This window comes from Chrysoperla carnea, chromosome 1 (genome assembly GCF_905475395.1).
Source record: "Chrysoperla carnea chromosome 1, inChrCarn1.1, whole genome shotgun sequence".
NCBI lineage: Eukaryota > Metazoa > Arthropoda > Insecta > Neuroptera > Chrysopidae > Chrysoperla > Chrysoperla carnea.
Genome location: NC_058337.1, coordinates 66,958,956 through 67,031,044, shown reverse-complemented (window position 1 = coordinate 67,031,044; position 72,089 = coordinate 66,958,956).

Genomic DNA, 72,089 nt, shown 5'->3' with positions numbered 1-72,089 from the left:
AATTTTTTATTCATGAACACCCCCGCAACCCCCCTTGTGGGTGGAATTTCGTAAAATCCGTTCTTAGCTGACCTCTACTTGGCAAATAGAATATTCCTGCCAAATTTCAAGTCTCTAGGTCTTATAGTTCCAGAGATATCGTGATGAGTGACTATCTATCTATATAGATCTATAGAAAGTCTCCTATATATTTATAGATTCATCATACGAGCTGCCATTAAATTTCTATTTCGCTACGTATTTATAAATTTTTGTAAATGACACCAAGGAAACAGCGAAATTATCACTAAAGTAGCAGCAGGTTAATTCATATCAGATAATAGTTGAAATAAGTTTTTATTACAACAAATAAGGTCGTTGAGTGCATTTGAAATATTCTATTTACAAAAACTGCACGGGTGATTCCAAAAGTTTCGAGACTACTAATAGTGAACCTATACATATCAAACATTAAAGGCTGTACGTCAAAATTCTATGAAATTTCGATAAATGGTTCTCAAAATATTAACGCTGTTAACTGTTAAATTTTTTTACGTCCCTCATCCCAGCTTGATTATTCCAATGCATGAACAAATTTTCTACTAACCCCATGATTATTTTTTAATTTTTTCCTCGTAGCTGCCAGATGTAGGTAATAAAACGTTTTCCCGATTATCTACGCACTTTCTAAACCAATATCCTATTTGATTAAACCCCTTTTAAAAAACATCAAAAAATTGATTAGCTAAAGAATTTATGATGAAATTGATGACATAACCGACCTTAGTAACAAAGAACATTATACTCTACACTAACACGACAAATTTGTTCCGATAGAAGATGTTAGAATATGTTGTAGAAAATGATGTTCAAATGATCTTAGAACCGTCTCATATCACACAAATACTAAAATATAACCTAAAACTATATAAATAAATATTACCCTTGTGAATATTCACTAAAACATACTATCCATCCAAATACTAGGCAGACTAAACGGGGTGAAGAGTCATCATTTTCATCTTTAACGGGAACTCTTGAATGTCTATAACACAGGGTGTTAAATTCCCTAAGAAATACAAAGAAATACTTACTACAACAGATAAGTATGTACATATACATCTTATCCGATGACCAGTAATGCATGTCATTGTTGTAGGCGTTATTTTTGACCTCCCAAATGGTCGCTAAAGGGACCAAATAATGATAACATTTATTTAAACCTTTTGAGGGTTCTACTTACAATACTATTTTATTATATGTGCGTATGATTGTATGTGTTATCTTATTTTTAGTAGTATTTCAATTGAGTGACAATAATTTTAGGGATCATATAATTATTGACAGGTAATAAATAATAAAATATTGAAAATATTTAAAGATCTTATGCCAGGCATGGGCAAACGTGGCGTAGAGAAATCCCTCAGACAACTGTAACTAACATACGAGTAAGACAGTGATAAACTAATCAGTGACAACCAAAATTACGAGTAAGACAGAGAGACAGCATTTTTTTTCTACCTATCTCATTACTATTAGAGAAACTGAGATAGGTAGAAGAGTCTTATACCCGTCACGCTTCCACCTCTATGAGCAATAATTAAAATAACTCGCCCACGCCTGTCTTATGCCAACAGTTTATTCGTTAACTGATAGATATCATGAATTTAAGAAATGTAATTTGAATATCTAGCACTCATCAAGACTTACTTCTAGAAGTCTACACGATAAGAAATTTTTTGTGGGCATCACTATATTAGTACCGGTGTGAAGGCCATAACGGGTACTGGTATTGAGGAAATAGTAACATTAGCAATAGTTATGGGGGACGCTTCAATGCAGTATGTCCGTTCGGCCCATACTGGTTGCCGATACTTGCAATAATTCTGGCGGATAGCCCTATTCAATATTACTGATAGCATTGTAGTAAACGCCAAGCATTTCTTCAAGTTTGAGAAGAACCGTCATGGCTTGAGAAGGCAAGCAAGCACCTACAAGATAAAATCATCATTTTACAGTTTTTCATATTTCACAGAGAAACGACACAAGATTTCGAAAATTAAGGATACCTACTAAAGACAATAATCCCAATTAAATAATGTGAATATTGCGTAAGATTGAGTATATTAGCTGAAACGATCCATCAATCGCATGCAATTGATTCTGTCAATTCCCTGTTAAAGTGCAAATTTCGCATTTGCCCAAGACATTCTATGGTATTTACAAATACAAAGTTATGGGATTGATGAAAAGTACCAAAAGCTAAAGCTAATTGGTATAGTAGTTTTTGCTAGATGTAATTTAGTTATAATGAATGCTTGCCGATAAAGATGTATATTATAAAAATTCTCTTTCATGAATGAATCAGATAACAACTCTATATATAATTTTATATTTAAAATAGATATAATTATTATTCGCAGAAAATGCACTCTCAACAATAATTATAAAAATTTTCTAACCATTTTTATTACATAAATATAATTGTTAATTATATAGAAAAGTTTATTCTTGTGTATAGTAAATTAAATAGAAATACAAATACTAAATACACAGTGTTTCAAACATTTGGGTCCAGAAAACTCGTATGAGTATTTAGCTTACAACACCGACAACGCTTTCTGTTTATACACAAGCGAAATCGAGGTTTTATTAAAGCACAAAAACGCTTCATAGAATCAAAGATTCTCTAGTGTGTAGTTTGCTAGATTTCACTGCTTTCAAACATGGTAACTACGGCCTTGATTTCCCGAAATAGTTAACAGGGTGAAATTGAAATCTTGTGCTTAGGTGGATAGACTTATCTTCCATTTCATGTGTTGTTGGAAAACCAAGGAACAACGCTTTAACAAGCATTTTGGTATATGACAGGAATGTCTGAATAAAGTCTCCTTTAGACTGACGGGAAAACTAAAACTTCGCTGCCTTTAACAGTCATTGTGAACAGACTTAAAAGACAAAATGTGCTAGATTTAAAATTTAGATTTATTTAACATTATCATTAGGTTAAGGCAATTAATATACTTAGTTTAAGCATATTAAGATGATCACCAGTGGGTAGGTTACCGTTCAAGTGAACCTTTTAGCCACTAGATCTTGTTATAGCTCTTTAAAAAACTGATAATAGAAAATAGGAATCAATAAAAAATTTGGATTATCGAAAACACCGGCATGAACAAAATTTATCTTTATTTAATTTTATGCGAAATGTTTTTGTAATGTACAGTTTTAATCTTTCTCAATCAATGTCTCATATTATAACTGTGCAAAAACTAAATAAAGCATTACAAATGTGGAAGTTGTACCTTTTATACTTTGTTTTTCTGCCAGTATAATTGTTGTCAACAAAGAAATCTCGTTTTAAATTACATATTTTGACAGAAGAGACAAAAGCTCTCCAAACGCCAAATCAAAAAAGCTTACCAATAGTTATAAAGCTTGAAATTTGTACCTGTAATCAATACAAAGCGTAAGGTAAAATTATCTTTCCCGGATAAATTGAAGCAAAAAATGCCTTTCTCGATTTAATGAACACCTATACTATTTTTAAGCGTAACGAACTTGGGACTACACTTAATATACTATGATATATATCATATATACATGGTATAATAATTTAAGAATTCACTTTTCTTCATGGAAATTATTTATTGTCAAATGAATGGCTCGGTGGTGGACATTTACAGCCTTAAGGCAGACTCATCTCGTATATATTTATTCTACGCATATTGTATTTAATAATTATTATTAGATTCGGTTAAAAAAGTAATAAAATTAATCATACCACCATAAAATAATAATTAACACTAATAAATAATTACCGTAACAATAAAAAAAACAAAGTTATAATAAGTGTATGTGTGGTAGACAACAAACTTCATAGCTCTAAATGCCATGGTATAATTATTTTGTAAATATTATAAAAATAAAAAAGTTATTATACATACATGTTACATTATTATAGATTTACAATTACCCGCATTTAATTGAACAGAACATTGAGTGCGCACATATGTAAATGTTGTAATTGAAATAATTTTTTTGAAGATCAAGAAATTTAACTATTTGTGATTAATCATCATACAGGTTGATACATTAATTAGTATGATGTTCAATTTATTGAATAAATTAAATTTCGTTATCACTACCATAATGAATCTTTTAAGAATATTACAAAAGTATCTTTGCGTTTGTTTGTTTTGCAAATTTATTAGATACATTGTAATTACATATTTCTGATTATATTTTCGATTCCGATATGTTTAGTTTGGGCCCATTAATACTCGTCCTAATTGCATGACAAAAAGATCAAAAAGTGACCAGAATAATAAAGTTTATTTTATTAACCGGCTTCAAAAAAAAGGAGGTTATCAATTCGACTGTATTTTTTTTATGTCTGTTACCTGAGAACTTTCGACTGGGTGAACCAATTTTGATGATTATCTATTTGAAAGCGGGTGCTTCCCGTGTGGTCCCATTTCATTTTGGTCCAGTTGTGACAACGGCACCCATGAGAAAACCATAAAAGTCTTAAATTTGCATTAAGTATGCACGACAAGAGGGCGAATTACTCAATATCACGGCAACCGATTTCGATTATTATTTTTTTAGTGACAAATTAGTTAGTGTACTTCAGATTCACTAAAAAACACAAAATAAAAAAACTAAAAAAAACAAAAAAAAATCCGACTTCAAAAGAAAAACTTTTCCAAAACAAATTAATATGCACTAAGAAGTAAAAAATAATGATAATGTAATGTAGTTACAATTATTATTATTTTTGGAGTCGGTGTTATCCAAGCTAATGTAGCAAGCTTTTCTGTCAAAGTTGTTTCCTTGGCTGACACCGACTCCAAAGCAACAATAATTGTAACTACATTATATTATCGTTATTTTTTACCTTAGTGCATATTAATTTGTTTTGGAAAAGTTTTTCTTTTAAAGTCGGTTTTCTTATATTTAAATATTTATTTTTCTTATTTTCACAAAAATTCTTTTTGTGAAAAGATTTTTTTTTTGATTTTCCTAATTGGTTTACTTACTTGCACTTTTCCAGAAATCTTTCTGAAAATAAAGTTATTGATTCATTATAAGTAAATATGACATTATTCATTTTAAGTGAATATGAGATTTTGAATCAACGATAGTTTTGGTAACAATAGCGAGGATACCTTAATTTTGTTTCCAATTGCGTCCCTTCATATTTCAAATCGAACACATTGCAAACAAATTAATTCTTTTGAAATTATTCCCAGAAATATTAACAAGCGTTAACCCGCATTATTTGATTCCTTTACGTTGCTTGCATATTTACATACAAATTGTCATATTGACTAGAGCTACAACTTAATTTTTAGCTGCCACGATCATACTTAATCTATCGTAACTTTACACTGTTTGTTCTTCTTGTGGCAATAATATTTTTTCCTGGATTGTCATGGTGTATATCGCATAATACTGCCAGTCCACTTACTGTTTAAGAAATTCAAGAGATTCTGAAATTTAGGAAATTCAAAAGATCTTGTTTAATGAATGACAAATTTAAATTATCAAGATATATGGTGATTTGAAACAAAATTTCAAATTCACCCCAATCAATTATTTTGTTTTAAGAATTAGTTTTTCGACTACAATGTAGTCAACATCAGTATGTATTAGCTGTTTGTAATTAGTATCATTTAAAGAAGCAAATCATCCACTAATTTAGAGACGAGTAATATTCCTCTGGAGAATAATTTCGATTGGTAAATGTACACTGATGATGACTACATTGTAGTCAAAATGTGTAAAAGGAATTTGAAGTTTGAAATTACATATTATTTCCTGAGGTGTTTGGATTTCTTCCGATGAATATTTTTGTAATGGAAGTAGTTAGTTAACAAGAGCAGAATAAAGGATCACCCGTATGAATACGATAGATATCATCAACAAACAAACAATACACCTGTTGTAAAAATAATACGTTGTGTGCCTTTCAAGCTTGTAAATAAATATTATGTACATATTTTCATAATCCATAAAAATATTATTATAATTTGACACAAGAAAAAAAATTTTTAATTATTTTAACATTTTAATATAATTTCAATATAAAAGAAATAATTGCAAAATGCTGCCATAGTTCGCTAATGGGGAGCAAATTAGTTTTGCTCTCCATTACTCAAAACTCTGAATCTCACAGCTCAGAACTTTGAAAGTAATAAGCATCCGGCTTCCCGTTTTTTGTAACAACGGTGCAAGTTTTGGCTTCATCTTAATTACATACCGAAGTCTTTGATATCCAAAATTTACTTTTTCAAATAATACATGAATGAGTATTTAATGGAGTGTTTCTAAATTAAAATCAAGAATTGTCTTTTTTTCCCATAATTAATGATTATAAATATCCCTAAAAAGAAATCACAAATTCGTATTTTAATAATGTAGTAACGACAACTGAATTTTTGAACTGTTAATGAATATTGAAGAAAATTCTGAAAAATCTAAAAGGAGAAATACAATGGAAGAGCCAAGCCAAAAAAATTCGTAGAATTTACTAAAGCTGATCATTTGAGGTTTGGTTATAGTAGTTGTGAACAGGGGTCAGATATATGCTATCGAAACGGTGCAGTTTTACGTGGTACTAAAATGAATTTACTAAGCCTGAAAATTGTTATACAGATTGTATATTGCGTATAAATAACGGTTATGGTTGTCAGTCAGTTAGGTGTTAGAACAGGGCTGGTTACTCAGCCCTTATTTATGAACAATAAATAGCTAAGATTCATTTATGAATTCCGTGGTATTTAAATGAATTTATTAAAGCTTAAAATTGTAATACAGCTTGTATATTGCATAAAGATAACAGTTATGACAGTTAGTCAGTTAAACGTTAGAACAGGACTGGTCGGTCATCCCTTATTTATGAACAAAAAATAGATAAGATTCATTTATGATTTCCGTGGTATTTAAATATATTTATTAAAGCTGAAAATTGTGATGAATCCATCACGCTGTTGGTTCAACGTATAAAGTTCAAAGCTACCTACCAATATTTAAAATCCTTTTGCTTCTATTCGTATGTTCTATAATAAGGGCTTCTATATATTGATTTTTATTCTTGTGTATCTTCAAAATAAAACCAAAACGAAAAAGCTAAATATACCGAAATATCGATAAGTTAACACCTAAAATTGGATTTCTTCACCTTTCTTGAAAAAATGGAAATGAATGTTAGTTCTATTGTAGTATTTGGCTCATGCAATTCAACATTTAGTAAAACAAGTACTCATTCCTCTGTCCTTTTTTTCTGCATAGGGTTTGTGAAGTTATTTATTAAAGAATGTAATTTATCAAAAGAGATCATTGTTGATTCATTGTTCGGTCAAGTAAATTCAACTTTATTGAAATTATTTGTTATGTGTACTCGTAAGTTTATATGCCCGTTTATCTGTACGTCTGTCTGGCCATGACGCGATCCTTTCTTACCAAGAAGAACTGGTAGACATTCTGTCGTGTTATATATTATACTATAGAAGAGTATTTTATGTAAACCCTATTATAAACTGTCTGATTCCTTTTTAAAATATTCAAGGAATTTGTGATTTTCTTGTATGTACGAAAATAAATCACATTATTTTTACTTACAAGAATATTTTTTATGGGTTTAGCTTTTTCTTTTGGGTGGTACAATTTGGTTCACATTGATTAACCTACGCTAAGGATAAGCGTACTTTATGACAGGGTAGAAATTTGCTCATTGACACCAAAAGTCAAGCAGAATTTAAAAAGAAATTGATTATCGCTAAAAATAATTTGAACAACTGTAACAGTATTTAAACGATTTTGACATTAATGCTCGGTGTTTACAATTACTGCTCTCTTTTTTAAGAGGAACCTCTCTTAATAATTTAGTAATTTTACTGGAGTTTTCTAAGAAGATGAAAGGTTATCAATATATGCAGATGCTAAACTCAAAGAGAAATGTCCTTTTCTTAAAATATCATTGATGACCAATGTGGATCTGGGGACAAGTTCATTCGAGCGGAGACCAATCACACAATCTCACAATTAATCGAACCCTCAACCAGTATTTTATCCAACAAAGCCATCGAAATACACGGCACGTGTGTAGTTCTTGTATAGCTTGAAGCCACGCATTTATTTTGAGTCGGTTTTACTATTAACCCACCAAAGATTACTTTGATTTATAAGTTTATACTTTTACCAAATGACCAAAACCAATAATAACATTTTTTTTGTGTCAAACATAAAACAAGTGAAATTTACAAAATTTAAAAAAATCCCGACAAATTTTTCGGGTACGAAACCCTAAACTCGCACTTGAAACATATATAAGAACACGCTTCATTAAATTACCTTTTAAGTTATTTGAAGATCTTCGCCACTTTTTTAGTTTTTTTCGGGCACAGAACAAAAATATTAAAATCGGTTCATCCGTTTAGGCGCTACGATGCCACAGACAGACACCCACAAAGACACACACATATAGCCGTCAAACTTATAACATCCCTTTTTTATTAGTTCGGCGGTTAAAAAAACCCATGAATGGGGATCGAATCCTCAACTTTTGACTATTCCGAATCAAATTTTCACTTAATTTGACAAAGAGTTGAATGCAGCTATTAACACCTGAGCAGCTCAGTTGTTAAAAGACTTTGTCCTGATTAAAAAGGTTTTGGGTTCGCTGTACTCCCATTATACGGTAACTGACAGCTAAAAACGAAATTTTTTTTCAAATCGAAGATAATTTACTCTCATACAATAAAGTGGAAATAGAGTCCTCCTAAGCAATTCAGAAGAATTTGTTTATAAAATATCATATAAATTCCAATTAAAATTTTTGTAGCTTCTGAATGCAAGCCTTTGGACACTTTACTTTATATACGCTCAATTGACGATCCAGAAAATTTAAGTAACATAATAAACAGTTGTATAATAGATTTTCTTTGGAATTTTAAATGGTATAAAATAATTCCTATGACTTGTTTTTCTTAGGAAACAATTCATTGATTATAATTTATTAAAGGGGCAAAATTGAAAAACTATAAAAATTATTCAAGAGAATAATTTATTAGTTATTTGTTTTCGATTTTTTTTTCGAGGATGTCATTTGTCTCCCCTAGACTAGTACCCATTTATGTGTTTTTTTTTTTACTTTTAACAAATCGTTGTGTCCAATTTATCTGACATAAATCTGATTACCACCACAATGGTTTATCGCCAAATATTCCCACTTTCTTACTGTAATGAAAACTCCTTAAGCTCTTACCTAATGGTCAGTACATTTCTCATACCATTAGTACACACAAAATAGTTTGTCTACAATAGTATGATAATACTATCTAAGACTTAAATGTATTTTAGTAGTTCAGTTCTGTAATAACAAATGTACGACCTAGCGAATTACTTTTTCTGACTTTTTTATCATTTTAAAACTTTTTTTCAGCCATTTTTTGGAGGGATAATGGATAGTCACAAACCAAACCTTATGGAAACATAATGCAGTTTTCTTAAATAATTATCTGTTTTTGATTTTTGTCCCACCTGCTATGTTTTACTCTTTTTATCCATAAAAATTTTAAACGCAATTGAATTCTTCAAAACGCCACAAAAATAGTTCTAAATCAAGTCTCCATTTTCGCCGATTAATTCATGGAAATACAGTTTCGTGATCGCATTAATGTTTAGGTGTTTGGATCATTTTGAAAACTAAATTGCAAAAAAGTATTTTAACAGTTTTAAACAAGTAACTAAAGAAATAATGGAAGAGCTGGGCCAAAAAAAATTAGTTGAATTTACTAAAGCTGATCATTTGAGGATTTGTTATAGTAGTTGTGCACACACAAATATTGCGGTCAGTCAAGCAACGATAGAACAGGGGTCAGGGATATCCTATCGTAATCGTTAAATTTTACGTGGTACTAAAATGAATTTACTAAAGCTGAAAATCGCTATACAGATTGCATATTGCAAATAAATAATAGTTATGACTGCAAGCCAGTTAGGTGTTAGAACAGGGCTGGTCAGTCAGCCCTTATTTATGAACAATAAATAGGCACCTCAGATTCATTTATGATTTCCGTGGTATTTAAATGAATTGACTAAAGCTGAAAATTGCTATACAGCTTGTATATTGCAGATAAATAACAGTTATGATTGTCAGTCAGTTAAACAATAGAACAGGGCTGTTCAGTCAGCCCTTATTTCTAAGCAATAAATAGGTAATAGTAATAGGTACTGATTTTCGTGGTATTTAAATGAATTTATTAAAGCTGAAAATAATTAAATTTTTAAAGCTTAAAAACAAAAAAGCCGCAAAAGTCGTTCTTTCCGGCATCAAATGCGGCCAGAAAGTAGGTACTTTCGGCTAGAGGATATATACAAAATGTTTCATTAAAATGTAACATTACTGAGATATTACATGTAAAGTAACATTTTTACATACATCGCTTCAAATTTTGTTATATAAACGAAGTACACACAATAAATGAAATCCCTTTTCCTCATTTGTTTTCAATAATGATGAATGTAAACATACTAAGTGGACATAGTTGGGACAAATAACACATATTATACATGTATATGGGAGTATTCTACTGGTTCCACCCGTGTTATTTGAGAAGAAAAGAAAACCAACAAATGTGTCAATATGTCACAGACTTATTCCGGGGGAATTGTCCAGCATTTTTTTATTACCCTTTTTTTTTTGTCTATACTAAACAAATGTGTTTGTAAGAAGATTTACTAAATCGTATATATTTACTAGGAAAATTTCTGTTCTTTTATATAAAAGGTCACTTCTTGTAATTTTTTTCTTCTTGGCAAATTGATTATGTATTAGAAAGACATATTGAATTTAAATTGACCACAAGGGTGTGTTTGACTTTGTAAATTTTCTTTGCTATATATTTTCTCTTTTAATGTTTGGAAATTTTTTTATTAACATTTTCGTATTTATGAAAAAAGCTTATTCTGCAACAGCAAAATTAAACAACCCCTAAGAGTACGGTTCCTTAATGCGTAAGTCTGGCCAGTGCTTTTTGATGCTAAAATGCTGCAAATAATAAATGAAAAACGACAATTAGTGAGCCAAATAAAGAAAAGGCATTGTTCAAATCTTGGTTCACATAATGCGTTCAGAAAAACATAGTGCAGAACAATGGATAAACTCCAGAAGAAAAGAACCAGGGGCAGAAAAAAACATCATGGCTGGATAACATCATAAAATAGACCAACATTTAATTCAACCACATCAACCGTAGTGTTAGTAACATTAAATGGAACAAAGTGATCTCCAACGTCCTCTATGGGATAAGGAACGGTTGATTGATTCGCATTTGATATTTTTACATATATTTTTCTTAGGTACTGAATGTTAAAACCTTAGCCTATGACACGAACATATTATATAGAGGTCATTTTTCATAATGGAATTGTAACAAATCCTTTGTTTCGAATTTTTTTGCAACATAAATTACAAATTTTTATTTTAACGGTAACAAGCCAAAATAATTCGTACACCAAATAAAAAAACAGCTTATTTATTCAGGTTGTGAATGAGATATAATCCAGAAATGGATTTAAAACAAATGAAAACCAACAATTGATTGAGTTACTTGTTAAAATACCATGTATAGACAGTGTTCATTACGCGTTCATTTGGTTTTTTACGTCAAATAAAGAAAGATAAACAAACACATACATTATATATGTAACGTATAAATTTAAAATATAAACAATAGGTACCTGCACCAATTGGTACGTACTAGTAATGTTTCTAAGCTAATTTTGCATCCTCACGAGTAAACAGTGTAAACGGGTTAACAGTAAAAAGTTGTTTATTTTTTTATAAGAAACATTTTTTACATTTAAACATTTGTTCTATCTCTAACGGTTCAAAAGTTGGTTCAAGAACCAATTGACCTATGTTGCTTACGAACTCGACCGCACTTTTTACGTTGTGAACACGCTTTTAAATTATCGTGTCGATAGACGAACATACATCTAAATATGGAGTTATTAGTTGATTTTATGAACCTATACCAAGCGTTACAAAGTTGGTATTAAACTTAGTATACCTTGATATTTCATATGTACATGGTATAAAAACATGGAATCACTCCAACAAATGAGTCATTTAACAATCAGAATCTTTTGTGCTTATTTAATAAGAACATAATTTTTAATATAATTATATTTATAATTTTTTATGTGCATAATCCGCTACTATAGTTTATTCTAGTACTCCCAATTCACCAAGTTTAGATATATTATATCCCATATACTATTATAATATAGCCGTAACTCCGTAATATAGTTTTGAGTATCACTGTTATTAAAACAAACAGTAACTTTGTGATGTTATTTTTAACTGGTAATATTATTATTTCAAGAACGATATCTTGTTGATAAATCTATTTCTCACCATTTTAAAAGTATAAGTGAGTGCACCTTAAGACCAGATATTATATCATATAACTAAATATATGGTACAATTTTAGATTATGTGTGTAAGTTCTGGGGTTCGAACACCTGCCTACCTTGTTGATGTTGAATAAAGCGGGGAAAGTACAGTACCTTAGATCAAAACTTTACTGCCTTTTATTTTAATTTTTTTAATACAACAATGAAAATTGTCTCTTGTTATAGCACTCGTGTTTTTATATACTTTGTACTTTTTAACCTCCGAATCAAAAAATGGGGTGTTATAAGTTTGACCGCTATTTGTGTCTATGGCATCGTAGCGTTTTAGCGGGTGGGCTGATTTGAATTTTATTTGTTTCGTTTGAAAGGTAATTTAATGAGAAGTGTTATTAGCTATGTTTTAAGTGTGAGGTAAGGTCCCGAACCCAGATCAAATAAAAAATAGGCGATGATCCTGAAAATCGTTGCAGTTTTGAGATGGATCTAAGGGAAAAGATTTTTTAATTTAGAGTGTTCATAAATACGTTTAAAGTGCAAGTTAAAGGTTCCGTAATTTTTCGGAGGTTTTTTAAATTTTGTAAATTTAAGTTGTTAAAAATTTGAATATTAAACAGATATCAGTAAAATGTCATGATTCATGATTTAAGATTTTTAATGCATGGTACAATGTCGTCATTTTCTACGGATCACGACATTTTATACCTAAGATTATCCCCACTGATTGTACCTAACTGCTCATTTCAGTTAGCAATCATAAAAGTTGACTGTAAGGAACCGCATTATAAAATGTATGTTATTGAAACATGAAATCCCTTCAAGTTTTTATCGGTAAACTCTTCACCAAGGTTGAATAAGCTTTCTTTTATGGTAAACTATAACAAAAAAGAATTGTAGCAAAATTAACCTCCTGAATAGTTTACGATATGTACCGAGAAGCAAAAACAAAAATGTAATTATTAAAAACTCAACTTCTAAGAAACAGAACAGAAATATACATGTAATACATGTATTTTCTTCGCTCAATTTGAAACAGAAGCGTAATCATCGCTTCGTCTATTCAGACAGATTGCCTACATTCTACGAATAGTTTCTAAAAAGGCTTCTTTGATAGTAATTTTATTAAGACATAGTTTACTTGCTAGAGGGGAAGAACCGAGAGAATGATTACTGACGTGTATGTATTTGCTTTCAAGTAAAATAAAAATAACTTATTTCAAGTGTAAATACCATATAAACCAATAAAAAAAATTTTGTAAAAAATATAACTGACGAAAAATGCCAATCAATAATAATTTCTTTGTGCACAGTTAGGCTTTGAAATTGACGCCATATGCATAAGCTTAGATCAAAATCGATTTATTGGCGTCGAATTTAAAGCGTAATTTCTAGCAAGGAAATTATTGATTGGCATTTTTTATCGGTAATATTTTTTACAAAATTTATTATTATATAATATTTATCAGTCAACTTTTTGTTTTATTTAATTTGATGACTCAAAATATGTAAATATATTGTACGGGAATTGCCAATTACGTTTTTTGTCGCCATCGAATATGACGTTTATAAACCCAACGAAGACAGTGATTCTAAGTATATTAAATCCGGGACACCACACATTACCTTATATTTTAAGACAAATACAACTACAATAAACAAGCCATATGTAATTTCTTTACCTTAATTATTTTTAATTTTAGATTGATTAATTACCATGTGAGAGCTACGAATATTTATTTACTACGCTGCTAGAGTAAAGTAGTTGTTGCTAATCATCGTGGATCATCAATAAACGAACGCAACGGTTGTGTGACGAGACAACAACGGTTATTATGATTTTGTTTTGTTCTTATATATTTTTCAGTGCCATCTGTCGTTCTTTTGAATAGTGAGTTGTGTGACGTAAGCAAAGTCAGATTATAAGATAAGATAGTCATTTTTTTGTTTAATGGAATTGGTTTTTAGTAAAAAAGTTGTGTCGGTTACTTGTAGCCTTGGTTAATTAGTTTTTGCCAATAAAATGTTTCACACATTTTTGCAATCACCTGTACATAATTAAGTTGCGTCAAAACGTAATTGGTTGCTATTGAACTCATTTAAGTATGATTAGTAATTATTAATTAAAATTTTATAGAAAATATAGTGAAATGTTTAAGTATTTCGAAAAAACTTTCGCTACGTGAGAATAATTCTGAGATTAAGTTTATAGAATAAAGCGAAACTTAATAAACTTTATTATTTAATGGCTATTATACGAAAAACTTAATTAATGATTTGAATGAGTATCCAGTAAGGTGTTAACAGAAGTTCTAGAATCAAACTTATAATATTTCAAAGATTTTAGCACTGGACTGCGTTCACAAGCAAATACCAAAGGAGCCAGATTTTGGCCCTACACATCTCCCTTGTTGGCCTCACACAAAGTAAAATTGTGAAAAACTAACAATAATTTCTTATTTTCACATTGGGATTTTTATATAATTTCCCCATAAAACCCAATTGGGAAAAAGTAGCAATAATTTCATGTTTTCCTGTTGGCTTTTCCCATTTAGGTCCCGGATAATAAGCCCAAATGTGAAAAAATGAAAAAAGTTTCTTGTTTTAGAACTGGAATTTCCCAGTTAGGGCTCACACAAAAGCCAGATGGGAAAGCTGACTTTAATTTATTATTTTCGCGTTGGGATTCCTTATTTAGGTTCCGCAAAAAACCCTATTGGGAAAAACTGACTGTTATTTCTTATTTTCTAATAAGGATTTCTTTCTGCACGTATATTTAGGGAGTGATTTACTCCAAATTCGGTTATTACTTAGACCATACTGCAGGATATACTCTATAATATTATGGTTACACACATGGTCTTCAGCATTTTATCTTTGAGTATTATTTTAGTGTGAATTAAATATATTTTCTAGTTAGGACGGGCGCACATGGTTGAGCTGTTACAAACTGGTTGATGTGATCGAAATAAGACTTATTATTAAAATTGATTTGAAGATAAAACTGGTTTACAACTCTAATCCCAAATTAATCGGAGCCCCTGATTATATGAAACGGAGCCCTTGATGTAGGAGTGAGTTATTAAATTAATCTCGTCAAACTTTATTATAGAAAATTATTAATGAAACACTTTTTTTTCTTATTTATGTGTTAAAATATGAATAAATAAGGTTATTATGAAAGAAAAACTACAAATAAATGTGTTGTACCAAATACAACGTATTATTATACTCAATATATAATAATATTTTCTTGAAACGGATTTCAAATTATGTGAGAAATATCCTATATTGTATATAGGAATATTAAAATAGGATTTTGACGCCATAATGCACACAAATAGAATCATTATAATCACCTAAACAGAATCATTATAATTTTTTTATTGTTTGACGGTTCAAAACGTCACTTGTTCGATTTTCTATTTATTAAATTAAAAAAACCATACAATTTTGATTCCTTTGAAACAAAAAGAAAAACAAAAATATTTTTAATCGAATATCATGACGGAGTAGTATCTTTATCACGTTAGCCTCTAAAAACTATTGACAATTACTGATAATGATGTGAAAAGAGGTGCTGTGTAGGGACTAGTTCTAGTTGAATAACTTGTTATTCTATTCTAGTTGAATACCCGGTTATTCAACTACGCGAAAAAAGTATTCATTATTATTTAAGATAGGTGCAAAGAAATATTCGAATCCAGTCAAGTTAAAAATGAAAAAAAAAGAAGCTTTACAAGCTTTATTGCAGCATGAACTTGTACGAGAAATGTTAATTCGATTAATATGGAAACTTCGTACATATAAGCTTTATATTAGTCAGATTTGTTGTCTAATTTCATGGCAATTCACTCTTTTATTTTGCAATAGGGGTAGGAGATTCTGTTATTAAAATGGTCAAACCGTGTGATGTAAGCAAATAATGGTCTCGTTACAACCCCAAAGTTCTGAATGAGAATTTTCTTTCAACTGGAGCTGATTTACTTAAGCAAAAATGCATGGAAAATACTTACACAGACACCTGACCATTGTGTTATCCTTCGTCTTGACCATTTTTTTTAATCGCTAATTATTTCAGGTCGTCAATTATTTTGAAAGTTCTACGTTATCGTAGATATACCGCAAGCAAAACTGGTTATGTCTTAACCAACAGTGATCCAACAGTGTTGGTAAAAGTTTTTTAACAATATAGGAATTTTCAATTCCATTACATTTTTTCTTCAAAAGTAGTTTTTTTCTAATATAAACTATTTTTAATAACACCTATCATAATAGTCTTTCTAATATAATATACCTACATTATATAACATTTTATTATTTACGGGCGTTAAATATTATAAAATAGTGATAATAAAATTCTTCAAATTATCACAAGTTACATATGTGATACAGGTAACATGCAGTGTAGTCAAGTTTTTAGATCGTTTACTTCTAGGTCTAGGTAGACCATGTACACATTCTACATACGTACGACTATAATATAGTTTATATATAATACAACTTAGATTGTTATCAATAATAATGACCGTACATTTGTAATTATATATTACGAAAAATACACATAAAGTATATATGAAACGAAATAATATTTATAGTAAGAATGGTTAAGTATGAAAGCGAATATTGTCTAAAGGGTTCCATTTATAGGACATTTTTTGAATACACATATATTGATTTTGGTTGGCAGGCAATTTTTAATTTCTACACCATGTATATGAAATATACCAAGGTATACTAAGTTTAGTGAGATCGAGTTCCTAAATGAGCAACATAGGTCAATTGGGTCTTGAATCATAATTTGACGAATGAGGTATCATTAAAAGCGTCTAGCGTCTTTGTCGCTCTTTTTTACAATTTGGTGCTGGATATAGTTTTATTTTTTTAAGCTAGGTGAAATCATAATTCGTCGCTTAATGCCAACGTTTTACACTTTGCCATGAAATTATACCACCAAAATGGTTTAAATAAAATAAAGTTAAAAACTGAAACCCCCACGAATACCAAATCACACTCTTAAAAGTATGAAAACAAGAAAATGTTTTTATCTGAAATTGTTATAAGAAAAATCGTCATTACAGTCGGGGGTCCTTTTTCCGTACTGTGGAATTTTTTTTTCTCTTATAGGTCCCACTAAAAGTCTCTAAGATAAAACAGTTTATTTTTCTTGTTTTCGTTATGTGGAATTTTGTCTAATCTTAGAGGTCCCCTTAAGGACCTATCCATAGAAGTTTTCCCCAGCACAGAAAAGAGGTCCCCCTATGTCCGCCGACAATATCAGATGAAAATATTTTCTTGTTTTCATACTTTTAAGAGCGTGATTCTGTGGTCGTCGAGGTTTTAGTTTTTAAACTTTATTTTTTAATTAATTAATTATAGTTGGTACCGACGTAGTTATTGAAAATATTCATTTTAATTTCTGTACTAAACATACAATTTAGTGAGTTATCAAATTAGCAACGAGCAATATGCAAAATAAGAGTATTTATGATTAGCTAATTCATACTGATGATGACTACTTGCTAGCCGAAATACTTATTTATAATGCAAAAATTGATCTAGGAAATTGGGATAAAAATTCAAATTTATTTCGAAATATTCTTTAGATCTCATTGATTACCTTTAATTATATTTATGTTCATATCATAGGATGTCTACGAACAACTTCTTTGAAAGCTTGTGAATTAACTATATGCTGGTTGATACATACGGAAAGAAAATTTCGATTAGTGTAGCTCGCCAGTAGAATATATTCTCAACTTGAATTAAAATACATCCTCCTGCTATTTCGTAGAGAAATAATCCAATGATACATCTTCGACTTTATAGGAACAAATTTTAAGCAAAAATAATAGTAATAGATTTTATTACCCGATATACTTGATTGTTTAACATACTACGATCGGTAAATAAAAAAATAAAAAATTTATACATTAACAATAAGGCCGTAAATTGTAAATTTATAAACTAAAAGACTATTGAACCCTAGTAGGTACAAATAAAACATATAAAATCATTAGACAAAGATAATATTGTGTACCACCATTAATTATATAATACGCACTCTTTTTAATATAATTTACTATTATTGACGTTAGTAAATGTATAATTTTCCTTTTTACTTTTAATAATTTTTCTTTTCCCTTATTTTTTCAGGGAAATTATTCTTTGGGTATAATCATTTTTACATTATCGTTAAATAAAAGAACCATACATAAGACGTATCTAAATATCAGTAGTAATGCCGAAACGATGTCATGACATATTTTGTGGGTATAAATGATTTACGATTAAATGACTTGATATGAATTGTACCTGAAGTTATTATAAAATTCTAAAATAAAATAATTAAAATTTACGGTATGTTCAGAAAAAAATTATAAGAAAACTGAAGTTAAACTTAACTCGCTTTATATTGAAATAAAATTTATATAAATTATAAGTATTTATAATTGAATTGTTATAAATAAAGAAAAATAAAAAAACCGCTCGCATGTTACTAAAATCTCATGGAATGTGTTTCTTTGGTGTCAAATATCATTATATCATTAGTAAGGCATGCCTTAGTGATGAAAATGTTTCTAGTAAATAAACATTCAATTCTCAATTCAATGAAACGATAAATGTTAAAGTTGACTTACAAAATTACTAAATAGGCAATTTGAATTACGTATACGTTATACATGTATAATAATTTTCGATTATTTGACAAACACCTAGCATTTACGGCATACAAGTTGTATATTTATTAACTTTTAAGTGAACTTTAACATTGATCGTTTCATTGAATTAAAAATTTATTGCTTATTGACAAATAGAAACCTTTGAAACACATTCAATTAGGTTTTAGCAAAATGCAAGCGGTTTATTTAATTTTACTTTATTAGCCGATTTTTATAACATCTGTTTCTGTACTATATATAGAATGGCAACAAATTTTAACGGGCGTTTTATATAAATTAATTCAGTAAGTAATTTGTTTTCAAATTTAGTATTTTCTTCATTTTTCCACCGAGAGGCAACTGTGAATGGGAAAAGTAATTTTAGTTAAGTTTTAGTACACGACCACCTAGGGTGAATGAGAAGTAGAACTATTGTTAACTTTTAGAACTCATGCACCATCTGTGAATGGTAAATGAAATTATTGTTAATATTACAGTGAGAAGAAAAAAGGAGGGGCGTTCCAAGTTTCGTATCATTCCAATGTGATGATGTCACGTTTTTTTACTGATTCACTCTCTTTTTTCCTTTTTTGAGTGGTATGTATAAAGAAGCTCCACTTCAACATTCATTCAAGACTATAAAAGATAAAAAAATTTATAAATTGCTTGGTCGAGACTCAAATATATTTTCGTTTGCAATCTGCCACCCTGCAAGTCTTTTTATACCAGACAAAAAGAAATGATGGTAAGGTACAGAAAAATGTTTCGAAAAAATATTGTTGGCAAGGTAATTTAACTTACACCTGTTAACTAACAATATCATAATAATTATTTTAAACTAGTTAAACCCAGTCAGGCTGCGCAGTAACTTTGTTCGAATTATTAGAGAAGTTAAATATAAGGAAAAATTGCTTGTCCGTTTTCAGCATAAGCGTATAGAATGTGCGATTTACGAACTCTGGACTATGCAACATATAAAACTTCATAATTGTAAAGATTTTCCCAGCGCTTTTTTGATAGTCATAGCGAAAGCAAAGAGTATTGGAGATTGAAGGCGTTTGAGCACGATAGCCATGTCTGGCGGAATTAGTGGTATTTGTGGAAGTAGTACGCCATCACCTTTATGAAGTCAAATCAAAATTGTTGCCTCAATTAGATTATTCATCAATTTTTCAACTATTGATAGTTTACCATTATATAAATTAGACTGAGAACGAAACCCATGAATATTTAACGAACATTTTATTGAGTTACGATCCAATACATATCACATATATGAATACTAAACACAATTAATCGAAATTAAAATTATGACTCAATAGACATAGTGTCACCCCTGGTAGAACTAGACAGTGTCACCTGTGAATCTAAACTCAACTTAATTAAACGATATTTATAATACCTTTTTATGTAAACGATATATATATTAACTTTTCAGATATTTTCAAATATTTCCTATTCTCGTGGTAAATTCAGGATACAAAGGATGCATAAACACTCTTTGTAAAATGCAACAACTCAACAAAATTTGAAGTCAATCCATCGACTCACATTCTTGCTGATTTTTGTGGCCACAAACAAACGGAAGCTCAACTTTTATATATAATATTTGAACAGAGTGTAAGAATTAGAAATTTTTTCACTATTTTCTAGACTGTAAAGTTACAAATGGTTAGAGTTCTTCCTTGACTATTGTTCGTATTCCTATCGTGAATCATAAAAAATTATCTTTTGATAAAATTAGACTTCCCCATTTTATTGATATTGACGATTAAATGATTTGTACTTAAAAAATGCACTACCTAAAGTGTACGGCTTTATTATCGGTTCTTTTATTAACAAATAAGTCTACTAATAACTTTTCTAATGGAAATTGTTCGTAACCGTTTCCGTAATATTTGAGAAAAACTGAATTTTTTGACCGCAAGTGAAATCTCCTGGAGAAAATATTTATTTCTTTTCATAGTTCAATTACAAATTACAAACAATGAAAATTCCTTTTGGATATAAAAAATAATCGTTCTAATCTTTTTGACCTTAAATTTTCTACATTTCATAAAACCACTACAGATTATAAAAATTATATCTATTTGAAGAAAAAGAACATCAGTAGTATTAGGCTTCTAGGCCATATAATTTATGAAACATTAAAAGAAATAAGGGCACTAATAAAAACACAAATCGAAATAAAATAATAAACATATTTTAATGCCATTAAGATATTTTATTTTGATAAAAAAATTATATAAATAATAAAAAAAAAAAATATTATTATAAAAAGTGAAAGAGAATTATTAAAAAAATAAATGGTAAGAATGAAAAAGGAAAGTAATATATAAATTATTTGAAACAAGAAATAGTATCCCCTTTTCAATGATATTTTATGGTCACAGGAAGGAGCGTAAAGATAAGACGACGAATTTAAAAACATAAAAAAAAACTGAAAATTTTTATATATATTTGTCATGTGTAAAATGGTATCAATCTAAAAACTTAACAGTCACCTGTTTTTTAATACGACATAATATTATTTGTATGGTTTTTTTTTTTTTTGCTATGGGAGACTTTTATCTGTTTTTTATTAGAGTTATAAATAATTTTTTTTATTTTAATATATAAATACGTTTAGTAATTATCTGTCAATTATTGTTTTACTAATATTTTTGTAAGTTTGCCAATAAAATATTTTTATTCTTTTTGGTTTTTTAAATGTGGTAAATATTTATGGTCCAGACGATCAAATGATTTTTTCGGTATGATAAGTATTTAGCTAAAAACTGTAGTTCCAAAGGGAGCCGTTTCTGAACCCACTTGTACATTTGCACTTTTCTCATTATTTTTAAGTCAGGAATAAATTTGTAAGGTTATAAAGCATATTAAAACAAATAAATTAATTTAGTTGTGAAATTCTTATCAAAGTGCAATGCTTCTCGAAAACAATTGAAAATCGTCTTAATAAATTCTGCAGGATGTTGGTATCCAATAGCAAAGAAAATGGGTCAACTATGATAAAAACTAGAGCAACTTTCTGAACATAAAAATAACCTGCTATATAAAATAATTTAGTAGATTGTCCGTAATCGAGTAAAAAGATATCAATTGCAGAATCTGTTCATCACAGTCTCTTTTAAAAATTTCAAGGGATATATTTTAAAATTGCGTCAAAAAAATAAAGAAAAATTATAGGTATTTTTTAATTTAACCGTGTTTTTTTTCCATTTTATCAGAATGAGAATTTCAATTTTTATGAGAATGTCGTATAACAAGTGAAATTTACAAAATTTAAAAAACCCCCGAGAATTTTTTCGGATACGGAACCCTAAACTCGAACAAGAAACGTATCTAATAACACAATCCACTACAATACCTTTTTCCTTCGAGCATTCTCTAAACTGAACCGATTTTGAAGATCACCGCCTATTTTTTAGTTGTTCCAGGTACGGAACTCTCAACTCGCAATTGAAACATAACTAAGAACATTCCCCATTAAAGTATCTTTAAAAAGAAATAAAAATCCAAATCTGTTCATCCATTTCTCCATTTAGGAGCTACCATGCCACAGACAGATACACAGACGCATAAACACACAGACAGACAGGCAGACTCGCATAGCGGTCAAACTTATAACCCCATATTTAAACGGAACCCCAAATTTAACCTAATTATAATTTTATTAGAATTGCCTTCATATAACGCATTGCTGTCATGTCTACCTAATCGGTACGATAAATTTATTAATACCCCAAACGATTCCATTCGATTTTTTCACCCGATTTCATTACTCTGCTTTGCTTAGCAGCTAATTAGCTTAAATTAAAATATCCCGTTGTAATTTATATAAAAACTGTAATAAATCAAAAACTAATGACACACATTAATACTTTATTATTTAAAAAATATATCAATATTTATTTTAAAACATAAAAAGATTTATATATTTGGTAAACCAGTAGTAAACTAGAGTTTTGTACAGTGTTTTTTAATGAAATTGGTAGCCGTGTCTTTTTTTTTTTTTTTGTAGATTTAGCTGGAGTATTAAAGTAGTTAGTAATATTGCTACTGTTGGATAAATAAATTGAGGTAACCACAAGCACATTGAATGTATAGAAGCATTCCATCTTATACCTATACATATATATGTATATGCTTAATTGTAATTACATGTTCTGATAGTCCGCCTTCGAACTCTGCCTCCAAGAATAACTAATCGTATTCTATATGTATATTACAGGTATTAATACTACATATATATATATATATATATATATATATATATATATATATATATATATATATATATATATATATATATATATATATATATATATATATATATATATCTGTACAAGTTTAAGAGTCTTATTTTTCTTGTTGGTAATTTATGGTCGTAATTTCATTTGGTAAATTGAATTGATATTTAAATGTATTGACGACGAATAATTTTAATGTCGAAGCATATTAATAAAATTGATAATATAAGAGTTTGTTTCGATTATCTTTAAAAATTCGTTGTATCATAAAAGCAGATAAATTTTAGCCCACTAGCCTCGTATTAAATATTTAAATGATTTTACGACTAAATTGTTGAGATAAAATATCCACGTCAAATATCATCGATCATAAGCCGAATGAATATCAAAAACAATAATCGAACATTAAATTTTGAAAAAAAAAATCGTCTTCAGGTCTCAAGGATACGATCGACCTAATAAACCATCCTGTAAATGTATTAAGCTTAACAAATAAATTGAATTTATTATTAACAAGCCAGCCCTCGCGTTATGACCACTTTGCTCACGCTCGATTTAAATCATAAACAACTTTTACTTTTCAAATGGTACATGTGTTTGGAACTTGTTTTATCTTCATATCATTTTATCGAATTATGAATTATTCAAATTTTGAATTTTTCCAATTTTTTCAATACAGTTTTTAAAAATATATTTTTTTCAAGTTCTTTAGCAATTGTGGTTTTTTCTTTCATTACACCCACAATCGCGTTACGAAAAAAGTATTTTCTCCGCATTTTTTCGGACTAGTTCGTGTACTTCGGTAGTTTGAATGTTTCTTGTCTGATCGATAGGAGCGATTTACGAATTGTGTCAAAAATTATGAATTGTCATTATTTTTATTTGTTTAATTTAAGTGAAAATAATTAATGATTATTAATTTGTTTTAATAAAAAGTTTCATAAATCCCTATAACGTTGATGATTGTAGGTACGTCTTTTTTTTTAAATTTATTTATTTATTTTTTAAGATTACCAAACGATTGACGTGAGTGCTCGCTTTTAGTCGCAAATATGTTTATTCAGGGATATTATGACCGTGGAATCACATCGGCGGATCACAGTGTGCATACATTAATGTTTATGGATTTATAATTCAGAGTAGCACATTGGTCCATAAGGATGAAATCCAAGTGATTCGAGCCATTCTGCCTAACTCAACTAAATATATTATTATTGAATGTACTATAAATAAATATATATTTTATGATTATTTTTTCTGGCATTTAATTTAAAAGTCTTAGAGATTTTATTACAACTTAGTCTCCACAAATTGACACTTCTTTAATTAAGAAAATAAATTTTTTGATGACAAAATTTTCGTTATTTTTGTACTGATTTTAGTATAGTAAACTAAAAACGGATTTGAAAAAAATAAATACTTTAACCACCCCTGAATAGACAGAAACTTTACTTTAGTTTTTTAAATCACGTATTCCGTATATGTAATTCTCCTTGACCTAACTCATTACCGAACTAGAAACGTCTTCTGATCGATGTTATTTTATAGTAAGAAAAACAAAAAAGAAAATAAGAATGCTTCTTCTTCTTTACAGACGTAATAGATTTTAGTCGTAAATTTTCTCAAATGGTTCATTACAATTTATACGAAATTGATTTTAAAGGAAATTTTGCTTTTTAAATTAAAAAGTTTTTTTGTTGTTGTTTGAAAATAAATTCTCAGACTATCTATAACTAGAACGAACGCCTGGCAATTACCGACCGACATTAACTGTATGGGAAAATATTTATCAACGAACGGGTTGATAACACAAAAGGGAGGTGGGTCTAACAACAAGTTCATATCAAATTCATTGCATAGGTGATCACTAGTGCATGACGTAAACACCACACACACACACAAATTGTCATCAACACCTGGATCGGTAAAGCGTACAATAATTATCGTTTTTTTTTTTTTTTTTTTAATTTTCTGTTATGTTTGATCAAAATGGCGGTTTTACTTCATGTAATGTTTTTCATTTTAAAAATTTTTCTTTGACGCTACTAATAAAATTGCTCAGGAATTAGCAATATCATAATATAATTAATTCTATATAAGGAAAATTACTAATGACGTCGTGCAGTCAATATAGTTGCTTTAAACAAGCATAATACGTTTAAAAAAAGCTATCTTTGGAATGACGGCCGTTAAAAGAGTGGACTACAATTACACAGTTTACTTGAATAGCACCTATTGTTGTAAATTACTATGGCTTCTTAATATGCATTTATCAACGATGACTATATTCAATGCCTTCTAAAACCCAGTTTAACCTTGCTAACGCATTTATTTTTTAATGTACCGGAAAACTTACTTTCTCAATATTCCAAAGAGTTTTCAATTTTTATTTTTTATTTTAAATACCGTATAGCCAAAAGTATAAGTAAAGCCAATATCAATCAAAAACTACTCACGAGAGAAAAACTACTAGTTTTAGTATAGTCACGAAGTAAATTAGAAAGAAAAATACTGTCTTATAGAAAAAAGTATTACGAGATTGCTATCAAAAATTCCTAAACCACACATATACTAAGACTGATATTACCTAGTCTTGAAAGGAAACTAGTCAACAAGAAGTATCTAAACTTTTTTTGACCTTCATTTTAGTCTTTTTTTCCAAAGCAATAAAAGCATTCTTAACCATAACCAAAAAAAGGTATTTCAAACCGGCTGTGTGTGTTAAAATGGCAATTGTAATTAAATGAATTTTTTTAAAAGCTCTTATTTAACTTGCAATGTATGTATGTATGTTACGGTGGATTCTTTGAACTCAATTTTGAAGTAGATATCTTCAACCGATTGAGCTGAAATTTTGCATGCACATTTACTTTGAATGACAACGCATGGTAAGGTTGGGCTTACTAAAAGTCACTCATACCCGACTATTTATAAAAGCTTGAGGCGCTTAATATCTATATTTTTAAATTGAGAAGCATTTACAAATAGTCGTGTATGAGTTACTCATAGAAAGAATTATTTTCTTTTTTTTAGTATAATAAAAGCCCTTCCGTTAAAAGGTATTTTTATTAAAATTTTTATTTATGGTAGTACTATCGGTAATAGACTTTGCATTCAGAATTTAATGAAAGTTGTCATAGTTGTCCATTATTATATCATAATTAACCCGTTAAATTTTTAGAGGCCTTCAGAGAACTGAAAAAAAGATATTTTAACATTGATCCTTATAGGAAATCACAGATTTTATTTTATTGCACAAAACTGGACGTTCAGATTTTCAGTTCTCTGAATGCTTCTAAAAATTTAACTGGTTAATTATGATATAATAATGGACAACAATGCCAAGTTTGATTAAATTAAATTCTGAATGCAAAGTCTATTACCGATAGTACTACCTTAAAATAATTAGCAATGATAATTTAAGAAAGTTTCGATATTACGCTGCCCCCGCCCCCCCTAATACATTACATTGGGCAAGTAATAATTACCCATTACAAAAGAGAGGAAAGAAACTGTGTATTTTATGACGTCACTACAATATTGACTCTATTCACATAGATACGTGCAAAGGGCATCAGTTTCTTCTTAGCAGAGATTACAGAAGTAAACGCAATTGGTAATAAAAGTAAATAACGAAAGGAAAACATACATTTAAATTGAAATAAAGTAATTCAACGAAATACAAACAGAAGTAATATTGGTTTCTTTTTCTTTTTTTTTATTTTGGTTATAAAGAAACGCAAAAGAATCGAATAACACGGTAATATTACGACTACCTTATAGTGTTTTGTTGTTTAAGTAAGGATAGAGTGGTAGAGTATGTAGTGTATTGTGTAGTGTAGATGATCGAAAAGTGTTCGATACAATGTCTACTTGTTATCAATACACAGATCGCAACACTAAAAGAGAGAACATAAAACTAACATACATTCAATATTATTATTATCATCAAAATATACTACAGTCTTATAAGAATAAATAGCCCATACAGTAGCTGTTTAGTGTACTTCTTCTATCTCTGTTCAATTTAAAACCTGCTTGCTTTCTTTAATATACAGGTTGAAAAGACTCACCCATGAAAGTTATAGAGGGTGTACTTAAGAAACTTAAGTACTAGAGAAAACGACCCGTGATTTTAAGCAAATTGTCTCGTTTCTTAAACAAATATTGTAAATAAGTAATTTGAAATCAGTAGGTTATGCTTTCCTTTTGCTTACTAATTTTTTCTGCTATTCATTCAGTTAAAATTGATTGGTGAATACCTTAGCATGGCGTTTTTTCTGTGAAAGCATTTTAGCTGAACAGCATTGTAGAACTAAAAGAGCGTATCCGACAAAAAGAGGATCAAATACTACTAGAAATGTTGCAGCATATGGGGAATAACTTAAAAGCCTACCTAAGTAACTGTCTGTCCACACCTAAACGGACGTTTTATTGTAGTTTAAACTTAAAAGAAACTAAGCCACATTTACTAAATTAATTTACAACGCGATACAATTTGCCTGTTAAGGGTAGCTGTATGATGACACTAGCTACTGACCTTATAACTCCCTTCCTTCCTTCAATAGCTTTCTAGTATAGGAAGCTATTGTCTTTACGTACATAAGTTCGTACGTTTGTTCGTGGTCCTTTTTTTCTGATCGATATCGCGCAAATGAGTGGTATCAAAACGAATTTCGTAACATTCGGTCGATTCGCTTCGAATCTTTCGTGTATTATATTTTATTTTAGGGAAGATATTTGTCTGAACCTTAAGGCTTGCACCAGACTCGCCTCACGCCTTGTATAAATATTGCAACTATGCTTTTTAACGTACAAAATATTGACCCTTTTTATTCTTCAAAACTCAAACTACTATTTTTGCCACGGTACTTACTACTTAAACATTTTAAAATAGATCATTTTTTGCTGTTTTCAATTTTCCAAATAAATTACCGTTTTCATTAACAATTTTGGTATCAATGATAGAGAATTTTTACTATATGGACTACCGAGCACGAAAACAAAACGAGAATCAAATTGCAGACGCCAATCAAAAAAACCAAGAAAGTTTTTAAACGACACAGTTTAATTTAACTTATTCGTTCTTTTGATTCTGCTTTAGGATTACTAAGATTTAGCAAAGTTCGATATAAATGAAATTGGACTAGAAGACTCGAAAACAGTCTTTAAAGTTTACAGAGGTTTGCTTATGCATGTTGATTTTGTCATAGGAAATAATCAAATCTCATGTTTGGATTTATAAGTTTTTACCTTAAGCTGGAAAACTGGTCAATATTCATTGATTTTTTTCTCAAGATGACACAAATATTTAAGGAAATCTCGTGCTTGAATGAATTATTTCACTGAACTATTTTCTCACCGTTACCGCTCACTTGTAGCATTTCCTAATAAGCATGTTAATGGACACTTGAAGAAAACTATTCCATGAAAATTACTTTCTCTAAAAATTGTTTAGTAAAAGAAAACATATTCATTGTTACCTTGACAAAAAGTATGTTTTGTTCTCGACTAATTCCCAATAGATAATGTAGAAAATATTCAATCTGTAGGATATATACACAACTTAAGTATTTCAGTCGACATGTGTATGCTGTACCACCTTTGGACCATTTTTGTTTGATATTGTAAGGTCCATCTGGTTTTTACTTTACACAAATATAAGTCTTTAAGAAGTACTTATTTAAAGATACATCTTGTCTAGTTATAGTTCTTATATATGGGGTGATCCATTTTTCTTTATTTCAGAAAGCTTGATCTTACACCCAAGATTATTCATCATTTATAAGAATCAAAATTTATTGATACTATATTCAGTTTAGACATAGTCGTTGATTGCATATAGATAGATATAAAAAAAGAGTTGACTTTAGTAAACTTTCCCCTTGACTGTCTTGTGCGATTTATACTTTACTAGCTTGATACTCACCCGCTTCAATGGGATTAAAAGTAAAAACCACCGCTTTATAGCCTCCACATTTCTTGATCTCACTTATTTCCCTTCCATAACACTCGAAGCGATTGTTTTAGACAGCAAAAATATATATGCAGTTTTCAATTTTTTAAAGTGTAAAATTCATTGAGTATATCAGAAAACGTGGCCATGAATTATTTGACATTTACTATTACCTATAAAGTTATCCAGAAATCTTTAATTTATGGTTCAAAATGATGACCATAGATGGAGCAGTAAAATGTGAGATTAAATTTAATTTTTTTAATTTTATTTGTTTTTTTTTTTTTTTTTTTTCTTATAATTTTTTTTAAATATAGCTCATGTTTAGTTTCATTCAAATTCATTCATTCGCTTTTGCGTGAAAGCGTAACAAACAAACATCCTTTCTTTCACATTTATAATATATAGGGATGTTAAAATGTCAACATAACAATTTCGGCAAAAATATTTAAGGTTACTGCTTTTGTTCACAAATAATCAAATTTTAATCTGCCTCCATTTTTTCTTCGTTTCAAGTTCACAACCAGTGTGTTGCTTTAATAGCCCTGTACAGATAAATTAAGCAGATTAAAAATATACCTATACTAAATTTCGCCCCTCAAAAAAAATGCGGTACTTGAGTATTCAGCGGAAAAAGTGCAAAGCTGTACACTACAATCTTACGTAGCCTAGCCTAGCTGTACACAACAATTTTACGTAGCTATTTTAATTGAGGTTCCTGAAGGGGATATATTTAAGCAAAATGCATAACACAGCCCCCAGGAATGCTCATCTTAATTTGAACAAGAGTGAATTTAGCTGAGAAAGACAAAATATATCTCACCATGTATATAATGGAATGTCTTTTGAAAATCCACACAACAAGAATACAGTTCACAACATGTATTGTACATACTTCCAAAACACATAGATCCGTCATATATAAAGGCATTTTTAGCGGTTTGTTTACATTCTGGTGTTTTTTTTCAGTTTTTTTAAATTTTCAAAATTGTACAAATATTTTATTACTCTATACATCATTAATTTAACTATTCCTAAATACTTTTGTACAAGTCATTAAAACGGATTATCACAAAAATTTTTCAATGAAGCCCTCAGCTTAGGAATTAGAAACAATAGTTTTACGTTCAGAAGCGGATATTTTTTAGTGACACTCCCGTGAGTAGTAAAAAAAATTTCAATGATAAAAAATAAGCTTTAATGGAAATAATATTTCTGTGAACCAGATTCGACAGAAATCAGAAATATTTAGGTGTAATATCTAAAAGTTTTTTTTTTTGTGGAAAGTATACTACATAGCACATTTTATCTATTTCTTCTTTTAATTTCAATTTTTTCTGAACGTTTCAAATCATATTTTTCGTATATGAATTTATCTCTGTAATAGAAAAATAAAGCGTATCCACAAACTATATCTATAGCAAATAAAATAAACACTTTGCGATTGAAAACCAAACGAAAATTTGATAAAATCAAGTTGTAAAAACCATAAAGAATACTGTTGGATAGTCCACTCATAATATTATATTTGGATATGGAAAGTATTATTGCAAGAATGGTTCGGAGAAAGATGGTTGCAAAGTATGAGAATATTTTTTTTTTTTTATTTAAATGTATTGAGTGTCCTTTCTTCTCACTGCTAGTTCCACAGAAATATAACCTTATCATACATATCGTATGAATCATCGTATTTATGACGTTTTAGTTTATCAAAAATTCTTCCAATACCTTGCAGAATTGCAGCAGAATATTGTTTTCAAATCTGTCAATGCTGTTAAAATATAAAAATTAAATAAAAGATCTTTAAAATTATTATTAGGCAATTGAAAGAAGCCATTGTGTAACAATAAATCTTGTAACCATTTTTAAACGCATTTTTTATGTGTTTAAGCTACATCATATAAGTGTGTGACATCCGGTAGCTACTGTATTACGCGCCCAGTATGCAAATTAGATAAAATAAGCGAACAAAACTATGAATGTGTAGGTATTATATGTTAGAATGAAATGCCTACACCACAACATAGTCTCGTAAACATATAATGTCTATTTTGTATATGTATATAAAACATACATATATATATATATATATATATATATATATATATATATATATATATATATATATATATATATATATATATATATATATATATATATATATATATATATATATATATATATATATATGCTACGATACGTTACTATTCTGCTACGCTTTATGCTACGTTTTGCTCCAACTAGCATCATCACACATCTAACTCATTTGTTCATATGGTACGTTGGTTTGATTTGGCTTAATATACACATATACATAAACATTTATATACAGGATGATTTGTTCCATCAAAAATAACGGTGCTTGTATTTGGACCGGGTGCCAATCAACACCTGCAAAAATTGAAAGACAAATTAAAATGTTAATGCATTTTATGGAGGTAAATAATAAAATATTTCAAAAAATGCTAAAGATAAATCAAATTGCTAAAGAATGTTATTGAAAAAAAACTCATGGGAAAGGTCATGAAAGATAATATGAATACATCAAAATAACAGTGCTATTTACATTTTGTTATCCTCTGGATTAAAAGGCAACTGTGCTGTTGGGACCAAAATCAAAATATGTTGGATAACAAACGACAATTTCTGCAAAGAAAATGTGATCAAAAGACATAAACGATAGAGCATTTGCTGTGTTAATGGAATTAACGGAAAAATCGGCCTCCTAAAAACAGGATTCATGGTCTTTTAATCAATTGGAAAAAGAGGCGGAGATAGACACCGAGAAAAAAGGATTCTTTGCTAAAAGCGGGAAAATTAGAAAGGTAATCCTTAAAAAAATTTGGAACGTAACGAGCTCTTGACGAAATTTCGGTGAAATGGGTTCTTTATGATACCCACTTGACTTGAAACAGTAATTTGCCTGATAATGCAGGTGGAACTGAAGAATTTCATAAAAAATTATTCGTTACAATTTCTTAGGAAAAGTATGGTTGTAACTTGCTTGTGACAGAAAGGACGAAAATCTAAGGAAGAGGCGTTTGCCCGGAATTGATCGCATTCATAGTTAAGATAATACTTTTGGTTCACACTTTTTTGCATGAGCGAAACTATTAGTTTTTGATTAATTCAGATGTGTTTAGAAACTATTTTGTCCATTAGGGTTTGTCTTGAACTTTTCCATTATCACGATAATTTTCTTAAAATCATTTTTATTTTTATGAGTGTTTCCCGTCAATAGCAGTTACATGGATGACACTCTGTTCATGTATTGGGAAATTTTCATGGTGCCTCCAAGCTAATATAATCACATCATCTATATGGTATCCTTCTTTACTTTAAAAGAGGTGACTATACTGCTGGAATTATGCTATGAAATGGACGATATGAACACAAACGACGCGGGTGGACGTCACACAGACACAACAACAACAACAATAATAACAGCAACAGCAGCACCAGCAGCAGCTTCATCATGGGCAGAGATACAATAGAATACATAGAAGAGAATCAACAACATAGTGGATAAACGAGACATATAAACGTGATTTTTTTTATCAGTGTTAAAAAGTACATACAGCAAATGATATGTACCTACTGATGATGGTGTGTGCGATACATCGTCATCATCATCAGAGAGAGGATTTACCAACGTGTGGTATTGGTACGAGACGAACACTTCGAATAAACAACTCTAACATAACCATAATTCGAAAAGTGTGAATATCATCCTCATTGCAGTTATTTTTTAGCATTGGATTGCATTGTTTTTAATAGTTGTTGCCAAAACGCTGGTTAAGTTTCGAATGGATATATAATCCACAGGAGCTATTCATGCTCCAAAAATACTTCCTATCAAACTTCCAGATCGAACAAATTTAATGACATTCCAAGGTCATTATCAACATTTTAAGATATTACCAGTTACTATTTATGTTTTTGTTACGGAACACGAGAGTAAAGAATGATCGTAAAAGTTGATTGTTTAAAACAGTTAAGATAATTAATCTGTTTATTCTTGCGACTTTCAGAATAAGGAAGTAAGTTCCAGAGAGTATTGAAGTTGATAATTGTAGGTTTTTACAATATGGTAAATAAGTAAAAACAACCTATGTAAATCTACTAAATTTAGTAATTTTCGCACAAAAAAACCCAGAATATAATCCTAATGTAATACAATTGGGTATGCACAAATTGAACAAAAAAATATTAAGAAAATAGCCCTATTTATTCCTAAAAACTTAACAACTCCAATTTTATATTCGGCTCGTGCACGCCAAATTTCCTTAAATTTTGTGCTTATTTTCGATGCATTCATCGGAGTACAGTAACAATGAGATTGATTTTTTATTCGAAAGAACATTACCGTTGATTTCGAATCATTTATTAAGCTGGTTACGTTCTGAGACTAAAAAATTCTGGGACTAAAGTACGTCGTATCATTTAAGTCAGTTTAAGCAGTTCAGGACAAGTGTACATATAAAATTCCGTAAAATGAACGATCTGAATTTAAAAAATGCATTTGATATTACTGGTCCATGCTCCGCATCAACAGAGATATAAATCTATGGTGGTACTAATAGAAAAAAAATCCTAAAAAAATATGGAGGTTTATTGGTGTAGTGTTTTACACGGGTGGTAATGGACACAACGGATTTTCCTACATATTTAGTATCTAGTGTATTTTTACATGTTAAACTGTTAGTACTCATGGTCGATGTATGTACACACACTAATTTATACTTAACAGATAACCCGTTCAAAATTCTTGAAATTTCATCGACCCATGTTATGACTATTCTCTATGATACGAGTAGCATGGCAAATTCTTTCTATGGTGCGAAAAGACATGTGACCGCATTTTAGAAATAAAATGGACAATTTATGATATTCTTCAAAGTCAAGCCTGCCAAGTTTTACCGTCAGCTCGAGTTATTTAAATTTGACGTGAGTTCGAGCTAGTACTGATACATACAATATACAAAAAGAGTAGTCAGTAAACACACTTAGTATTAGCCCCTATCTAATTTCTGAAAATTGCGGCTTTTATAGTTATGCCATCTTTTTCAAGACCAAATCCAAAATTCAAAATCGTTCCAAGATATTCTTAATCAAATTTTGAATATGTGAATTATAAAATAACTGTCAAAGCTACTACTTGCGGACATCAAATGAAGTACAAAATATGTGTTTAGTGACTGCTTTGTTTGTATGTACTAATGCAAGAAGTTCAGCTCACGATCAATTTATTTGGATTACCAGTATTTGAATTATTAAGTAATTATACCACGTATATATGAAACATATCAAGGTATACTAAGTTTAGTCCCAAGTTTCTAACGCTTAAAAATATTGATGTTACGGACAAAATTTTGGTATGTGTTCATAAAATCACTTAATTAGTACATTTTCGACTGTCTGTCTGTGAACACGATAATTCGAAAATTAAACAATATATCAAGCTGTTTTTACAGCGTGATCAGGAAGAAAAAAGTGAGGTCATGTTCGTAAATGAGCAACGTACGTCAATTGGGTCTTAGGTCCGTAGGACCTCTCTTATAAGAGATAGAACAAAAGTTTAAAGGTCAAAAATTTTCCTTATAAAAACAATCTTTGTTAGAAACACTTTTTCGTAATCATCACTGTTTTCTCGTGAGGGCTCAAAATATATAATATGTATTATATGGGATTATCAGTTATGTGTATGTGACATGTATGTATGTGTGGCTATGTTTCTTTACTTACAAGATAAAAAACAAACGATTCCGTAATCAACACTGTCTACACATGGTATTTCAACAGTTAACTCAATCACTTGTTTTTTTTCTATTGGAGATATGAATAGACATCGGACTTGATCATAGAGTCTTGAAGAATATTGTATATATAGATCTTGTATTTGATTTTTTCCCACTTTTAGTGTAGTATTCCTATACCACACAAACAGTTGTACATCTACACCCCTCGAACAGAAGCGGTGGTTTAACACCCCCAACAACAACAACAACGTTTCGTATATGTAATTAGTTGGCGTTAAGGAAATAACTTTAAGTACGATTAATTTATTTATATATATTTTTTTTTTGTAAATGAGTTTGTGTCTCAGATTAGAAAAATTAGGTTGAATTTGTGTGTTGTACTACTTTTGTACAAAATTTTTATTCTTATCAGTTTTAAATTGCATGCGGTGATGTTTTATTTTTATTTTTTGTTATTCATTTGTTTAATTCCTAGGGTTTTATCTTTACAAATGTGCAAGTAGTGATATGAAATTTTTGCATTAAGAAAAATTTATATTACGTTTGTTTACAGTAAAATAATGTTAAGTTGTTATTCATGTTCTCCACAATTACAGAGTAACTACAAATATATTACGATATATTTTTCATTATTTTTATTAAATTACATGTATCCCTTTATTGTTAGTAATTGGTTCCTACGAAGTTGAACTTTTACTTGGATAACGGCCTATTGCTGACTTACTTTGAATTTGAGAAATTTGATAAAGAATTGCTAAAGGCTCATGAAGCGTTCGAGCATTGAGACAATTTTTTAATTCCAAGATCATATCAACGAACACAAAGATTAGAGTATAGAAAACAATAATACGCCCAACGGTAATGTATGGTAGCGAGTTATGGAAGCTGAACCAAAAAAAAAACAGACACTGAACATATAGGAGATAAAGGTGTTAAGATCAATATTTGGTGGTCGACAAGTAGGAGAAATTTGGGGAAAAAAATGAAACCAAAAACTACACGAACTATATAAAGAGCCCTGCATAACATATGAGCTAACATCACACAGATTGAGATGGTTGGGTCATGTACTTCAATTCTCCTAAGAAAGAGCGGAGGGACAAGTGTTGATCAGAGGAAATACTGGAAAAAGAAAGAGAAGTTGGCCCAAAACCAGCTGAATAAGGCCTTCTTGGCCTGTAATGCTGATTTATATCTGACAACACTAACCACCTTCGTAAATATAAAAATAACCTTTTAGAAATTACATAAGAGTTCGAAAATTATCACATCCTTAACCATTCTGACTTCTTTTCAAATCATACTTCTTTTTGAGAATTGGACCGGTCGCTATTTGATAAATACAGTATCAGCACATTTTATATTTATTGAAATGTGGTCGTAGAACCAGCGGTTGGTTTCCTTTGCTTCTATATTTTACCAGCCCGCGTTATTTATCGTACCTACTCAAAAAATTATAGAAAGTTTTACTTCATCAGTGTTTAGGAAGAATGAATAACTTGAAAATAACTGAAGCGCTTGAAACTATTGAATCAAAAGAGATAAAGATTAAAAAGTATATTCGTATTGACAATTTACGATATCACCTGGTGCATGGTAGTGTAAAAGAAGAAGAGCTCAACTAGATGTTACAAAAGTTCGAAATCTAAAATTTCAATTATAAAAAACGACTGCGTACTTCATATAGACGTTATGCCGAAATTTGTCATAATGAATTCAAGAATCATTAAATTTTTTTACTATTACTGTTTTTTGTTCAATTTGGACAAAGTACTAAGAAACATTATTTTATTACTAAATTAATCAAGGTGGTATTAACCCATTTGTCTGCAGGATTTTATAACATGTTCGGTTGAGTATAGGAATACCCGCCCCCTTCAGAATTGTTAAATTTGAAACTTTTTACCTATTTTGTAAACAAGATCTTCGCTATCAAAGTTGGAACTTTTTGATTGCTTTAAGTGTACAGGTTGACTAAAAGTGACAATAAGAACATACTTGATACATTCATTTGTTGCACATTCTTTTTAACCAAGAAAACGGTTCTTACTCGATTTGCTGAAAAGTTAAACAAAAACCAAAAAAAAAAAACAATTCATATTTAGCTGTGTGTAATACAATGTCTCAGTGTTAAGCAGAGTATCTGCTGTTGATGTCATGCAGTTTTCCAATATGTTTTTAATATGAAAGTAGATGCTATACATTATTTTAAATTTCGAATTGCTTCGATAATCCATTTTTTGTGTGGTTTATTTAATCAAAGTTTTTAGTTATCATATGAATGAATTTGGACAATCGTAGATAGATGAAAATATCCATACATAAATGTACCGTGCATAACATATACATACACATAACTCTGGCTATCAAGTAAATAATTGATACTGAGGAGTGAATTATCTGTAACATAGAAGTTGCTCTGGTTGACTATATCTATATACAGGGAGAAGAATAAATGATGCAAAAAAATAGCTAGCCAAATATAGATAAACAAGGGTCTCATTTCTGGCTTCTAACACAACGAAACGCTAAAGGTAATTTCCATAAACTAAGTGTTTTACCTTAACTAACCTTACTTTCTTCCAAGTGTTACTTGGCTAATAATCTCCTGTGATCCTAAATCTAACTTCGCCACAGTATATAGAAATATTGAGCCTCAAACTGTATCTATCAGTTTTGATAAGCAGCATTAGGGCGTGAGACACTTTCCATCATATTTCCTGATTTTAAATTACTTCTTCTTTGTTCGTACCCGAAAAGTAAATATGCTGACACGCATATTAGCGATATTCTTTTTACGAACACCGTGTATTTATTAGCCTATACACATACACAGAATGTACCCATATACACTTTTGTAAATATCGTTTGTTGTTTTCGACAATCATTTCGACGTCGAATAATTTTACTCTTGCCTGACCATGTTGTTACTGTATTATACATCTATTTTATATAATGGATATGTTCATAATACCTACCAACTATGTATTCTTCTACTGACCTATATTGTTTACCAGAGTCGAACAAAATTCTAGATAAATTTGGTCTTCAGGCAACTTTTTGGATAGACAAAATACTTTCATACAGAAAGAACTCTCATTTATCTCACTAATAACTTATGTAGTCGTTAATCAATCACGTCCCTTTTTACCCGACTGAGCAACGCAAAGGAGTGGTAATGTGTTTATCAGCTATTCATGTATGTTCCTATATGGCTCACTAGAGATCAAACGCATGGGCCGATTTTGATGATTCAGACCACAATCGATTTGTCTTAACCTTGGAAGTGCTACTGAAGATATGGCAATAATGAAAATGTTTCTAATTATTAAAGAAAATATTTCTTTCCAAAATGCATTTTGCACAATCAGCGAAGCCAAAAATACGCAGTCAATTAAATAAGAGTGTGCGGTACATACAAGATTACGTATGAGTTGTCAAATTTGTATTTATAAAGGCCTTTATAGCCTGTACTCGTTTCGTGCCACTTGTTCTTACATGAAAATGTTTGACCATCAAAAGAAATGTGTTAAATTTTAAGATGTTATTAAAGTAATAATCCTATAGATATATTAACGAGTTTTTTGAGATGTACCACTAAGTTGCTCGTAAAAAAAGCTACGAAGAAATATGAACTCGTTCTTGTGAAAATTGCACGGTTGGTATAAAATATAACTCAAAAACTTCACCAATTGATATTCTTCAGTAAATCAATCAGCTTACAGGGATTTTTTCTCAATTTGATGTCTTTGACATGGGATAATATATTTTGTTTTGGATTATTTTGTTACCTACGATGATGCAACATCCCCGTTATTGTAATAAAGTTTTTAGATGTGTGTTTATTTGGTATACACAATTGGTACATTATTTTGAATATATCTAGTATACCTACATACGGAATATATATGATACATACTCACTTGCATCAATTAATGTTGTAATTTTGCCCCAACGCCATATAATCTAGTCCAATGTTATTACCAACGGTTTGTCGACATCGAATCCTTTCTGGTATGTTTAAACAACAAATAATAACGCGCATTGCAGTGCATGTGTATGTGGATTTTAAATTATCTATTGTCGAGTTTTTTTTTTTGTTTTTTTTTGTAATTTCAATGTATTATTTTGTAATGATAATTTATATTTGATTAGAATTTTTTTGCAAATGCCTCTAGTCAGAACAAGTCAGCACAAAACTAGTTCAAGTACTAGTTTTTTAATTACCTTTCTCAAAAAAATCTTGGAAGCTAATAGCTTATACGTATGCCGAATTTGCGTATTTCTCCCTTCGATTTGAGCTAAGAAGTATTGGCTGAATATTTGTCAGTGACAGCTGTCTAAAGAAGATGCTTAAGTTTTTGTTTTGAGATACGTCGTTGAATTTGAGATATTATAATGTAGGAAATTATTATGTCATTTTTAATTAAAATATTTCGGATTTCGGAATTTGTATAAATAACATTATCACACTAAATAGTTGAACAGTAAAATGCAGTTATTATTTTTTTTTTTATAAACCTAATTTATGGGTTTCTAAACTAATAGTTATGGAAAAAAAATCATAACTTAATATCATGCAAGTATAAAAGGGTAAAGCCAAATTTTGTTTATTAAAAACAAATAGCACATTGGTGGTGTTCAGTGGTCAGAAACATAAACAATCAAAATTTTTATTATTAATATCGTCTATGGTCTATAATCCCTAAATGTCAAAATTGGTCATAAATAGGAAAAAATTAACAAAAAATTGCACATACTTTTATAAAAGAAGGGGGCGTTTTGGCCAAAAATTAATATAAAGAGTTAAGTAGATTCGATGGTCCAAATCGTTATGTTTCGAGCAACATTTCATGCAACACGTTTTAGTTTGTTATGTATACTATTTATTAATATACTTATACCTATCATTAATCAGCGATTCCTGGAACATTGTACTAAAAAGTTTACACTTTTGATATTTTAACTTCAAAATAATTCGAATTTTGCTTTATAATTTTTTGAGTTTATTCTGAACAAATTCAATAACGCAAAAAATAAAAAGAAATTTAGTTTTATTTAAGGTTAGCATATACAGAAAAATTCTTCATGCAAAAAATGTTCGCGTCAAAGGGAGGTATGTTTTAGGCACCTTGTTTTAGATCTTGACTTTTACGATCGGTTAAATGGTCAAATCGTTTTCGTGGTCGATAGTAGAGAATAAAACTTATTTAAGACATTTTTACGAACTACGAATGGTTTCGAGAAAAATTGAATATAAGAAAGTCTTCTAAAATTAAAAGACCCTTTGTTTTTAGACTTTGAACTTCAATATAAGATAGAAAAGATAATTCAATAAATTTTGATAAGATAATAATCACTGTGTTAAGCTATATTACCGAATATGTAGGTATATTATAATCCTTCTCTATTTTTCTTCAATTTTATTACATTTAAAAAAATATTCAATGAAATTTTGAATTATTCAATAAAATTACATACAAACACACCATTAAACCAATAACTTTTCTTGACAATAAAATATGTTTTGGTATTTGAAAAAGATAAAATAAAATATGTTTTAATTATTTACATTTTTTATTTTTATTTATTTATTTTAATTTAAGCCTACAAAATCGTTTTTCTAATACATCATTAAATTGTCTCATCTGTGTACCTATCTTTGATATTATTAGTTTTGATAATACTATGTTTATATGTAACTAATAAAAAACGATTTTAATTTTTATATAAATAACCAAAATATTTCATTCGTTCCTGATTGACAGTAGTAATAATTATCAATATTACATTTAATACGTTAAGGGTGGTTTGCTCCATATCTCGTGTACCCTCTTCCGTCAAAGGCTTTCCTAATATTTTGACGCATTTATTCCGAAATCTCTATCCTATCTCTTCTCTATTTCTCTTTTTTCTCTCCATCTCTTTCTCTATCTCTATATATTATAAATGCAAAAGTAAGCATGTTTGCTTGTTTGTTTGTTTATTACGCTTTTCCGCTAAAACTAGTGAATGGTTTTTAATGTAACTGTACAGCAATATAGTTCATACTTCAGAAAAACACATGAGCTATAACTTATAAAGATATATTTTTAAAAAAATAAAAAAAGTTAAAAAAAAAATAGTTAATCTGACATTTGATATTTTAAATTTTTACAGGAATCTGTAATTTATGGTTTAAAATGATGATTATAGATAGAGCAGATCAATAATTATCATTTAAAACTATAAATTCTATCTTTTTTTACTCAATAAAAAAAAATTAAAAAAAATTTAACGATAATTTATTCTGTAAAAATTAAAAATAGGAAATGTCAAACCATTCATGGCCAACTTTTCTGATATATTCAATGAATTATGACTATTTTTAATTTAACAAAATTGAAAACTGTGCATATCGAGAGAGGTGGAGGCTATAAAGCGGTGTTTTTTAGTTAAACCCAGTGAAACGGGCGGGTATCAAGCTACTATATAAATAAATGAAAAATAAATGTTTATAAATAAATGAAACATTTCCGGTTTTGGTACCATAATTTCATATAAAAAATATGGACAAATACATTAATTACGATCCAAATATATAATGAAATTTCAAAAATATCTATTCCAAAGTTAGAAAAGAATCGAAGGAGAAGGTCATGGAGCGTTATTCACCGCCCCACTATGAAAGACTGAAACTTTTGAAAACACTTTATCAATTACTTCAGGTATACATGCCAATTTTTGTTATATTCTATTTTTTATATAAGATTTAATTTAATACGATTTACGCGTGAGAACATTATATTTTTGTCAGTTAAAATATTCTAAATATAATAATTACACAAAAGTTGTGTCATTTCTACTGTAATATTGCCTGTATTTTTTGTTAAATGGAAAATATTTTATTTAGTGTAAGGTTTTAAAGTTCTTCTTCTGTTATGGAACCAAAGACTATTCAATAGTTTGTATAAATACATGGAAGCAAAAATGTCGAAGCAAAAAAGTATCATATAAACAAAGTTTTGAAATACAAAGTGCCTACACACAAAGTTGAATCGTTAAATATATAAATAATGGTATAAATTTTATTTAAAAAAAAAAAAAAAAAAAAAAAAGGTTCAAAATAACTACAAATAAATTTATTTAAAAAAATAATAAAAAAACTAGAATTGTTATCAAAATTAAAGAACTCAAGAAGAACGTTGTGTGTAAAAATGAAACAGAATAAACGAAACAAACATATTTACTTGATGGTGGTCGTCGAAAGTCTCTCCTTCAGAGATATAATATAGGCTACTTGTGTTACACGCACCTCACATGTAGAAAAGCCGTTCTGTGCTCTTCTGTTATGCCGTTTTATTTTTATTTCAAGTTGGAATATTTCATTCATTAATTTCTTTTATTTTTTTTATGTATAAAACATGCATTTTGTATCTAAAATGTGTTAAAAAATTATCTAGAAATACTTAATTAACAAAAGTCATTGATTGTGTCGCTTTTATAATCTAAAAAAGCACTCCAGTATACAATGTTTCGTAATTTATGACCTCTATGTATACATAACTTTGTGGTATATTACAATTAGTATATTAATTTAGATCATCTTCTCAAATTACAACGAAGGTTATAATAATTCCAAAAACCTAATACCTTATATTCCTTATATTTCAGTAAAGGAAACATGTAAGACGAATTGCAACCCAAAAAATGAAAGAGAAATTATAAAATATGGAAATGCATATTCTCGGAACGGTGCTGCTCTATTAACAAAACATCGGAAGACCAAAAACACAACTATGTTAGCATTCAATATTACGAGAAAATTGTCGCCTTGAAGGAAAGGTCACGTGAACGGAGGTTACCACTTGCTATCTAGAGTGGTCATCGTTCGAAAAATGAAGAAGTTGAATTGAAATTTGAAAAAAGATGTAACTTATGATCATAAAAAAAGTAGTAAATTTTAGCCCGATACATAACTTTTTGAAAAAAAAAATTTGTTTCAAAAATTTCAACAGCTCGTAGAGTTCAGGCAAATCATCGGATTCTTTTTTTTTTTAAATGGCAGGTTTTTTATGTACTTTCGGATAGTGCGAACGATTTTCTTTCAATTACTGATTATGAGCCGAAAAATTGTAAAACGACAATAATAAAATCCAGATTTCCATTATTAAGAGGTACACAAATTGGATTTTCATTTGTAATGATGCAAATCTGATTTTCGAGTTTTTTTGCATTTTTGTAACCGATTTAGAAAAAAAAAAAACGTTCGGATTATCCCAAAATACATACAAAATCCTCCAATTTAAATAAAAAAAGTTGAAAAATTCATATTCATTTTAACAGGATTCTTGGGGTCTTTTATAATAAATAAGACAATATGCTGACCACTTTATTTGGATGATCAAACTGAATTCGTTTTCTTATCCATACACATATATTGAAGTTAAATGGGACCTTCAACATTTTTTGAATAAAATTGTTTAAATTCATTTTTAATTCTTGCCATTTGAAATTACTTGGCTGATGATTAGTGAATCTTATTTCGTTGTAGTGTGTTGTATGTAACCACGTAAAGGTAATATTTTTTATATGGTAGCTTGTTGGATTTAACAGCGCCAAAATTAAAAAGGCAGCCAGTTTGGATTTAAAAAACTGCGGGATACAAAATACTTTTATGGTATGTGTGTAATATGTGTACCAAATTATATTTGTACCGTGTTTTTTTGCGATTATTTATAATAATAAAATAAAATTGCATAAAAACAGAATCCAATATTAATTGAAACACTCAGATGACGTTCGTGCACTAGCATTTTAAGAAACATAAACCATTTTACACTATAAAATTTCTCAATAAATTGAAGTTACTTTATTATTTAATCTTTTTAGCCAAGCACGATGAGATATGTCACGGTTGATGTAGCTCAAAAGTTGTACTGGATCATCTTCTAAGAAACTTTTTAGATAACTACAGACAATGTGTTTAGTCATCTTAAATTTTGGACACAAACAAATTTCTAAATATTCTCCAAAAGGCAATAAAATTCTCTTAAAGCTGTAAATACTTCAAAGAGAAGGTTTAACAGTGGTTGAGCATTTTTTAACACAGGACAGCAAAATGCGCATTTATCCTCTGATTATTAAATTTTTGATCACCAGATATCACAGTCAGAAAAAAAATAGTTTAAAGCGAGTAAGCTGAGTCTCAATTAAGCCCATTTAAAAAATTGACCCTACCTGTTAGATTTATCAGTCTACTTTGTAAGGTTTTTCTATAGTTAAACGAAATAAAAAATTTTTGTAAAAGCTTGAGGAGGTTAATTTAAAATACCAAAAATGAATCGGAACGTCTCATCTACTCCACCTGCCTAATTACTTTTCAATTCAACCTTGATTTTAAGCGCCTCAAGCTTTTACAAATAGTCGGGTATGAGTGACTTATAGATAAAATTTTTTTCCACTTTGTAGTACAATAAAAGCTTGTCCCTTAAAAATTATTTTTTATTAAAATTTTAAATTTAAGACTAAAAAAATGTATTTACATAGAATATGGTGGAAGCGATGGGAAAATCAGGACGGCGCTACCTTACCATGCATTGCCATCCAAACTAAATGTGCATGCAAAATTTCAGCTTAATCGGTTGAAGATATATATTTCAAAATTGAGTTCAAAGAATCCACCGTATCATACATAATACATACATTGCAAATTAAATAAAAGCTTTTAAAAATACGCCTTTTGATTGTTAATCGAATATCTTTCTTGAAACATCAATAATTTTTTCAAAACCTCATACATATTTTAATATATATATACTCAAGTCAAATATTCTGGTTGGTCAATAAATTATAACAAAAAAGAAAATAATTTTCATAAATTATTATAATTATATCAGAATATTATATAAAACGGTTACTTGGATATGATTATTATTATTACGGCGAATAAAAAACAATTCTTTATTTTATATAATAATACTAACAATAATCGGAGTCTTTTGGATCGAATGTAAGAACAAAAATATATGATCTATTAAATTTACATACTCGTCCTCGTACGTCTTACTTGTTTTATCTTACTTTTAATATTGATAATTATATATAATAACGTTTTTAATTTTTGGTTAATTTCTAGTAAATATGACAATTTATTGTTTTTATTTATTTCGCCAATACTTGACAAACATCGCTTAAAAATGTGAACTAAAAACTAAAGTATTTTGTTAAATAACTTCGAGATGACAGTCTCGAGAAATGATCTCGAAACAATAGTAGCAAATAGGGTAGGGTGGACTGGAGCTAGTTGAGCTGGTTTTGACTTTTATGTTTACGAAGCTAACTGCTGAATTTTTTACGAAGCTTTAGGTAGGTGTTGTTTTCCCCACTTTACTGATAAAATCGCGAGTTTAATGATAATAATTCTTTATTCAGAAATAAACCACAAAAAGTGGTGTTGACAAGTCAAAAATAAAAAAACATGTATTGTACAATGTAAAAAAATTAAAATTTTAATGATAGACTAAATTTTTCACATCAGACTACATACGTTAATTTTCAATAGATATGAAGATAGAAGCGTTCTCAGTTAATTTTGAAATTTGCCGTACCTACTTTTGGATTGAATAATGTCTTTAGGTAGGTTATTAAAAATTCGATTTTTAAAAAGATTTTTTTCCGTGTATTATGTGTATGTCAAACCAGATTTTCTGAAAAATGCTTTGAGTATTTTCTCATGAACATAGAACATTCAAAGATATATATTTATATCGTAAACGCCGTTAGTATGTATGGGTCTTTGAATAAAGGTATTCATGAAGTTCTGGGGCCCACATTAATTATAGCTCTAACAGCGCGTTTTTGAATTAATAACAGGGACTTGACATGACATGACGATCCCCAAGTAATAATACCGTATCTGATATTGGATTCTATAAAAGCATGATATTTGTTAAGTAAAACCGATGTTGGAACGATTTTATTCAATGCTCAAAAGATAGATTATTTATTTTTTATAATACATTATCAATATGAGATCCCCATGTGAAACCCTTGCCCACTGCTAGACCTACGAATCTTACTGTTTCCATAAAATTCACTTCTCCATCGTCAGGGAGAGCAATACTTGCCTAATCACCGTAATTTCCGAAACGTATGTGAATAGGGAGGGATGTTGAATGTGAAATGTTCGCATGAATTATTTTTTCTCAACAAAATATGAAAATACACTAAAAAGATGACAATAATTTAAATTAAAATTAGAATTGGTCAAGAAATACGTCACATAAATCACACCAATGTTTGCCGTAAGAGCTCCGTGCTGAATTCTGTTTTGATAGAAAGAGATACTAACAAATCTTGCATGTCTTGTATCTAAATTATTTTAATAGTTATTCAAAAATAATTCGAATATCATAAAAGTAAATGAATTTATTTAGGTAAGCAGAAAAAAAAATTATACTCGTTTAAAAAATCAGCATTCAACAGAGAAGTTGTATTAGAAAAACGTAATTTAGTCGAAGTTTAATAACTTTTCGGTACCTGTTTGCTTCGACAACATCTTGTTAAAAATTCTAATTTAAAAAAACGTTTCTTGACTAATACCTTCACAATTCTATTACCAATAGCATCAGTACCGTATAACTACAGATGGGAACTTACAAATACTATACCACATTATTAATAGATTACCCATTACAAAATACAATGATTCAGCAAAATAAATTGATTTGATTGATCAATCATTGATTATAATTTTAAATATGAATGATCGACTCTCTTAACTGAAAAACTCAAAATCATTCACTTAAAAAAACAGTTAGCAAGAAGTCTGACAAACAGATATATAAGTAATCTTTCATTTTGATTTTCAATATAGTCCAATCGGCGTAAGACTTAAAAACTGATATGATGTTATTTTTTGTTATGTTATACAAAATTGCAGTATAAATTTTTGAAAATTTATATTTATAGTATCACGCATATTTTTTCTGAAAAATAGTTAGTTCACAACCCGGAGCGATAGGATGGTATTACAAGAGACAACTCAATAAAATTCCAGATAAACGAAATGATTTTATACTAGCTTTTGTACTTGCTCGAAGGTATTTGAATGTTCGATATTTACACCAGCAAAACTTTACTTATTAAAATATTTGAAACTGAAACTGCGAATTGAGTCCAAATCTTATGCTAATCAACCATAGACAATTAACGCTTTAAAGACGCAATTATGTCATTAAAAGATGTCGGTTTGAATAGTTTTTTTTCGAACTCAAATTTTTAATTTGAGTTCGAAAATTCGTTTTCGCCCATTACGGAACTGCGTTAGCAGAATTGTTGGAAAAATATCCGAATTACAATCATAATTTAGATATTCTGTATATAGACATCTAATACGAAAAATACCTATCCTTCATACTTCAGATAGTCAAACTCTTCAGTTAGTTCAATTGAAAGAAATAGAAATTCAACATGGTTCATTTGGATTAAACAGTTATCGAAACCAAAGGTACATAAGAATTATCGTATTATTCTAAAAATAGCCATAAAAATATAAACCTATAAGTAGATAGGTACAGGAGGCAAATCACATTAGATACACGTATTTCACTGTTTATCGAGTATTTTACCATACTCTTTTTCCATTCTTTTTTCGATTTTCAAAAACAAAAAGGATGGAAATTAACTGCCAGAAAATATACCAAACGGGTACTCTGGTACTCCGATAAACAAGGCAAAGACATAGTAGGGAGTGAAGCACAATTATCAATTGCGTTAAAGGTAAAAATTTTGATTATTCAAACAGAAAAAACGTAAATAATCCTCAAAAAAAGAAAGATCCATGGTATTACAGTTAAGAAAGTGAATCATGAACAAAATTGCTTTTCGTGACTTTTACAAAAGTATGACTTAAATTCTTTATTGCAACCAAGATATTTTGAATAGAAATCACCGCTGTGAATCAAATATTTGCCAAGATTTTTGTTATTGGACACAGCCAAGTCACTATAAAAGAGCGTTGATCTATTTCGCTTTTGATTTACACATTTACCTTAGATATTATTTGGAATATTAACCATACAGTCCTCAACTAAAATGATTGGTCTAATAAATTAAACTTTAAGATTACATTACATTATTTGATGATATTGACTTCACGAAGTTGAAGAAGTTAGTGTGTAGTTTGGTAGCATCCTCGTGAAGTGTATAAAGTAGCTGGTTTTACCTCGCTGTAGTTACAACTTGATGAAGCTAAAATGTAACCAATGTAATATGTATATATAAACTTAAGAAGAGATAAATGAAGACATTTGAAGATCGGAATTGTTTGATTAAAACCACATTACTTCTCGGATATGTTTTGTGTTACCTTTGTGAGGAGTTTTGTATTGCTTCTTGGTATATTCTAGATGGTGTATGTGTGAGGTGTGTTTGTTTGTTGGCTGTTGTATTCATTTTTTAAATGCTTGTGAATGAATTTTATAATAATATCCAAGTATAGAATGAGAGATACTTACACAAGACGCAGAGATTATTCATTTTGAAAATATTAAATTCAATTAGAATTTATTTATTTATTTCAATATATTTAAATATTTCTTCTTCTTTTTTTTATAAATAATTTATTATTACAAATTGTTTTATTTACTAAATAAATTTTATGGTTTATTTATTCATTTTATATTTATTGATTATAAGCTATAATAAAATATAATGCTCCGAACCTAGAAATTATCGATTATGTGACCTTGCAATGACGAAAATTTTCCCAAATCACTGTATCAGATTGCTTAACCTTGAAGTAATGCGTTTTTCAGTACTGAGTTTCCACGAATTCACTTTGGATGGTGAGTTTCAACAATATACGTCTCGTATAATTAAAGGCAGATAGGTACTGCAATATGATTCTTTTATTTCCATAGACTTGACCCTTCGAAGTAATATATGCATTTAAAATAGCTTTTTATAGTGCTACTTATCTATATTTTTAGCATCATCCAGCAGATAAACTTACAAAACCGTAATTAAGCACTGAAGAACCCCTTTAAGGTGTTGTATCTTGTTTTCAACGTCATAGTTACTCTTTTAGACGTTAATACTTTTTTCATGTTTAGAAACGTTAATATGATGTAAAGCGTAAAGCTCATAAGTCATGAGATTATCGCCGGCTTACTAAGCTGCTTAAGAGCTATCAGGCATCAGTTACTGGAGAAAATTTTTATTGTCATTAGATTAGTTTTCGTTTATTTATTTTCGAGACACATTCGGAATAATCTGGTTATGCATACCAGGTTCATCTTATGATTTAATAAAGAAATTGTTCATTTTAAAGCCGGGGCGCACAACAGCTTATTCCGTATTTCTCTTACATCTCAACTAAAGACAATTTAAAAAGGCTGAACAAATACTTACATTAATTGAGTATCGAACTATTTGCTTTATTACGATCTACTAAAAAGTTTCAATTGATGTAAAATTTTTGGAAAGTCCTCTTCAATTTAATAAGAGAAATAAGCATTTCAATACCATAGAATTTTGAACCATATTCATTAGTGTGTTTATTTAAAAGTACATTAAATTATTTATCTCATTAACATTCCAATGATCCATCCTCCTTTTGACTCGGTTAACATGACTGAATGGACCTCACGATTTTTAAACAAAGTTGCCATTACAACAACGATATATGTATATAACATAACACGGTTTGACTTTAACTTGTATCATGTAAGTTGTAAATTCACAAACAGATCAACTTAACGTGTTTGTTTTTAAATTGTAAAAGAAGAGTTTCGATAATTAAGTCATAAGAATATCATTAAGAGATATTTAATTCAAATATGTTTAGTGATACTGGTAATGTTCTAATGAGTTGTATTGTTTTCGAAATGTTATGAAAGGAAATATTTTGTAGTCATTTGATTATCATAGAGTTAGTTTTCCCACAGAGTTTTATTGATTTTTTAAACAGTTTGGTACCAAAATTATTACAGTTTATTTGATTCTTAAAAAAGAGATCCCGCAAAAACGCTCTACTCAAAGTTTTCTTTTCGAAAAAACAAGGATATAACTGGCATCCTTAATTTCAAGAATGAATAATGGATTATGGCAAAATATAATGAAGAAAATTTTTTTTTTTTTTGAACAAAATGGAAAATTAATAATGCTATACCTATACAGTTTAAAATGCTATTCGGCTATTCGAAAACCTTACAAAATTTAATAACTGATAGTGAATAATAAATTCATACTATTCTGAGCACCACGTAATAAAGGTGTAGTTAAAAACTGCTGAAAATCCTTTGCAGGCATAAGCCTGCATATTATGTTTCCAAAATGAATACTTTTACTGTGTTGGTTAACTGCTTTTGTAAATGAGTGTTATTATGTCTCAAATTACCCGACAAATAGGAGGATTATATGTTAATGTTTATGCGAAAGAAAGTATTATAAGAAAGCACTGGGAAAAGGAACAATTAAAATTTTTGAATTAAAAATTTTACAAAATTTAAAAAACCCCCGACAAATGCGATTTCTTCCTTGTTAACCGATTTTTGGAAACTTAGCTATAAAATGATCAATCAAATCGGATTGACCGTTTAGGGGCTACGATGCTACTGAGAAACACACAGACGCACAGGTAAACACTTTAAACTTATAATACTCCTTCTTAAATCAATATCAAAGTGATGGTCAAGGACATCAGATGAGATGAAAAGTATACTTAGAGAGCTATCATTTTTTGGAACAAGTTTTTGGAAATATTTTAATTGAAATATTTGAGTTGAGTTTGTTCTTTTGAATTATGGTTTTATTTTACCTAATTATTTTACCATTTCACTTTTCAAAATGAATGGAGCCAGGTTTATTTTAACCATTCATTTCCATAGTAATTATTTATATGTTCAAATTATACGTCTAAGCTTGCACTTGAAACGTAGCTAGGAACACTCTCCGTTAAATTGTCTTTCAAATGAAACAAACAAAAATTAAAATAGGTTCGTTCATCCGTTTAAGTGCTACGGTGCCACAGACAGACAAACACACAGACACACACACATAGTGGTCAAACTTATAAAACCACTTTTTTTAGTTTGGTGGTTAAAAATGTGCTATTTACCATCCCTTCCATTCAGATCTGCAGTTACTACAAGGTTTGCAGTAATTCTATCTGAATACATTTGGCAAATAGATAACAATTTTACAGAAAAACACTACTCTGTATAAGACACTCGAAATTCAATCTTAGTGTCCGATATGGCTGTCCCAGAACAAATCACATCGGGTTGACACAGATACTTCATTATATCTTCTCTAATATTTCATCATGAAATCATAATTGAACCTTCCTTCGAAACCTTTTTTATCTCCGGGAGATCTGCTAAAAAACACCAATTGAGAATCATTATTCATATAACACAACAAAAATTAATTAACTTCATTTTTTCTATCAAATGCTATTCAACATATTTTTAATAATGTTAAATAATATTGTGCTGGGTTATATGGTCAACTGAATATCGTCGACTAAAAATACAAATCGAAACCTCCTACTGTGTTTAGTTAATAATTTTTTTTGTTATTAACAGAAGCTAAACATTCAATACCTTTTTTCTATTTATAAATAGTAATAACAATAATAATCAACGTTGTAAAGAAGCAAAATGATCTGTAAATATGATTAAAAAAATTCTAATACAATCAACAAAACAAAACAAAACACTTTCGTATGTTTGCTATTGTGTTTTGTTTATGTGTTTACCATTTGTTTTTCATTTTTAATCATTATAAATTAGAGTAAATGAGTAATGATTATTTTTCTGGCTTGGAACGGAACTTGACTTTTCAAGAAAAGAAACTAGCAAATATTATGTAATTTTAAGTGGTTAGAAAAGTTTTGCGAAAGACCAAATCTAATAAATGCCGAATTTAACAAATATCCATAGTATTTCTAATTATTCCTAACCTTCAGAAGATCTATGCAAATTTGATTTTATCACGTTTATCTACAGAATTCGGTGGATGAAGAATCAATTTGAAGTGCGATTCATGTAGTTTAAAACTATTTGGTTCTATAAGTTAGTTTAAAACTATTAGATTCCCGAAGAACAATTTCCCCTCGCCAATGTTATCAGTTGCAGATCATTTTTTCCAAGTTTGAATAGTTAAGTTCACTGATGCAGTGTTCCGCATTATCTTATATAGTAGAAACAAGCTTTTTGTCTTTAAATTGAGATACATTTCGTTCAATATTGATTGGCAAACACTGAATTACTAGCTTGCTGGCACTAGCTTATGATAGTGATTAATTCTGATGACGTTTACTTAATTTGCAAAATTAAACCAAGACTAATATTTTATACGGATCCAAGATCAAATCCTGCCTTATGATTAGAACGAGACTTGATTGATCAAGACATTTGATGGAGACTCAAGAGTGATCAAGGCCAGAATTTTACTGTAAAATTCTTGACTGTAAACAAATAATTCAATAAGCAGGTTGAATATTCAGACACTCTAAGATTTCATAAAATCCTAGATTTATAAAATTCCGTTATGATTGAATATGTAACCATTTATTAATAAATATGAAGCAGACATCAACACCAGGTACGCAAATTAAAAACGCAAGACCAATGTAAAGATCAAAACCACTAGCAAAATAGTATCAAGATACGTGTATCAGAATATAATAAACAAGTGATATTTACAAAATTTAATAAACCACCGACAAATGGGATTTATTCCTTGTAAACCGATTTTTGGAAATTTAGCTATAAAATGTTTTCAATCAAGTTGGTTCGACCGTTTAGGGGCCACTGATGCCACTGAGAAACACGCAAAGAGGACTTTAAACTTATAACACTCCTTCTTAAATCAATATCAAAGTGATGGTCAAGGACATCAGATGAGATGAAAAGGATATTTAGGGAACTATCATTTACTGGGACAAATTTTTGGAAATATTTTAATTGAAATTGAAATATTTGAACTGACTTTGTTCTTTTGAATTATTGTTTTGAATTACCTAATTATTTTACCATTTAATTTTTCGAAATGATTTTCCTATTCATCCATTTGCTTTTGTTTCGGACAGTTTTCAAGCAGCGCTTTTTGACAAGGATAGAAGATATAAGATATGTCTTTACTGATTGAAAACAGTCCGAAACAAAAAAAAAATCATTATGTAAATGAAAAGCCCTATTGAGTCAGGTTTATTTGACATACATTTCCATAGTAATAATTTATATATTAAAATTATTTGTCACGCTTTTCCAAACTGAATCGATTTTGAAGATCATCGCCAATTTTTTAGTTTTTCGGGTACGGAAACCTAAGCTCGCACTTAAAACATAACTAAAACACTCGCTGTTAAATTAGTTTTAAAATGAAACCAAAAATTATAATCGGCTCATTCGTTCAGGCGCTACGATGCCACAGGCAGACACACACAGCGGTCCAACTTATTACACCCCTTTTTTTAGTTCAGGTTTTAAAACAAACGCTAGTGTAAAAAGTTGGCTTTTGGTTTTGATTGTAAATACGCTCAAATCACGTCTTCTACTTAGACGAGGTCTTAAGTATCTACGAATCTTTTCTTTTTTTTTTTTTCATTTGTATTCATCCAAACATCAATATTTATTTATGAAAAAACAATGTTAATATAAAGGTCTCAAATATTTGTCTAGAATTACAGGTGCATTGTTTTATCTTGACGAATGTATCACAAAACTTGTTTAATACACGTGTAACTTATTCATTTTTGTGAAGGATTCATGATGTTAATTAAGACTTATGATAAATGAATAATATATCGAAAAAAAAAAAAAACATATTGTTTATTATTATTTTAGTAACGGGAGTGAGTGAGTGTGATATATAAGCAAGAAGTAAAGAAGTAGTGATTGCAATGAATGTAGTTCTATGTGTGTCTAAAAGTGTTCTTGCTGTTAAATTGTAAATGATTAATGGTTCACAAAACTGTTCGTAAACTTTTATATTTTATACTTTACTTTATATTATAATATAAACGTGTTGTTGTTATTTTTATATTCTGTTGAAGTCTGAAGAAAAATCATTTACCAGCAAATCATAACTCAAGAGCTACGACCAAATTTAAATAAGTTGTTCAGATTGTATTTTGGCGTAGATACAGTCAGTTTTGATGACAAAGTTCATAAACCAAGGACTGACTTCGAAATTTTAAGTTTGAGGTTTGAACTTTAAGCATTCCGAATGCAACTACCAAGTCCGTTTCGACAAGCCCGTTAGGATTTGTTTCTTTATTTTTTTTACTAGCTTGATACCCGTCCGCTTCACAGCGCTTAAAGGTAAAAACCACCTCCTCATCTCTTCATATCACATACCCCTTTTATAACCCTTGAAAAGATTGTTTGACGCCGCTAAAAGATATGCACAGTGTTCAATTTTTTAAATTGTAATATAGCCGTAATTCGTTGAGAATATCCGAAAAGGTGGCCATGAATTGTTTGACATTTACCATTTTTAATTTTTACAGAAATTCTTACTTTATGGTTCAAAATCAGGAACATAAATTAAAGATCTGTAAAAATTAAAAATAGTAAATGTCAGATTAAATTTAATTTTTTTTTATATATACATTTATAAGTTATAGCTCATGTGTTATTCTGATGTATGAGCTATATTGCTGTACAGTTTCATTAAAAATCGTTCTCTAGTTTAAGCGTGAAAGCGCAACAAACAAACAAACAAACAAACATGCTTACTTTCGCATTCATAATATATAGAGATAGATGAATGGGAAAACCTTGGAAGTAATCTATATTTATATTTAAAACTCTATGATAAAATATAAAACCTACACTTTCATATACAATGTAATAGCTAAGTAAGAGTATAGCACTTCTTGAAAAGGAGAAGATTAACTTGCACCACAGTAAAATTATAGTTGATGATGATGCATCATCATCTTCATCATCACATGATGCATAAGGCTGGCTGGTTGGCTGCCGTCTAACTTGATGATGAATGCCATTTGAATTGTTTGTTTTATAATATACAAAGATTAATTATTAATAGGTCAGTTAGGTTAAACACTACTTTTAGCAAGTTTAATTATTTATTGAAAAAAAATAAAATGTATATATTTATTCTATCGTTTTTATTTAATGTTTTGTTATACTTTAAATTGGTTATTTGAAATTTAATATTTTTCGTTTGGTTTACATTGGTATCCCGCTGGATATATCGAATTAATAATATTTTTAGGAATTCACATTAAAATTGATTTACAATGATTTATTTGTAGCTAAGAAAATAATACATTGTTTGCTTAATACAAAATATTCTTTTTGCAATTTTTTTAAAGGACATTAAAAATTCAGAAGATTTTTTATTTTAGATAAATTTTAGATTTTTGTTTGTTTATTTGCTATTCTCGTTTTTACAGCTAACTAAATAATAGTAGAAAGAAATAGATAGGAAATGTGTGAGTGTCTGTGTGTTTGCCTGTCTGTGGCATCGTAGCGCCTAAACGGATGAACCGATTTTATTTTTATTGGTACCATTTGAAAGGTAATTTAACGGAGAACGTTGTTAGCTCTTAGAGTTCATAGTTCATCTTAGAGTCATGTGCGCACTTAGAGTTTTGTACATGAAAAACCTAATTATTGGCGTTGATCTTCAAAATCGATTCAGTTTGGAAAAGGCATGACATATAATTTTAACATAGAAATCATTACTATGGAAAGGAATGATCAAATGGCCAAACATGGCTCAATTCATTTCGAAGAGTGAAATGGTAAAATAATTAGGTAATTCAAAACCATAATTCAAAAAAACCAAGTCAACTCAAATATTTCAATTTCCATTAAAATATTTCCAAAAATTTGTCCCAAAAAATGATAGCTCTCTAAGTATCCTTTTCATTTCATCTAATGTCCTTGACCATCACTTTGATATTTATTAAAGAAAGAGTGTTATAAGTTTAAAGTTTTTATCTGTGCGTCCGTGTGTTTCTCAGTGATATCGTAGCTCTTAAACGATCGAACCAACTTGATTGAAAACATTTTATAGCTAAGTTTCCAATAAATCGATTTATCGGGGTAATGATTTATTAAATCAGTTTGATCCTAATCCAGCAATATAATCAAGCGAAACATTGGCGCCATATATATAAACATTACTCAATCTATATACTAAAATCTGATTATACCAAAACGGAAACATATTTTTATAAAATATGAGAGTTATAAAATTATAATTTTTATATACAAATGTTTTTAATTCAACAATAAATATGCATACACTATGATTTAAATTTGGAGAAAAAAACCCAAATATGGTGTTTTATTTTGTGATATGACAATCAAATGTATTTGAGTCTAATTAAAAATTATGGTCACATAATGAACATTTGTGTCTTAGTAACAGTAGCTGCTACTTTAGTTATAATAATTTTTAACAAAATCACTACTGCACAGGCTTTAAACCCTTGTCGTAGTTGGTTTTAAAAAAAACAAATGAATATATTTCAAGATTTGTGGTTTGTTTGTTGTTGTTTTTTTTTTGGTATCTGGTCGCATAAATACATACTAAATGAATTTAAAATAAATCAAATGCTCAGTGAAATAACAGTTGATATGTTCGATATTCAGTGTGGTTTGTAAAAAATTACCATATTAAAAAATGTGTGAGTGGAAAAAGTGAATTGGATAGTTCCACATCGCATCATAGAAAATCCTCATCCTGAATTTGATATTTGGGAAAATTGTTCAATTTTATTCAAGGATTCTTTTAATATGCTTCGGAGGAAACACTGGAAAGCATTTTCCTATCTCGAAAAACTATCAATTGCAAATAGAAAAAAAAAAACTTTGAAAAAATTTTATAAATTTTTTGTATTAATTGTGCCTCATGAAACTATACAACTATATCTATAGATCTTACGAGCCAGAAATCAATGGGTCTCTAATTATATATAAAGTGAAATTACAACAGACGAAAAACAACGTGTATTGCTTTTAGAAAATTTATTTTTACTATCCTAGCGTTCTCAGTAACGGTTAAAATGAATGAGAAAATTGGGTGTGGATTTCTCAAGAACTACACGGCCATGTCTATCACCAACTTTGAATGTTTTGTGAGGCCAATATGAGTTCTCCTTGTCAAGTTCCTGCTTTTTCTGATCACTAGCGCTTAACAATACAGAATCTCTTAACGCAGATAATTTCATTGATTTTTATTAGATATTTTAGCATAACGATCTCGTATTGTAGCATAACGACAAGCTGTATTTCATGCTATATTTTTACTAATATCTTTTTGACAATAATTTAATTTGTAAACATTTCTACAAAGGAGGTAAATGGACATTGAGGTTAAAAGAGGACCTTTATTTATCTCATGCAAATTGGCCTTAAAAACTGTTATTTTGAACATTTGAAAACAAATAAGAATATAATTCTTCTAATTTTCCTTTAAAAAAAGTGAAAATTCTAAATCTTTCGTATAATTCGTAGTTGAGTAGCTGATGCAAAAGTGCGTCAACTAGATAGTTCATTGCACCGCATTAACATTAAATAGCAAGAAGCCCTAAATTCCTGTAGACGTCTATCAACTTTGAGAAATGCACTACTATTACAATCAAATTTCAGTTGAGTAGTATTCTTTTCCGAAGTAAATGTTTCTGTAATATTTTGCCTGCGTCATGAGCAAGTTGATAAATATTTGTTTTATTTTATAAAAACATAAATCTTAAACAATTGAAAAGATAATTTTGGCAAACTTCCTTAAAACGGAAGTTTGTTGCCCGACACTATTCAACTGCAATTTTTGAGGTACCAAACAATTAACATGGACTTTTTCCTAGTGTCCTGCATCTTAGAATTAATTTTAAGCCCTGCTACCTGGAAGACATTAATCAATTTTAACCTCGTAGCATAATTAAGAGTTTGCTAAACCTTACTGTGTACAAGTGTGAAGCTTTTTTAATAGACCAATTTTGGCAAGATAATTTTGGCAAACTTCCTTAAAACGGAAGTTTGTTGCCCGACACTATTCAACTGCAATTTTTGAGGTACCAAACAATTAACATGGACTTTTTCCTAGTGTCCTGCATCTTAGAATTAATTTTAAGCCCTGCTACCTGGAAGACATTAATCAATTTTAACCTCGTAGCATAATTAAGAGTTTGCTAAACCTTACTGTGTACAAGTGTGAAGCTTTTTTAATAGACCAATTGTTCGCTACTTTTGGTCTATTAAAAAAGCTTCACACTTGTACACAGTAAGGTTTAGCAAACTCTTAATTATGCTACGAGGTTAAAATTGATTAATGTCTTCCAGGTAGCAGGGCTTAAAATTAATTCTAAGATGCAGGACACTAGGAAAAAGTCCATGTTAATTGTTTGGTACCTCAAAAATTGCAGTTGAATAGTGTCGGGCAACAAACTTCCGTTTTAAGGAAGTTTGCCAAAATTATCTTTTCAATTGTTTAAGATTTATGTTTTTATAAAATAAAACAAATATTTATCAACTTGCTCATGACGCAGGCAAAATATTACAGAAACATTTACTTCGGAAAAGAATACTACTCAACTGAAATTTGATTGTAATAGTAGTGCATTTCTCAAAGTTGATAGACGTCTACAGGAATTTAGGGCTTCTTGCTATTTAATGTTAATGCGGTGCAATGAACTATCTAGTTGACGCACTTTTGCATCAGCTACTCAACTACGAATTATACGAAAGATTTAGAATTTTCACTTTTTTTAAAGGAAAATTAGAAGAATTATATTCTTATTTGTTTTCAAATGTTCAAAATAACAGTTTTTAAGGCCAATTTGCATGAGATAAATAAAGGTCCTCTTTTAACCTCAATGTCCATTTACCTCCTTTGTAGAAATGTTTACAAGTCTGTCAGTCTATCCATATATACCTAGATACTTCTTGTATGCATATAATGTTAACGATGATGATGGCTTGCGGTCACATCCGTACATCCATCAGCCAATCAAATTTAAGAAATGAGCTATTGCTGTTTTTTTTTTTTTTTTTTTTTTTTAAGTTGTATCTCCCCCGTTCTTATTGTTGTTGTTTTTGTAGTTGTTAAATGCGCTCGATGCGTTTGTTTTCAATTGTCATCATCTACAATTCTGTCAACGATGATTTTGTTCGTGCTTTGCAACCTTAATCAATCGCATACGACGATGGTAACGATATAAGTATTCTAGCTTCTTACAAAAAAATATTTTTAAATGTTGTTTTGATTTTTAACTATTTTACATAAAATCTTTTTTTTTCTTATAAAAGGCGACTGTTATAGAATTTCTATTGTTTTTAAATGATCGCAAAACGACATATCAGAGTCCACCTACATCATTAATTCATTTTTATCGATATATAAATCGTATTAAAAACAATTGGCATTCTTTGGAGGCGTCTATATGTCTGTTTGAAGTCTTTTATTGTGAAAAAACTGATGGATCGCACAGAATTCTTTGCCATTTGAGGAAGATTCGGTTATCCAATATTTATTGGCATATATACTCAACAACGGTTATAACCACATAGAATAGGTTACAAAGATGAAATAGTCGCGACCGAATTTCCACAGGTTCAAGCACACATATGAATGCACTGACTCTTACAACATCCCATATATTTATCGACATATCGCCCACGGGACTAACGCATGTACTTTTGTTAAATGTACATACTTTCTCATTTAAACAACAAATATAAATCCTTTTTTGAAGTTTATAAACTTTATTTTGAGCTTTATTATCAGTATATTTTAATTAGTCAGCAATAAGGATTAACATTTAATCAATAATAATTTTGTGTTTTTGTTTACAAACTAGTTCACATGGCCCTGTATTAAATCCTGCGTTAACTGAATATTACTCGAGTTGAGAACGAGATAATTTTTTTTTATTTTTACTTTTATAATCATTATTGCCCTCGAAAACGCTTATAACCAATATTTTGTCCGAATAATTTAGATTCGTCTCATTTTGTCCCTTCTAATGCGTAAGCAGAATTGGGAGGGGGTGAGTATGCCTTGATAATTCTTTAAAATTATTTTAATAACACATTTTTGTAAAATTATATATACCATCAGATTATGGGCCTTCTCGAGCGTTTTACTGACATTTTATTATTTAAATAATTCTAAAATTACCTATACAATCAATGTTCGATACATCTACGCATATAAATATAACAAGTACGACTAAATACATGTGTTAAGCAATGCATCTAAGTGAGAGGTATTATATGATGTGTTGACTCCCACTCTCTGTAGGCATACAACAGAAGAACTGTTAGTATAGCTTAAAGGACATCGAAGCCACGATAAGTCACTTTTGCAATTTCATATAACACCTATAATACCTCTTACTTGCATTGCTTTATAACTCATGTACTCTGTCATACTCATGATATTTATATGTCTAGATGTAAAGAACACAATTTGTATATTTGTATGTTTTGCCACTCTTTATGGGTAAACAGTCAAAATTGGCTAAATTGAAGGAGCCAACAGTTTTGAACGTTACTAGCGTTATGCTTTTTTAATACTAGGCTTTACAACTATCGATTTATGGTTGTTTTTGTCACGCTTTTCATTCAATTCTGAAATAAGCAGCTTCTCAACATATTTTTTGCTAAAGGACAACTTTGGATCATCGTCGACAGCTATGCTGTGAAATAATATCAATTATACTTTTTTTAAACGTGGTTTCGCCATTATAAACAAGTTCATAAAAAAAATATGCTAACAGTCACGTTACTTTGCATAAGTTTTCTTTTTTCAATCAAACGATAAAAAAAAAAGATTTTTATTTCCAAGTTTTCCTTATTCTTTTCCTTATTCTTTATTTTTTCAAATAGTAGCTTTTTGAAGCTTCCTTAAAACATTCCTTAGACAGGAGAAAATTTTTTTAATTTCCCCGCACAATTAGTTTACAAATTATTAGTAGTTCAACCCAGTAGGTAGGTCTATGACAACTTTCAGACATATTTTTATTTGATAAAGAAATAATTACACGTAGGTAGAGTCTTTAATGGAATTATTGATGCGATTTAGATTCTATGGTCAATAATATGCATCTTTTTCTATGAGTAAATTAAGTACTGTGACTTCAGATTGAAACAAAAGAAGTAACATAACCAAGTCTCGAAAATTTCTTCTGATGTCCTCTGTCCACTAATTTCTATTTTCTGAAAATTGACATCTAACACATTGGTAGCAGAAACAATATACCAAACAAATATCATGTTGTTGTTTGTAAAATACTCCCAATTTCTCGTCAATGTTGTCATTTAGCTTGATTTAATTGAAAATAATTCATAAACTCAGGTCAGCGAAATGAATCTAAATCCAAAGAGTGTTCCTTAAATAGTCGGAAAAAGGTCTAAACTTCACTAAAGACATCTTTTTTATAAATTCAGTTACTTTTCACCAAAAACTCTATTTTCAGCAACACTGATGGATACTTCATTCTTCGCATCAAATTTTTTAAATCTTGAATGGAATTGTATGTATATGGATGTGAGACTACTGTAAATTATTTATTAATTTATCGAAATCTTCTGATTGTATCACTGAATTTTCAATGAGTTTCATCTAGTATGGCAATAAAAATAAATTCATAAGGCAAACATCATAACATAAAGCAATAAAATAATTTATTGTAAAATAAAGGCAAACATATAGCCTATTATAAATTTTGATGCGTGTCTCATATACAACGTTTTTAAATAAAAAATAATTTATATAAATGAATATTATTATTACTGTATACATATTTGAGTACGTTTTATTACTTTTGAACGTGATTTAAAAATTTGGCGCCGACTCAATTCACAACAGATATCAAATAAAATTAAATAATGCTATTCAAAAAAGACATTAACCTTGAAAAATTTCTTTTATTTTATTAATTTCCGCAAATATTTGTTATTTGTTCACAAAAATGTGAATTCTCCTACTGTTGGTTGTAAATTGATTGTGTAAATGTGTATGATATTTGTTTCACCGAATAAATAACTGTGGGTAAAAATATGGATACCTACCTATGTTTGGAAGATAATCAACTCTTAATTGATAAATAAAATGGCTATTGGCTTGTATTTAATAATTTCACGCATGTCAATCAATCAATTTTTATTATTAATCTTTAATTTTATTCAATAATATGTGTTTTTTTATCATTTAAAACAATAAAAATTTTTTCATCGCAATACTTCCATGTACAATGGAGAAAGGAATTAATTTGGTGGTAGCAAGATACATGATGTATTCAGAGTACCTTCAAGGATTTCTCAAAGACACTGAAGTCTTCAAAAGACTTTTATAATTGAGGCTCTGTTTGAAAAGAAATCAAGCAAGCTAAATATTTTGGTTTACCGGTAAGTATTTCATTTTTTAATTTACAAAATTAAAAAATCAAACAAACCGACAAATTCTGTTTTTTCCTTATATGTCTTTCGAAATTGAACCGATTTTCTTGAAATAACAAACAAACAGATAAAAACACTCTCCATTTAATTTCCTTTAAAGCAAAAAGAAAAAAATTAAAATCGGTTCATCTGCTTTGGAGCTACGGTGCACAGACAGGCAAATAGACACGCATAGCGGTCTCAAACTTATAACACCCATCTCTGGTTCGGAGGTTAAAAAAAAGCATGGCTTATCTTTTCCGTTCCTCGGATCATCTCTTGCAATAGTAAAGAAGGTTTATTTGTCAAATATTTTTTAGCATATATTTGAATAATAATAAGTAAAGCAAAATGTAGACCGTAATCTCTAACGTAATTTGTGAAGAGAAAATTCGACTAGGTTATATTACTGGTGTAAAGTTCGAATAGTTTCATAAATTCATTACGCATGTATCGTCGTAAAATATTAGTAAACTGACAAAGCTGTTGTTTAGTACAAATTGTGAGAGACTTAAAGCACACTAAAGATGTTTTGTATAAGTAATCAATTCTACAAAGGCTTTAGATATTTTTTCATACAAAATCAAGAGACTTGACTATTAAAAGTTTTTGTTTCATCGATGTGCATTGCCTATTTTGATTAAAGACGTCTGTATACAAAATATTTTTTTCATTATACTGATCATTAAAATTATTTTCAGTCCAAGATTACACTTTTTTGTCTCAAAACTCTTTTCTGAATCAATGCGAGTTTATGTTATTATATTTAAGCTCAGATTTCCGACGTTCCACTTATATCAGACTCATTTAAGTATTATTTTGAAGTTTGTAATATGTTTGTATGGAAGTAAATATGATTCTTTATGTTTTCACAGGCTTATAATTCTTGTTGAGATTGACTTTTTCATTTTTTCAATGCTATTGTAGGTACAACATGTGCCAACACAAATTTGATTAAAAAAACAAAACATTAATATAATATAACGTATAGGCATATTTGTTAGAAAGAGACACAACTAGGTATATCCTACCAATATTATAAATGTGAAAGTATGGATGTTTGGATGTTTGACTCAATGACGTAAAAACGAACTTGAACGAAGCTGAACAGATTTGAACGAAATTTGATACATAAATATATTATAACTTGGATAAATTTCCATGATAATGGATAAATATAAATTTTTATCTCGGAAAAATCTTAGGTTCCTGTGGGTCTAACAAAACCCGAACTGCAGTACGGGTTCTATTTGAAATTTTAACATTAAAATGAAATAAATACAATTTGTGCCTTTTAGAACAATATTCCGGGATAATAATAAGTTAGGTTGCTAAAAAGGCTATTCTTATTTTGGTTCCGTACCTAAAAATTAAAACCCGTGAAATCTTGAACAAAGGGGGGATAAGTTAGGGAAGTGAAAGCTGTAACGCGATAGTGATTAAACATTGAAATTGTCCAGCGAAGCGAGTGGGTAACTACTAGTATAACATATATATTTATTAGACTGAAACATAACTAGGAATATTGAAGTATATACCTACCTATATGGTTTTATATACCTACCTCTGGATATAATATTTTAGTTTATCACATTCAACTGTGAAATTGATGCGTGATGATTGGGTAAAATAGATTTTTTGATACATCAGCATTAAAATATCATCATTTCATTTTTTGAAGTTTGTTCGTTTCATTTCGTTTTTGTTTTTTTCGTTGTATTTTGATTATTTGATGATTAAGCATAAAATTTTATAACATTTTATTTTGTTAATCAATATAGATTTGTTATGTTAAATATAATATGATTATAAATTCATGAAACAAAATTTGGAAATTTATATCTTTAATATATTTACATAAATTGTAATCGCAGTTATGTCAAAGCATTCGCAGTATAAAGTGTTATTTATATGATTACGCATCTATTCCTAGTAAAAGGTTGCCATTACTTTAACAAACGTTGTTTCAAACGTTTTTGTTTATGGAATGAAACTATATTAGTGAAACTTTCATAGTATTCATAACAAAATTCTATTCATAAACATAACTTCGTAGTTGAATGCTGTTGTCTTCAGGAACGAATTCTCTCGAGGGAACAAAAGTGCCAAGCATGGTCAACTGATTAGGGACACGGTGCACCTATTTATCCCCATAATTTTTCGAATGTCCATTGCTTTTTATAAATTGTCTACCGTAACATCCATGAACATTATTCCAAGAAAATTTCAGAAGGAATTACACAAAATTATTAAGAAAACCAGACTTAATAATTTTGTGTAACTTTCCGAAACTAAAAACAAAAATTTCGGCTATTTCCAAGAAATTAGGTAACTAATAATGTCATATTTTTATATTTCGATAAATAACCATAAATTTCATACCATTATTTACTACTTCAAACCTTGAATTCCATAGCTCCAATCTTGCTCACGATTTGCTTGTCTCCTAGTATCAAAGAAAATAAAAAAATTTACCATCAAAAAAATGAATTAATGAGGAAAGTATGGACAAATTAAGCATATCAAAAAAAAAAGAAGATAGTCAGTCATGGGGGCTCTCTGTGGAACTGAATACTTACAATTTTGTTTTGTTTTTAATTTTTAATTAATTATAGGATAAATAATTTATATTTTATAATTTGTAAATTGAAATTATTTAGTGTATAAAAAACTACTATAAATAAAAAAATCAACAACAAACAGTTTTTAAGCGGTCACCTATCCTAAAGCTAAGTGCTTACAACTACAAAATATGAAAATCACAGGTTTAGTGCATAATAAACAAAGATTATCTCACGATCAAACAAAAATTTAGTGGCCTTACTTCGGAATTTCTTCGCAATAATTCAACACCATCATACTAGTCGAACTGGAAATTATGTTGATAAACGGAAGAAAGTCGTGTCGTATTATAACGTTGAAATAGAAGTCTTTTGCAGATCATAAATTTGACCCTTATGGTAATGAATATTTAGATATCAGATGAGGATAATATCTTTATCAATTTGAAAGCATTACATACATCTTAGACAAATAAATGTAAGATTTAAAAATATCATCCTCTGTAATATAATATTTCATAATAAAAGTCAAGTTATATATTATAAATTAATTAAAAATAATTTGAACCCCCACAGTAATCGTTGTCAGTCTAATTTCAATTTAACATGTTAATTATAATACCAATCAAAATCAGGAATTGTGCATTTGTTTACAAAAATATTTTTCATTTCATTTTGACTGTATTGTTTTATCATCGTGCTATAACTTCCTGTACAGAATGATCCTTGTACAGAATGGTTTAAACTATAATAATCCACTGTTGTGTTTCCCTGTACTTCTGCCTCCGAATGATGTTATCTTATCAAGGAAATGCAATATAAATAAGCGAATTTTTGGAATGGGTTAAATTAATTCAAAAACTTCCCAGCAGACAAAATAACAGATGAAAAAAATAAGATGGGACCTTTTTAAGTTTTTCTTTCCCGCTGGTTTGGTTAGTTCAATGTTGTTTGTTCAAAGCACTCTATCCAGTATTTCTGATGGAAGTATCCAATTTCTAAACAATTTATTCAGATGACTGTTGAAGACAAGTACTGAACATAAGAAAACAACCATAGTTTATTAATCTAATCAAATACATCGGCTTTGGAACGTAAGAGCTCCTTCTCCAAAGGATTACGCTTTGTTCTAGGTGTTGGTTAGAAAGTGTTTACTTGTCTTTAAGGTCTACAAATATCGACTATGGCCAATATTGATACACACAAATTAGAATATACATACAAGTTACCTTACTAAAATGACTTACCTAACGATTTGTATAAAAAGACATAGGTCTTTCCATACAAACAATTTACTTACTGCAAACTAGATTTTCAAGAAACTACATTGTTAATGTTTAAAGGAATTTCTCTAACTCTATTTTTGGATAAACCACAAATGATTACGTTTCAAAGTAATCCTCTTCCAAGCAACAATTTTCCATGAAAACCGGTCTTATAACTTAACAAACACACCTAATAAAATATAATATAGCGACGTAGCCTTGAAAGAACCTTGGAAATAAAAAATTATAGTAAAGAAAAATATTTGTTTTAACGTCTATGTTTTTGCTTCAAACAAACAAAAAATACAAACTGACTTTTTCACTTAATTTCTTGTCGAATTTTTTTCAAGTTGATTGAATTCAAAGTATTATGGATATTTACTTGAATGTGTTTACAAAAATATACACTAGGTGGTAGTGTGGATGCTGACTAACTACTTCAGAAAACTCTGAAAGAATGAAAAAAAAAACAACGACTTAAAGGTACATTTAAAAACCACTCATTCACTTTACTTCTTGGAGATGACGAGTCAGTTAGTCAATCTGTTCAAGACACTCCATTTACTTAAAAATAAGTTGTTGGTGTTTGATTTAAATAAATAAAGATTTCTTTTAACGCGTTCATTTTCTGTGTTTTGTTTGCTAAGCAATAAATGTATAGCACCCATATTAGTGGTGCAGCAAAAGCCTCTCAATTCTCACCAATAAATCCATAATAACCATTTTACACATTAAAAACGAAGAAAAAAAATGAATAAACATGTCCACTCGACAAGTCATCTCTTTAAAAAACTTTAAATGTGTTAAAAACAAAATCTTGAAATTGAAAGTTGATTTTATTTTTTATTTAAAGAAATAAATATAAAAAAAATCTATATTTAGTACAGTCTGAATAACAAATATTTTTGAATAAAAACAAACAAAGGTCTTCGACTAAAATATAGAGGGTTTCGAACTGAAACGCCTTAATTTGAAGCAAATTTCATTATATTTATTAAACATTATATGGACAGACCAGAGAATTTTAGAAAATCATATTTCAGTGTGCAATGAGACAATAACTTTACTTATTACGTGAAAGTTCATAAGTTCTGAATTAATTTATCAAATCCTCGCTTGAAACTGCATTTGGCTCTGTATTTTCAATAATATGTGTAATAAGGCTCTTCAAATGGTTTACATATATGATATAGCTGGATAGAAAATATTTCCGCTGGTATTACGAAGTAGCTGTTAGCGGAGGCAGAGTAGATAGATTAAAAATTTTCTGAAAATAGCTGCAATCAATTTCAAATTAAAAAATTTTTAGGTAATGTGTATAAAAGCCTCTAATGGGACCAGAAAACATTATTCGAACCATGAAATCACGGCCTATCCAATGACTTGGTCACATTGAGTAAACGTATGAGGGAGGAATGTAGGAAATTTTGTTGATAGGTGACCTAAGAAAAGATGCAAGTCTGAAATTGAATAAGATATAAGAAGAGAAGTTCGCGTATACATATTATTCACAGAGGACAGTGGCGCAGTGCTGAAACTACGCTCTGTTTTCAGAATATTTTTAGATAAAATTATGAAGGTGAAGACCGTTTATGATTTAACTCCGCCACAGGAGGCGTTGAACCTCGTATACTCTTTTTTGACATTGTCAGTAATGGGAGCAGTCCCCTCTATCTTATACTCTTTGTTACAGGTCATATATCAACATTTTTCATTAGATAGTACCGAAAGTCAAGGCATACTTCGAGCTGTAACACTGGATAGCAGCCTACAAAAGGCAAAAATCCCTTGTTATAGGCGAAATGTAGATAAATAATAGTAAATAGTCAAGGGTAATTATGAAAATGCCTTACTTAATTAAATTGTTAGCCACCAATATGCGAAGAGCTCAAAACATTCAGTGGAGAATAACTATAATTGTTCAACTATTGCCGAAAATCAAAATCTGAATAATTAGATAACAATCATAGGTCTATACTAAAAACAGATGTCATCGGAAATCCGTTTTTTCGATGTTTTCGTCCTTTTTAGAATTTTTCTGATCAGAAAAATTTGAAACGAAGCCCGAACTGCTCAAAAATTATTTTAAACCCTGCAAATCTTTTTATATTAAATTCTGCATAACGTTGTAGTTTTGCTTCTGAAAATAATGTCACAAAAGAGTCCGATAGCGTGCGCCATGAACTGGTAGGCTTCAATTTGTACCTTCAACTTGGCCAAATTAAATCCAAGCAGTCAATATTCAAAAAAAAAAAAACTTTTCCGTATTTTACTATTGATGGTATTACAATAGACTTTATTACCTCAGTTTATAAACTAACCTACAAACATTTTTTCACCTAACAACACAATACACAATAAGTAATTATGACATACCAAAGATGGATATACCTATAATGTCAAATTTTGAAATTGATCATTATTCTTTCTTTTTTATTAATTCAATGCGTCTGTCAAAGACGAACTAAAAAACGATTTCATAATTTGTAAAATCGTGTTCATATTTTTTTTTTTTTTTTCAAATAAAATCCACACACGCATTTAACAGCGTAGGCGTTAAAATGAAATTAGGTAACACTGATTAAAACTTCTATGAATCACACTTACAAAAGGTAATTCTTTTTTAACAGAACGCCATATGGAATAAAGCAACTGAATTTAAAAAAATTCAACAGCGTACACTTTAGTTTTGTCAAAGACTTTCAAAGTTTTCGCTCATAAGTAATATGTAATAAGCCTGCCACAGACTTGAACGAAAGAATGAAAATTATATTATTATTACTGATTACTAATTATATTATATTTCAACTTTTGGGATATTTTCTTATTATTATAGTTTTAATTTGTCTCATATTAATAAAAAAAATACAAACAAAACTTTACTTTATCCCGTTAGGAAACATCGAATTAGTTCGCAATAACGTCTTAAAGTTATATCCTTTGATTTGGTAGATTTGAAAAAATTTTGTTGATACAATTTAGTTTTAACTTTCTGATCTGTCGTCGATTTTCCCAAAACTTTTTCTGTTTGGACAATTTTTTACTTGAGCAAAAAAAAAAATGAATCATTTTAATACAAGTTCAACTATATTTTAATAAATGTAATTATTTTATTAAAGACAACTTTTCATAATATTTTTATATATATATTTTTTTTTCCTTTTAAAAATGAATTTTTTTTTATTTCAATATCGTATCATAATACAGTCATACAACTAACTTATTGCACATGAATCATGGTACTAGATTTTTTTCCAAGTGACAGGAAATGTAAATTAATATAATAAATAAATGATAATGAGTCATGTTTAATATATTTTTTTTCGCAATATGTGTATATATATTATTATTATTTATAGATGCCATCAATGCAAATAATAATAAAGAGTTTTCCATTATACTTTGTATAGATTTTAGTGGAAAAAACTACACACTTTATTTTGCTAAAATTTGCTTTTGCTGACACTCTACCGAAAGGCTGAGGCGTTGATTTTTCATTACAAACACGTTTTCATGGAAACCTTGAAAACCATTCGTTGATAGAAAAAAGTTTCAAACAAAAATTACAGATTACTTCAGGCAGTAAATTTTTAGTTTCAACACGAATTTCCAGCATTCAAATTACCAAAGATATGATACTTTCAGGTAGAACAATCGCCAAGGCAAGTTTGGACTTGAAATCATTTGTACCTTATTTTCAACTTTGATGATGAATTTTGTTATAACTTCAAGAATGTAGACCAAAAATAAGAATGCAGTTTTTTGATATCTGCCTTGGTTTCTGAAATATCTAAAGCTAATAGTTAAACGAAATTTCATTTCATTTTTTCAACTTTCGTTCTTTTCGAATCACTCCAGATGTCGAAAAATTTTATTCTTCTCTTCTAATATTGTCAAGTTATAACATAATTCACCGTCAAAATTGAGAATATATTTTTTTTTTATTTATGTACCCACTACCGTGCTCATACATCCTTAATTAGTCGGGCACAACGATTTTTTTTTCAATAATTTATTCAGGTTTTAACTTAACTTTAAATCGATTTTTTTTTTATTTAAAACATATCATCCATCTACCGTTTTTCTATAAGACCAATGTTAAATAGATATGCTTACTTTTGATGGCATTTATTTATTTGAATAATCGGACGGTCCCTCTCCCCCCTGAAATTTTCAGAATTGATTTAGACTTAACCCAACTTCATATAAAAAAACGTAATCCTTAAACGAAAAGTATTTTTACAACTCGAAAGCTGTACATATTATCACAAAAAAAGTAGGAATTGAAAATATAGCCCGTAAAATATCAAAGAGATTTACGTGCTTTAGTTAATTCTGAGGCCATATTTAGAATCCTGACACTTGATAATATAATGCATTAAAAGCTTTTTGCTTTTCTTAAATGCGGAAAGTATTTTCAAGCCAATGTTCAATAAATCATTGTAAAAACTTTAAAATTATTCACTTTTTTAAATTACTGTTTTATATCACAAGGAATCTTATAAGTAAATTGAGAATAAAATAATAACAATATTTTATAAATTATTTAATCTGAAATAAATATCAAACCTGCTGCTTCTGTTTTAAATATATCTTTAAAATACGGAAGAGTGTAGTGCCAGGGTTCAAAAGTTAGATTTATGTTTTTAAAACTCATATTTATAAATATAGCCAAAAACAAGTGAAAATAAACAATTGACTGAGTTAATTGTTGAAATAGCATGTATAGACAGTATTGATGACGCAATCGTTTTCTCATATAATACATACTTGCACCTAATTTGGGCCCTCACGGGTAAATGAAGGTGATAGTGATGTTTATAAAAAAATTTTTCAAACTAAAGTAGTTTATTTTTTTTTATAAGGACAAAGACCCAATTGACCTATGTTGCTCATTTACGAACTCGACCTCGTTTTTAATGTCCTGACCACGTCAAAAAATTTCAGCTTGATATCTTTTATCGTTTTTGAGTTATCGTGTACACAGACGGACAGACAGACAGACTGAAAATGGACTAATTTGGTGATTTGATGAACACCTATACCAAAATTTTGTTCGTAGCATCATTTTTATACATAACTTATTTGTAAAAGATAAAAATTTGTAACACAATTATAATTTTTCATTTGGTTTTCTATCACATCTCATATATTTAAACGAGCAATGATCATGTAATATACAATCTAGATTGGTTTCATTTCTAGAAAACGTCGTTGTATCCCTGAAACTTTAATCTCGGAAATAGTTCCAACAATTCTCATAAAATTTAGTATGCAGGGAGTTTCGGGGACAATAAACCGATTTAGCTAGGTTTCATTTTTAGAAAACGTCATTTTATCTCGGAAACCACTCCAACGATTTTCATGAAGTTTAGTATATAGGGAATTGTTATAGCGAAAAATCGATCTAAGTTTCAATTTTCTAAATATGCAAAATTCAAAATAGCCCATTCGATGCTAAATTTTTAGATTTAATCTATTTAAGATCAATTCATACACTATGTCTTCGTTTATATGTTATTAGATAATTTTTTTATTTATGTCAAACACTGTTTAAGAAACTATTGTTTTTGGCGAATGTAAAATGCATTTAAAGTGCAAATTATGGACTTAATCTTGGGATGCCAAGTTCGATTTTCAGACAGTATAAAACAATCTCTATCTAAAGTACAAAGAATTAGTTTTATTAATTTTTATTTTATTGACAGTGTGTCGACAACTCTCACTAGTTCGTGGACCTGTATGGCAATAGTTGCTATCTCATGGGTACCAATATCTATCGAAAAACTGCAAGTGATTTAAGGTTCATTCATCATTGCATCCGGGGTAC